The following is a 71,678-nucleotide window of genomic DNA, read 5'->3' on the forward strand; positions in this document are numbered from 1 at the left end:
GGTTCAACATACACTGTAAAAATATGTATAATTACAAGCAATATACCATAAAATGTCATATTACTTCACATTTCACAGTAATTCACCTTTTTTAAATGTCAGGGGCCTGTGCAATTACAGTTAATGGCAGTAATTTATTTTTATTCCAGTTATTTTATGGTTAACACAATAATGAATACAAACACACTTAATTTGCTTTTTTTAAGTCAGTGTGATTTTGCACAATGGTTGTTCTTCTACAAGGAAATACATATAAAGGAAAATATATTTTAAAAAACTGATATTTCTCCCAATATGTTCAGATTTTGTCCATTATTCTTCCGTTGTGGTTCACTAAAATATTAATTTTTTTTTTTCAAATCAGTATTAAAAATGCAAAACAACCATCAACTATCATATTGAGTTTTTTAGTTTTTCTAACAATGAAATGCAAGTTTTCTGAACTGATAGTTTGCACAACATTTTGAAATTTAATAATGTTGAATGTAAAACAAAAAAAATATTAGTGAAGCAAGTTTCCTTGAATTTTTTAGCATTCTGAACCTTTTTATAATGTGTGGACCATTAATCATATGAGGCCCTTCATCAAATATAATGGAGTTCAAAAATATGAGGCTTTAGAAGGTTGTTGATAAATGATCTATTTTCTTGATATTAGTGGTCAATAGCATTCATGGAGATGGGCTAATCTTCTGAATGAGATATATCTAATTGCAATGTGATTATTATTTTGCAATGTAAAGCCTGGTGAATGATTTCAATATCAACTGGATTTTCCAAAAAGGACATGCCACACTGTGAATAAGGAAGAAAAAAAGTAAATAAAAGAACAGTATTTTACCAGAAAATATTTTTCGGATTCCTTTCTCAAGGTTGAAACAGCAGTACCCCATCCGGGAATCAAACCTGTCACCTTTGGTTACAAGCCCAGCTCCTTACTCATTATACTACACTGCCACTAAATCATTATTTAACAGCCATCTAATGAAATATCAGGATTTCATACTGTTTTTTCCCTTCTGTCATAGCCCTCTTGTTTCTCGTGTTTTCAGTTAGCCTCGTGTATCTTGTCTTTGTTCGTACGATATTTGCTCTCTGTTCTCTCCCTGCAGTGTAGGCAGGTCCTCGCCGTCAGCTCCACCACCCCGTTAGCAGCTAATTTGCCTCACCTGCTCTCTGCATTCCGTACGCCTATGCCAGAGTATTCGCTGATTTTTCGCAGCTTATATTCTCGGTTTTCCAGCAACTCCTTGCCAGATCGTTTTTCAGTTCATCTGATGCATTACGTCGGCTCCAGTCCTAGAGACTAGTTAAAGAATACCCTTTTCCGTCTGTGTTTTTTCCTCACGTTCGGTTTGCCTACCTGCCTCCCCGATCCCACGTTTGTTAGGTTCCTCGTTAATTGTACCTGTCTTGTTGGTCCAGTGTGTCCAGTCTCCGTAGTCGTTCTGTCTTGTCTTTCGTCCTGTCTAGTTTCCTGTTTGCAGTTCGCCGGTCCCAGCTCACCTCCCGCCGGCCTCCCTGTCCAGTCCAGTCCTGTCCACCCCTGTCCCTGCTCCCTGTCACTGTCCAGCCCTGTGCCTGCTCCCTGTCGCTGTCCAGCCCTGTGCCTGCTCCCTGTCACTGTCCAGCCCTGTGCCTGCTCCCTGTCGCTGTCCAGCCCTGTGCCTGCTCCCTGCCGCTGCCCAGCCCTGTGCCTGCTCCCTGCCGCTGTCCAGCCCTGTGCCTACTCCCTGTCACTGTCCAGTCCTGTGCCTGCTCCCTGTCGCTGTCCAGCCCTGTGCCTGCTCCCTGTCGCTATCCAGCCCTGTGCCTCCTCCCTGTCGCTGTCCAGCCCTGTGCCTGCTCCCTGTCACTGTCCAGCCCTGTGCCTGCTCCCTGTCGCTGTCCAGCCCTGTGCCTGCTTCCTGTCGCTGTCCAGCCCTGTGCCTGCTCCCTGTCACTGTCCAGCCCTGTGCCTGCTCCCTGTCGCTATCCAGCCCTGTGCCTGCTCCCTGTCGCTGTCCAGCCCTGCGCCTGCTCCCTGTCGCTATCCAACCCTGTGCCTGCTCCCTGTCGCTGTCCAGCCCTGTGCCTGCTCCCTGTCTCTGTCCAGCCCTGTGCCTGCTCCCTGTCGCTGTCCAGCCCTGTGCCTGCTCCCTGTCGCTGTCCAGCCCTGTCCCTGCTCCCTGTCGCTATCCAGCCCTGTGCCTGCTCCCTGCCGCTGTCCAGCCTTGTGCCTGCTCCCTGCCACTGTCCAGCCCTGTGCCTACTCCCTGTCGCTATCCAGCCCTGTGACTGCTCCCTATCGCTATCCAGCCCTGTGACCGCTCCCTATCGCTGTCCAGCCCTGTGCCTGCTCACTGTCGCTGTCCAGCCCTGTGTCTGCTCCCTGCCGCTGTCCAGCCCTGTGCCTGCTCACTGTTGCTGTCCAGCCCTGTGCCTGCTCCCTGTCGCTATCCAGCCCTGTGCCTGCTCCCTGTCGCTATCCAGCCCTGTGCCTGCTCCCTGTCGCTATCCAGCCCTGTGCCTGCTCCCTGTCCCTATCCAGCCCTGTGCCAGCTTCCGTTCATCACTCTACCCACTCTTCCCTTGTCCCTCTGGTTCCCAGCCTGGTTTTCTGTACCTGGAAAAATAAATCACGTCTGGTTTCTCCCTGCATTATCTGTGTCTGCGTCTTGCGTTTGGGTCCACCTGTACTGCTTCCCGTAACACCTTCGTTATTATTACTTTTTTTCCAGTGGCAAAATTGCTGCATGTCTTTTCACCGTTTTATTATGGGATATTAAACATGATCAGATACAGTTCAGTAGCAAAGCGAAGTGTCTGCCTAATTTGTTGTACTTGTGTAAACTATGCAAAGTTTAGTAGGCCACTCTGCAAAATCTAACAGCCATGCTGTCCTTATAGTGTGTATAATGAGAATCTGACTACCTTCAAACGCAGACTAAAGACTCATCTCTTCAGGCTGCACCTCTCCCCACCCCTCCCTAGCCTATAGTTTAGCTCAATCTACCTAGTTAGGCTAATACGATCACGTTAGTTTTTATTTGGCAGGATTGTTTTTGTCTGATTCTGATTAAGCAAATGTGATTTTAGTGCTAGTTTGTACTTGGCAGGGTTGTTGTTTGCTTGCTGAACAGGTTACTCTACAGGGTTGGAGTCCTGATCTATGTCGTCACTTCTGGCACTACGATCTTTACTTCACTCTAGTGTGTTTCTTTTGCACCTCTGTACCTTGAACTAATGCACTTGTTGTACGTCGCTCTGGATAAGAGCGTCTGCTAAATGCCTGTAATGTAATGTAATGTAATAATCCACCAGGACTAAAATAGTTGCATTCCAGTCTCTTCTGAAGGACACTGGATTTTAAGTCTGTCTATTAATATGCAGATGTTCCTTAAATTGTACATTAAAAATGTTGCTTGGATGCACATCTACCATGTCCCAAACCATAAAAAATAACTCAAGCCAGTTGTAGAATGTTGACCTGCTAATTATTATTATTTTTATTCTTTTTATTTATTAAGTTGTATTTGTGTACAGCACTTTGGTTAACGCCAGTTGTTTTAAATGTGCTTTATAAATAAAATGTACGTACTTACTTACAGTGTGTCAAGCCACTGTAGAATAACACAAGACCCTTTGATTTCAGTATCACCTACAACAGATACCCTTGCCAGGAGGAGAGTGAGAAATGACCACTGCACTTTATCCAGCAGGTGGCGCCACTCTATCACTTTTGCACCATGGATTTTCCTTCATATGTGCACTGCAGTCCAGCCAGTGGTTGTTAATTTACTTGCTTAGTCCATCATTTATTCAGAGACCATAAAAAAATAAAAATAAAAAATTTTAAAAGTTTTCAACTTTTGATCGCTCTGCTTATTTTTTCCAAACAGTATTATTACAATTATTTCAGCCTGAATTTAAATACATTTTTAAAACATGATTTTCCTATTAAAGATAAGGCTACACGCATAAATAAGGTTTCTGTCACTGTATAGCCCATTTTATGAAAGTACTTGATGATATAACTTCATTTGGTTTATGGCTGCATGAGGAAGTTTTCCTCACTACAGAAAGTCATAGCAGATATGTGGAGCCCGGGGTGTATCGTCATCGAAATGATGACAAAGAAGGCATGGACAGACACATCCAACACTGATATTTTCCTTCTCAGGTGCATAAACATGAACAAATGCATGCACACACACGGACACACACAAACACGCACACAAGGGCTTGATGTGATGCTTCCTATCATCTGGACTGAACCCCAACCATGCTACTGTCATGCCTTTTGGGGACACATAATGCACCTACATCCTTTTTCCATGCTTTTTACTCACAAAACAATAATAATAAAGCACCGTCATTCAAGGAATGTTGTGTAACTACCAGACAGTTCAACAGCATGTTTTTATTTATTTATTTATTTATTTATTTATTTATTTATTTATTTATTTATTTATTTATTTATTTATTTATCTTTTTGACTTCATATAAAATACCCTACCCTCATTTTGTCTTCAGGGTCAAAAATGCTCTATCCACAACTTAACGGCAGTTAAAACCCCAGAAATTGATTTTTTTTTTTAGTATGAACTTTGATTACTTTCCCTGGACTAACCCTACCAGAAGAAAGTTAAACATGGCCCTTTTTTTTATATTTTACAACATTTGTATTTTTTAAAATAGAAGTTGTACCATCAGGGTACAAAAACTGACGATTGTAATGAATGATTGTTTTAACTATGAAGTTAGGAAATTGTGAAAGTTAAATGCTCCACATCTATTATAGCAAAAGAAAACAATTATGTGTGTTATGTAGTAAAAACGAGTGGTGTAAACTGAAGAAATACAGTCTCTCAGGACTGTAAAGATATTCGTTGATTTATTGATGAGCTGCATGTTGCTTCTCTGAAAACTTTTTATTTAGAGTTTAAAATTCAATGAAGAGACTTTATTACAGAGGATCCATTGAGAGTGGGTAATTTCTGACCCTATGAACACAAAGTGCATGCATAATATGAAGACAACACGAGAGTTAAAGAGGGATGTGCATGTCTAATTATGAATTTAAATGACATTACCTTGTCATTATATTGTCATTGCTCAATTGCAGAATTATTTCCATCAATTACTGATGAGTGAAGTAAATTAAAAAATGTTAATTTGTACAATAAGTTATTTGTCACAGACCATGGACAATGGCCTGCATCATTGCAGTGAGCTATTGTTTCTGGACAGCACTCATATGCACTTTATATTATATTCATTTAGCAGATGCTTATCTACAGTGACTTACGATGAAAGAAACATAAGCACATCCATTAGTTACTTGACCGCTATATCAACCAGCTTGTTGTTATCTTGAGCATCTCTAAATCAGCTTCACTCCAGCTGGACCAGATTCAGACCAGCTGGACCAGCTTAAAACTAGGCTGGAACCAAGGTGGAATTTACACCAGGATGAGCAACAGTGCCAGAATAGCCAAGCTCTAAATGTTAATCTGGAGCCCTGATACAAATCAGATTCACAAACCTAGCATTTTGTAGCCTACTTAAGTCTTGAATTCCTAATCTTACAACATGTAAGAAACAGCCAGGAGCTGCAGTGAAACCATTAATCTAAATTCATAAAGACACACCAAAGAATATGGCTGCTGGGTAGTTCCATTCAGGATAATTTTGGGAAAACTCATTTTCTTTGAACATGTTTTGTTGGATTTTTAATGACTGGTGTCGTACATCACCTATAATTGTCATAAAAAATATCCAAAACCTTGCAGCTCTGCTTAAAGCAGGTTCATAAATCTGATTAGAGCCCTAAATTATAACTTAATGATGATCAGCTGGCAGAAAACAGAATGGAAAAGAAAGATGATTGGTGCACACCTTTTATGTAAGCCTTCACTCCCCCAAATACATGGCCATATAGTCGCAGCTGACCATTGTGAATCACACAAATGAGTGGTCACATTTATAATATCAAATGTGTCTTTTTCTGTTTAAGAACCATTTTTCCCAGCCCATACTGCGTTGAATTAATGCTGTTCAAAAAGAAAGGTTATTCCATATTTCACCACTAGAGGGCGATGAGGCATTTTCTCCTTGTAAGAAAAGGAGACATGCTGGCCAGCTCTCGCCTTTTCAGGCCAGTAGAAGTGAGAGAAAAAATGGCCTAGCTAGCTTTTGTCCATCTCTTTGATTCCCTGCTCATTCCAGTTAGTGAGTACACGTATATGTGTTCAAGATAATTACAGTGTGATTTAAACGGTGTGATTTTCCAGTATTCTGTTCTTTTTGATTGTTGTAAAAGTAGATAAACTTTCCCCACTCGTGTGAAGGGGGCTATTTTACCTCCGGTCACAAACACATAGGCCTACGGGTTAATGGCAGCTAGCCATTCAGTTTACCAACGTTGTACATTTTTCAGTGGTTCCCCTGTGATGTTATTTGCTTTCTAAGGCTTCTGTCATAACTTTAAGATGTTTGTTAAGTGAAGCTGACAATGTATTTTCCCAGTTTTAAGCTCATTAGCTTCATGTTCATAAGAATCTAACTAGCCTACTCCCCCTTTCAAATGTCTTGAAACAAGCAAATTAAATGTTCCCGAGTGAATGTGCTATATAAATATAATTTGACTGGGCATTTTTATTTAATCCAGGGGGACACTACTGTCTGCACCTTGTAAATCCCTCAAGAGCAGTCAGTTCAGGCACATTATCATCTCAGTATATGGGCATGAAGACTGAAGACAACAAGCCTGTTCAGCCAGTTTGTTCCAGTTTTGAACTACATGGGGTGTGTTCTGTTGTAGTTTCAGCAAAAGTGAAATTGAACATATCAGAGTGAGAGACAGAGTCTGTAAAATGGAGGCTAAAGCTTTGATTCCTGAGGACGAGCTCTGTTGCTCTGTATGTTGTGATATTTTTAAAGAGCCTGTTGTCCTGAAATGCAGCCACAGCCTCTGTAGAGTGTGTCTGAAGCAGTACTGGGAAGAGAAGAGCTCTCGGGAGTGTCCCATCTGCAGGAGAAAGGCCTCTATGGATGATCCTCCTGTAAACCTGGCCTTAAGAAGCATTGTGGAGTCCTACTTAAAGCAGAAGACTGAGAGAGAAACTACCGACAAGAGTGATGCTCGCTGTAGTCTTCATGGGGAGAAACTTCTATTCTTCTGTGAACATGACAAAGAGCCTCTCTGTGTCGTCTGTCAGACTTCAAAAAAACACAGAAACCACCCAGTCTGTCCAGTGGAAGAGGCCGTACTGGAGCTGAAGGTATTCCATTTCCAATATAATGTGTTTAATATTTTCAAGACACAAATAAATATGTGTAAAATGTATCTGTGAAAAACATTCCATTCTGACGGATGGCTGTGGTATGAGGTCTTATAAATACAGTCAGTCTGGCCTCCACTTCTACTCACAAAGACAGCAACAGGAACAAACCTGCTAATCAGGTAAAAGCAGGAAGAGGCAGTACTGTATCTGAAAGAGTTTACAACCATTAAAACATCATGTATATTAGACTTTCAGTGTAAGGCTTTATGAATAAAATGCAAGCATGGTTAATCTTGATTGACAGTTGTGCTTGGGGGCCTTTTACAGAGAATATGACTCCAAACATGAACACTGAAATACACAGAGCCATTTTAGAAATATGTAGCAATGATGTGTCAAATTAAAAGTACTGACAGGACAAATAGAGATATCACACGTGACCTTTAATATAATAAAGGTCACAACCTAATAAAACTGCTGTGAAATACTCCGTTATTTGCCTGGGGAGAGAACTGAGCAACAACCAGGAAGTACAGAAATCCACAATGACTGGTGGAGACAAGAGCTATACATTTGCACAAAAAATTCTTGTACAAACAAGTAAAATCAATTTTATAAGTGCTTTAACATTTCTTACTGTCTACTATAAAATATGAAATTACAACCCAGCAAAAGTTATTTTTTAATCCTACATGCTGTAGAATTTGACTGGTTTAATTGTTTTGAAAATGCATCACATAACATTTTATGCTGTGTTATAAGTATGTTTCACTAATCTTTACTTAATTTGTTGCAGGGCTATTTTCCTGACTACTTTTCCAGTGTTCTTAATAAGCTGTACTGACTTTCACTTGTATTGCAGCAGGGGTATCACTGTGCCATTTGTGTCTTTCTGTAAGTGATAACTGATTCATTTAACTCCAGGAGGAACTCAACCCTGCACTTAATCTTATTAAAGAAAAACTGAAGAGGTTTACTGAGGTTGAACAAGAATGTAAGAAAACAGCTGAACACATCAAGGTAAGGAAAGCAATTACGAATACTCTTTAGGTACACAAAAATAGAAAATAATTGTTTTTGGTCTATATTCTTTTTGACAGGCATAACGAACACACTGGCTGCCACGCTTAAATAATGAAAAATAGTTACACTATTCAGGTCTAAAATAGTGTGTTTGAATTGCAGAGTCAGGCCCAGCACACAGAGAGGCAGATAAAGGCAGAGTTTGAGAAGCTCCACCAGTTCCTGCGAGAGGAAGAGGAGGCCAGACTAGCTGCTCTGAGGGAGGAAGAGGAGCAGAAGAGTCGGATAATGAAGGAGAAGATAGAAAACATCACAGGACACATCTCCACCCTTACAGACAAAATCACAGCTATAGAGAAGGCAATGGACACTGAAGATACTTCCATTTTACAGGTAAGAGCTTGATTTTCTGTAATTCAGTATGCTGGTTTGTGGTTTTTCACAATATTTGGCTGTGTTCCCTTATTCTGCACCAATGCAGCAGTAGCCTACTGTGACAGTGTCAAACTCAGGGTGCAGGTGTTCATAGAGATTCATCAGCTCATTTTAAAATGTCATCACATATTTTGTTTAAATATTTTTGAATTTTGTGAAAAACTGATGTCACCAGAAAGTCAATAGAAAACATCACGACTGCAGAGTAGGACATGTCCTGTATAATTTACAGAAGGCCTCATTTTCCTGCATTCCTGCTGCAAGACGGATGAAACTGCCTGTTCACTCTCTAGATTTGCAGTCATTTGATTCAGCGTTGATGAGCAATCTTCCAGCCGCATGGTAGCAAAATTAATGGTCAACAAAACCTGCCCAGCATATTTATACACAACAGTGAGAATGCTGGGGTGTTCATTGCTTAATTATCTCAGGAGTCACACCTGTGTGGAAGCTCCTGCTTTCAATATTCTTTGCATCCTTCATTTATTCAAGCGTTTCCTTTATTTTGACAGTTACCTGTACATTACAGTACCTTCATTCATATGTGCTTACTGTTAAAATTACATCACTTTTATTTGCATTGCTCTTTGTGGTGTGGGGATGGCTGGTTTAAGCAGCCACACCTGCCCTGGGTCAAGCTAATTAGACCTGGCCAATTGGATAATTGGTTAAGAATTAGATAATTGGCCAGGCTAATTGGACCCAGGAACAGGAGTGGCTGCACCTGTGCGTAGTGCGCACAGGTTAAATCTGCCATCCCCACACACACCAGGGAGCTTCGGTCATGACTGGGTTACATCTGCTCACTTTGGCTGTTACCATCTTGCCAAACCCTCGTGAAAATAAATCTGGACTGTTGGAACATCATCTCCCTGTGTCTCTGTGCTGGAGGGCCCCAAGGAAAGCCACTTTGGTGGCCTGTGGCAGGCGTGTTTACCACACTCTTGTTTTTCACTTATTATAACTTGTCTCTCATGATGTTCTCTACTGAGTACGTTTATACATGTATACATCTTATTACAATTGTGCTGTTATGTGTTTTTCAGAGCTACAAGAACATCAAGGAAAGGTATGTAGACTCTGACCTATTTTCTAGTGTCTGTTTAAGTCTCTTCAAACCCTAAATCTGGGGCGACATAACTCAGGAGGTAAGAGCGGTTGTCTGGCAGTCGGAGGGTTGCCAGTTTGATCCCCTGCCCTGGGTGTGTCGACATGTCCCTGAGCAAGACACCTAACCCCTAATTGCTCCCAATGAGCTGATTGGTACCTTTCATGGCAGCCTTTCACCATTGGCGTGTGAGTGTGTGTGTGAATGGGTGAATGAGAGGCATCAATTGTAAAGCGCTTTGGATAAAAGCGCTATATAAATGCAGTCCATTTACCATTTAAATCTTGAATGAATCCTGCTTGTCATTACAGAGCCCAGTGCACACTGCAGGATCCAGAGCTGCTCTCAGGGGCACTGATAGATGTGGCCAAACACCTGGGCAACCTGAAGTTCAGAGTCTGGGAGAAGATGCTGGAGATGGTGCAGTACAGTGAGTATCTGGGGCAAAAGTTGAAATCACATTATTTGTGAACATTTAATGAAAACATCAGACTCAAAAACCAAGCTGTATGGCATGAAAGATAAACAATACAGAGTCACCCAGTGTCAGTTCCCTTTGTTGGGAAACAGACAGTTTTGTGTATTCTGCGTTTGGGAAGTTTCCGCTGGGTCCCGGGGGGGAAGGGGGTGAGCCCCCCCTGTTGTATTCAATTTCAATGTGAATGGTACCTGTTTGAATAGGTAGGGTGGATTTGAATTTGAATGGTCCAATCGGAAGGAAGCACAGCCTCTATCACCAATCAGAGGCAGTGCTCCCTTTTAACAATATAATTCCACAATATGCAAATACCAGTCTACTGGAAACTGTATAAATCTGATCACCCACCAATACTATTTTGAACTTCCTTGCTGAGTTGTTCCCGTAGCCGGCTGCGTAATAAATCTTCCTGTTTTTACTACAAACTTTTGATCTGCTTCTTCCTGGGCTAACGGTCATTTTACCTGTTTTTGGGAACATCTTGATTCCCCTACACCTTCAAGTTAAGGAAAATCCTGGGGCTGTACTGCTCTCAATTTAATATCAGAAAACAAGAAAGCATTAGTTAAAATTAGTGAATTAGTGCACTGTTTAACACCTAATTAAAACTGTAGTTTGGAGAAAAGATAAAAACATATTTAAAAAACATTCCATCCCCTCCGACCCCTCCCCTCCCCTCAGCTCTCCCTTCAAGCCCCTCCCTATAAGGCCTAATTCATATGAGAAACTATCAGTTGTGTGCATTGAATTTGCTATATGTGTTCATTTATTCATTTTCATGATGCAAACAGGTTTAGTATGTACAGCATAAATCACTATGACTACCGTGTATTCAAATCCATAACAATGATATACACTGTCTCATGTATGTGACCCAATCTGAATAGAGTATTTTAAATGTGCCTCTTCTTACAGCCTTTTAAATATCTTCTTGATCTTTCAGCTCCTGTGGTGCTGGACCCCAATACTGTACGGACCTATGTCTCTCTCTCTGATGATCTGACCACTGTGAGACACATAGGTACAGACCAGAAATATCCTGACAACCCAGAGAGGCTTAGCAACTGTGTGAGTGTGCTGGGATCTGAGGGGTTTATCTCAGGGACACACAGCTGGGAGGTGAAGGTGGGGAATAAATCTGCCTGGACTATAGGAGTGGTGAAAGAGTCCATCAGTAGGAAGGGAGAAATAACAGCCAGCCCAAAGAGAGGATTCTGGATCTTACAGCTGAGGAATGGTAATGAGTACTATGCAGGTGGAGTTACTGTCCTCACACTGAAGAGGAAGCCCCAGAGCATCAGAGTGCAGCTGAACTATGACAGGGGGGAGGTGTCCTTCTTCGACTCCAGTGACATGTCACTCATTTACACTTTTACAGACCCATTTACTGAGAGAGTGTTCCCATACTTCTCTCCCTGTTTGAAAGGAGATAAGAATGAAGAACCCCTCCACATATGCCCAGTGAAAGTTTCGGTAAAAGCGATATTGTCCCAGTGAACTTGTTTTTTTTTTTTTTTATGAACAAAGTAGAGATGTTGTACTTGTAACGGATTTTGGTTGTTTCTATTCTGCCTGATCATGTCAGGTTACTTGACTTGATCTGGCAGATGTGCTGAACATGTGAACTGATCACAGGGAGCTGGTTGATGGCCTACCAAAACCAAATGGGAGGCAGATATACACTCAAATACAAGTGATCATTTGGTTAATGTAATCTGCCTCAGTATGCATGAATACTGATTTGGGACAGACCAGAGGAAGTGCAAAGGGGGATGTTTTAATAGTCAGTCAGAAGAGAGCAGACATGCATACAGAGGTAACAGTTACCGTTTGATCACCTGCAGCCTCATTGCTAGATTTTGTCCTGGAAAAGGGGTACAAAGCTGGTGCTTGAACCACACTGTATTGTAACTGACCTGCGTTGCTTTTACCTTGTTCTTTCATGCTGTACTGGAGACAATTTTTGTTTATTAATATAAATTGTATTGACCTAAACTTTTGAACTAAGAATTTGACTTTACAAAGGATCAAATTCCATCATACCTAAAGTATACTATAGAAGAAATGATTTAATTATTATTATTATTATTTAATAATAATAATACTAATGAATTGATTTAGTATGTTTTGGGTTTTGTTTTTATCTAGATCATAGGACTAAACATTTCATATAATGTATATACATAAAAACAGCACATCTGCTTTATCAGATTTTATTCATTTTTCCATTGCATTTGAAAAAAAACAAGTTGGTGTACAATCAGTCCTGGTATCATAAAAAAACACATGTAAAATAAAATTTAAAAACAAATTTTTAAAATAAATGCAGATGCACTCTCCTGGCTAAATCAAATTCTTTTATATCTGATTGATTTCATTTCTGGGTGGATAAGGCAGTATACAGATGTGAAATGTATGCTTATCGTGAGCTCTAGTCAGATTGATTGCATCAGTCTCCTGTACACTTTTCAGATTTTACTTTGCAGATGCTGTGAATAAATTCACCCTGTCAGCTCCATGCTGTAGGATTTACATCTGAGGCTTCAGTAGCCTCACCTGTAAACCTGCCATTGGTCTCTCATTCCCTTTCCTTGAATGACAGTTATTATAAGACAGTTATTAGAATAATCAACCATAATTGAATAACTGATTTACACAATTTAATTGGGTTTTACATGAATGACTTTTTCTGAAAGGCAATTACAATAAAAAATATATATTCAAACACAACCCCATATTTCTTCTGGTATTTTCAGATTTGTCCATTATTCTACTGTTGTGGTTCACTGAAACATGAATAAAATGAATGTAGTTATACATATCAATATTAGTAAAAATACAACACAACCTTGGTAATTAACCCTCTAAAACCTCATGTTTCCAATGTCCCTCATTGTGGTTCTATGCTCACTCCACTCCAGAATATTTGATAATAATATGATTAATAATCAATTAATGTTTCACTTATTTTGTCCCTGTATGTTCTTGTACTGACAAAGGGCCAAATTGCTTTAATTTTTTTCCACTAAGGAATGTTTTAATGCCTTTTTTTTTTTTTTACATTGGCTCTGTGTAAAATTACAAACCCAAATCAGAAAAAGCTGGGACGGATGTTAAATTAAAACTGAAAACAGTGATTTGTAAATTATCTTTGACCTGTCTTACATTGAAAACAATACAACAGCACATTATTTGATATTTTACCTCATGAATTTAGTTTTTTTTTTTTTCAAAATAAACATTTATTTCAATTTTGATTCTTGCAACATATTTTTGAAAAAGTTGGGACAGTAAAGCATTTACCACTTTGTAATGTTGCCATTCCTTTTCACAACACTTAAAAGACGTTTAGGGGCTGAAGACACCAAGCAATTAAGCGTTTCAGGTCCCATTCTTCCTGCAAACAAGTCTTAAGGTGTGCAACAGTACGGGGTCTTCGTTGTCGCATTTTGCACATCAAAATGCGCCACGCATTCTCTATTTGGGACAGGTTGGGACTGCAGGCAGGCCAGTCCAGCACCCGCACCCTCTTCTTCCGCAGCCATGCCTTTGTAATGTGTGCAGAATGTGGTTTTGCATTGTCTTGTTGAGATATGCATGGGCATCCCTGGAAAAGATGTCATCTTGAAGGCAGCATATGTTGCTCCAAAATCTCTATGTACTTTTTGGCATTAATGCTGCCATCACAGAAGTGGAAGTTACCTTTGCCAAGGGCACTGACACAACCCCATACCAAGACAGACCCTGGCTTTTGGACTTGTTGCTGGTAACGGTCTGTATGGTCCTTTTCTTCTTTGGTCCGGAGCACATGGTGTCCATTTCTTCCAAAAAAGACCTGAAATACTGATTCGTCTGACCACAATTGACATGTCCACTGTGTGATGGTCCATCCCAGATGCCTCCAAGCCCAGAAAACTTGACGGTGCTTCTGGACATGGTTAACAGAAGGCTTCCTTTTGGCACAGTAAAGATTTAACTGGCATTTCTGGATGTAACTACGTATTGTCGTGCTTGACAAAGGTTTGCCAAAGTAATCCTGAGCCCATGTGGTTATATCGCTTATAGATGAATGACGGTTCTTGATGCAGTGCCGTCTGAGGGATCGGAGAGCACAGTTAGTCAGCTTAGGCTTGCACCCTTGCCCTTTACGCACTGAAATTCCTCCAGATTCCTTGAATCTTTTAATTATGTTATGCACCATAGAGGGGGAAATATCCAAATCCCTTCCTATCTGTCTTTGAGGAACATTGTTTATAAAGATTTCAATCATTTTCTCACGCATTTGTTGGAAAACTGGCGATCCTCAGCCCATCTTTGCTCCTAAAGGACTAGGCCTTTCCTGGATGCTGCTTTTGTACCAAATCATGATTACAATCACCTGTTGACATCACCTGTTTCAAATCACATCATTATTTAATTATTTTACCTCATTACTAGCCCTAATTTGCCCCAGTCCCAACTTTTTTTGGAATGTGTTGCAGGCCTGAATGGCAGGAATGGATGTGTATTTACAAATGAAGTGAAGTTGATCAGACAAAACATGAAATATCTTGTGTTCATACTGTCTGCAATAAAATATAAGTCCAAGTAAATTTAGAAATCACTGCTTTCTTTTTTTATTTGCATTTTCCATACCATCCCAACTTTTTCCGAGTTGGGTTTATATTAGTCTCATAAACTTGGTTTTGTATTTGAATGAAGTAATAAAATGAGCGGCATGGTGGTACAGTGGGTAGCACATCAAGAAGGTCCTGAGTTCGAATCTTGGCTTGGGCCTTTCTCTGTGGAGTTTGCATGTTCTCCCCATGTCTGTGTGGGTTTCCTCTGGGTACTCCAGTTTCTTTCCACAGTCCAAAAACATGCAGGTAGGCTAATTGGAGACTCTAAATTGGCCATAGATATGATTTTGTGAGAGAATGGTGTGTGTGCCTTGCAATGGATTAGCAACCTGTAATCCTGAATTTCGCCCAATGCATGCTGGGATAGGCTCCAGCAGCCCCTGCGAGAATAAGTGGGTATAGATAATGGATGAATGGATGAAGGAATGAAATGTATTTCACAAGTAATAAAATGTATTTAACAAAACTGCTAATATTCTCTCAGCTGAATAGCACAATATGAGTTAATGCAGCATATTTTTGGTCACTGTGCCAACATAAAAGCTTGGAATTCGTAATTCATCCCATCTTTGTATTTGTAATCCACAGTTTCTTGAACAGTTTAGCAAACTTAAAACTGCTTCTGTAATCAGTTCCTAAAAAAAAAAAAAGCTCTACAATTTTTTTTTACAGTGTATATCAGATACACCTTTGTCAACATAATGACTACAAGCAAAAGAAAGACATCGCTTTGCTTAGATGACATCACTGTCAGAAACATATACACTGGGATGACATCACTGTAATAGACATGGACACCCTCTCTGGGAAGATCTGAAAAGCTCTTGGATTTGCTCAGTGTATGAATTAGCACTTAAATATGGGAAGAGTTTTTTGGTGAAGGAGTCTCAGCTAAATCTGTGTCTCAGCCCCGCCCCACAGCCATAGTGCCTATAACCGTGGCTTCCATTAGGCCCCACCCACAGTATCTCCTCCCTTCTGTCAGGGAAAAATTAGAAATTACTTCTTACATATATTTACTTGCTTTTACACAACCTTAAGAAATCATTTAAATTGCTTAGTTTTCTGTCTCAGCTAAATCTGTCTCAGCCCCGCCCCACAGCCATAGTGCCTACAACCGTGGCTTCCATTAGACCCCACCCACAGTATGTCCTCCCCCATCCTAATTGGTGCTTGTTGCTCTCAGCACACAGAAGTAGTGTAGCGATTGGCACAGACTCCCATGACCCGAGCGACCCAGGCTGATACTGGATTTGTAGCACACTGTAATCGTGAGTGTGTAATCTGTTAAATGATACACTGTCTTGAAAAGCTATAGCATCTATGACGATATACAATTCTTCTGAATGAGCTAATATATATATAATTGTGGTTTAATCCTTTCAAATCCTTTTAAACCCTGGCCAATGATTCCCATATCCCATATCCACTGAATTTTTCCAAGAAAGAACACGCCACACTGTACAATTTTTTTTTTTAAATGGCAGAAACTGTTTCAATAAACATTTTGTAAAGTTTACACAATTTTATTTTCCAAACATTGTCAAAGTCATGTAGAATATCAATAACTCGATATTTAATGGCCATCCCATAAGGATTTCCTACATTATTTTTTTTTTTTTCATTGACAGCATTAATTCTCGTCTTTTCACCATTTTATTATGGAATTTTTATTTTTATTTAGTACAGTTTATCAAGGTCACCTGCAAAGTGACTGGTCTCCTGAATTTGTCTCACCAAATGATATGGGGTAGGTTGGGTTTAGCTCAAGTTAACCTGTCAGGTGGCAGGTTAGTTTCAGAGCATACGTTACCATATCATCTGACTCCGGCTTTCTCTGATCCTTGTATAATTCAGGATTTTCTTACATTTTGATTCAATAGATCTGGATAACTTGCCGAACTTGCTGTCTGGAACCAACCCCAGTCAACACTGCTCGTCTGCCTTTTCTGAAACAGCTGTTAAATATCGCCATCTATTGGCACATTGTGAGACTGATAAGTGGTAGTGAAACAAACTTACAGCTTTAATTTATGGTTGGTCCTTATCTCATCATGGCCTGTCCATACTACATATCAGCATATACTTTGGGGCTGTAATTATGTAATTACTGGCTCTGTGATGGTGTAAGTGTGTTTACAGAAACTCCAGTTTGATAGCATGCAGCCTAGATTTAGTGCTGTCTTCAGTGGAACTGGCTTGTGCAGACTCTGCAAAGTTTAGTAGGCTATTCGGTAAAATCAACCCTGCTGTCCCTATAGTGTGTACAGGCCACCAGCACTAAAATACCTGCTTTCCAGCCTGTTCAGATAGTCTCTGGAGTTTTAAATAAATGCATCTCCATTGATATGCAGCTGTTTTTTATTTGGAATAAATGTACAAATTGCTTGGTTGTAGACCTACTATGTCCATAACCATAGAAAATGAAATAACGCAAACCAGTGCATTGTTGAATTACCCTCAAAAAGTAAATCACAGGGCCCTGTGATTTCAGTACCACCTACAACAGCTACACTTTCCTGGAGGAGAGCGAAAAATGACCACAGAACTTTATCCAGCAGATGGCGCCAGTCTACCACATATGCTCACTTCCTTCTTAATTGTAGCTACAGTCATTTGTTGTTAATTCACTTGCTTAGCATGTAATTCATTCTAGTGACCATAAAAAAAGATTTTCAAAAATATCACCTTTAGATATCTGTGGTATTTTTTTTTTTTTTAAATTGAATAACTGCAATTATTTCAGTCTGAATTTATCTGCATTTTTAAAACACCACACTCATGAATTTCCTCTTAAAGATAATATTACATGCATAAATATGGTTTCAGTCATTGTATAGCCCCTTTTATGAATGCACTTGATGATATAACTTCATTTGGCTTATGACTGCATGAAGTTTTCGTCACTACAGACAAAGGTCATGGGTGGGTAGCAGATATTTCTTGCCTGACGTGTTTCTTGATTCAAATGGTGACAGAGAAGATGAGGAGAGACACATGCTGCTCCAATACTGATCGTTTTCCCTCTTTCTTTCTTTGCTCTTCCTTCACGAGCGCACACACACACACACACACACACACACACACACACACAAATATATGTAGAAACGTAACGCATAAGCACGGACATGTACACTCAGATACACATGTACACTCACATGGGTACACATACAGAGACACACATGTAAGTTTGCACAAGCACGTGACCACACACAGAAAACTATGCCATAAGTGCACACATACACAAGCATGCTCATGAACATGCAGATTTGCATGCACAGTAAATACACACACACATACACACACACACGCACACACACTTAGACACCACAGTACATTCTATTATACTTAATGGAGTCTTCCTGCTACTCCCCTTTCATGCCTCCTATGGGCTGCTGTATTTAAGTGTGTGCCTTTGTTTGTATGCATGTATCTGCACACATTTATGTGGGTTCTGGCTATATTGATGATTGACAGGTTGTTTCTACATGGAAATTTTTGATTTTGTGTTTTACATTAGAGTTTTTTTACATTAGAGTATGCATATAGTGAGCTCCATAATGTTTGGGACAAAGGCGTAACATTTTTTATATTTGCTTGTAACCCACATTTTGAGATTTGTAATCAAACAAAAAGTGGTTAAAGTGCATTCTCAGCTTTTATTTAAGGGTATTTATTTATTTAATACACTTTGCTTTCACCATGTAGAAATTACAGCACTATTTATTCATATTCAGTCTCCCCCGTTTCAGGGCACCATAATGTTTGAGTCATATTAATGTTAAGTGAATTAAAGTAGTCCTGTTTTGTACTTTGTCAGAAATCCTTTGCATATAATAACTGCTTGAAGTTTGTGACCCATAGGCATCACCACGTACTGAGCATGTTTCTGATTAGTCAGACAGGGGTTTTTTCTTCATTGTAGTGAGAATTCTTCAGTCATCAACTGTAGAGGTTTTCCTTAGCCTACCATGTCCGTTACAATTACGGAGCTCACTAGTGCTCTCCTTCTTCTTAATGATGTTCCAGACAATTCATTTTGGTAAGTGTAATGTTTGGCATTTGTCTTCTTATACTCATAGTGGCTTTCTTGATTTCCATCGGCACAACTCTGGTCCTCGTGTTGACAGCCACCAATAAGAGACTCCAAAGGCAATCAAAAGCCTAGAATTAAGACTGGATACTTAAAGCTCTCTTATGCCTGCACTACGATAGAAAATGAACACACCGGAATAATAAGAAACACCAGTGAAACCGTTTGTCCCAAAACATTATGGTGCCCTGAAGTATATAAAAAGTGCTGTAATTTCTACATGGTGAAACCAAAATGAGCAGAAATGCCCTTTAAAAAAGGCTGAGAGTCTGCACTTTAACCACATGTAAATTATTTGATTACAAATTGTAGAGTACAGAGCCAAATCAAGAAAAATATGCCTTTGTCCCAAACATTATGGAGTTCACTGTAATATGTGAGCAACAGTGCCAGAATGGCTAATAACATTCTCAGATCAGCCAGTTTAACCAAGCTCTAAATGTTAACTTATGTCAATCTAGATGCGAATCAGTTTCACATTGCTAATGTCATGTAGCCTAATAAAGGCTTGAATTCCCAAACTGACACCATGTACGAAACAGCCAGAAGCTGCATTGAAACCATTAATATAATTTCATAAAGAGACACCAAAGAATATGGCTGCTGGGTAGTTCCATTTAGGGAAAACTCATTTTCTTTAAACTTGTTTTGTTGGATTTTTAAAGACCGGTGTGTTACATCACCTATAATTGTCTTTAAAAATGTCCAAAACCTTGCAGTTCTGCTCAAAGCAGGTTCATAAATCTAATTATAGCCCCACATTATGATCTAATGATGGTCAGCTGGTAGAGAGCAGGCTGGAAAAGAAAGATGACTGGTGCACACCTTTTATGTAAGCCTTCACTCCCCCAAATACTTGGCCATATAGTTGCAGCTGACCATTGTGACTCACACAAATGCGTGGTCACATTTATGATATCAAATAGGTATTTTCATGTTTAAGAGACATTTTTCTGCCTTTAATGTCAGCCTATACTCCGTTGAATTCAGCTTTCACCACTAGAGGGCAAGGAGGCATTTGTCCATCTCTTTGATTCCCTGCTCATTCCGGTTAGTGAGTACACATATATGTGTTCAAGATAATTACAGTGTGATTTTCCAGTATTCTGTTCTTTTTGATTGTTGTAAAAGTAGATAAACTTTCCCCACTCGTGTGAAGGGGGCTATTTTACCTCCGGTCACAAACACATAGGCCTACGGGTTAATGGCAGCTAGTCGTTCAGTTTCCAACTTTGTACATTTTTTTATGGATCCCCTGTGATGTTATTTGCTTTCTAAGGCTCCTGTCATCACGTTAAGATGTTTGTTAAGTGAAGTTGACAATGTATTTTCCCAGTTTTAAGCTCATTAGCTTCATGTTCATATAATCTAATTAGCCGGCTCCCCCCTTTCAAATGTCATGAAACAAGCAAATTAAATGTTCCCGAATGAATGTGCTATATAAATAAAATTTGCCTGGGCATTTTTATTTAATCCAGGGGGACACTACTGGCTGCACCTTGTAAATCCTTCAAGAGCAGTCAGTTCAGGCACATTATCATCTCTGTATTTGGGCAAGAAGACTGAAGACAACAAGCCTGTTCAGCCAGTTTGTTCCAGTTTTGAACGACATGGGGTGTGGTCTGTTCTAGTTACAGCAAAAGTGAAAGTGAAAGTATCAGACTGAGAGGACGGAGTCTGTAAAATGGAGGCTACAGCTTTGGTTCCCAAGGACGAGCTGTGTTGCTCTGTATGTTGTGATATTTTTAAAGAGCCTGTTCTCCTGAAATGCAGCCACAGCTTCTGTGGAGTGTGTGTGAAGCAGTACTGGGAAGAGAAGAGCTCTCGGGAGTGTCCCATCTGCAGGAGAAAGGCCTCTATGGATGAACCCCCAGCAAACCTGGCCTTAAGAAGCATTGTGGGGTTCTTCTTAAAGCAGAAGACTGAGAGAGAAACTACCGACAATAGTGATGTTCGCTGCAATCTTCATGGGGAGAAACTTATATTATTCTGCAAACATGACAAAGAGCCTCTCTGTGTCGTCTGTCAGACTTCAAATAAACACAGAAACCACCCGGTCTGTCCAGTGGAAGAGGCCGTACTGGAGCTGAAGGTATTCCATTTTCAATATAATGTGTTTTATATTTTCAAGACACAATCAAATATGTGTAAAATGTCTCTGTGTATAACATTCAGTTCTGACGGACGGCTGTGGTATGAGGTCTTGTAAATAAAGTCAGTCTGGCCTCCACTTCCGCTCACAAAGGCAGCAACAGGAACAAACCTGCTGATCAGGCAAAAGCAGGAAGAGGCAGCACTGTATCTTAAAGTGTGTTTACAACCATTAAAACATATAAACAATAGACTTTCAGTGTAGGGCTTTATGAATAAAACGCAAGCATGGTTAATCTTGATTGACAGTTGTGCTTGGGGGCCTTTTACAGAGAATATGGCTCCAAACATGAACACTGAAGTACACAGAGTGATTGTAGAATTATGTTGCAAGAATGTGTCAAATTATATGTACTGACAGGACAAATAGAGATAGCACACATGACCTTTAATATAATAATGGTCAAGACCTAATAAAACTATTGTTATATGTAAACTGTTATATGGTTGGGAGAGAATGGAGCAACAACCAGGATGTACAGAAATCCTCAATGACTGGTGGAGACAAGCTATACATACGCACAAGAAAATCTTGTAACAATAAGTTTAAAAAATGTATAAATGCAATGTATTTATTTATTACAGTCTGCGATACATTTTACGAAGTACAACCCATTGAAAGTTATTTTGTAATCATCCTGTATATGCTGTAAAATTTGCCTGGTTTACTGAAAACACATAACAACATGAAACGTTATGATGTGCTATAAGTATATTTCACTGACTTTTACTTGAGTTGTAGCAGGGCTATTTTCCTTACTACATTTCTCATGTACTAAATAAGTTATGCTGATCATTGCTTATATACCAGCAGAGGTATTACTGTGCAATTTGTGTCTTTCTGTAAGTGATAATTGGTTCCATTCACTCCAGGAGGAACTCAAGCCTGCACTTAATCTTATTAAAGAAAAACTGAAGAGGTTTACTGAGGTTGAACAAGAATGTAAAACAACATCAACGCACATCAGGGTGAGTAAAGTAATTAGTAATACTTTTCTGCAACACAAAAATACAAAAACATTATCTGTGGCTATTGTGTGTGACGGGCATAACAAACACACTGGCTTCCATATATAAATAACAAAACATAGTTACACTATTCATGTTTAAACTTGTGTGTTTGAATTGCAGAGACAAGCCCATCACACAGAGAGGCAGATAAAGGCAGAGTTTGAGAAGCTCCACCAGTTCCTGCGAGAGGAAGAGGAGGCCAGACTAGCTGCTCTGATGGAGGAAGAGAAGCAGAAGAGTCAGATAATGAAGGAGAAGATAGAAAACATCACAGGGCACATATCCACTCTTACAGACAAAATCACAGCTATAGAGAAGGCCATGGACACTGAAGATATCTCCTTTTTAAAGGTAGGGGCATGATTCACTGTCATTAAAACTCAACAAACATTTATTTTAATGTGCTGGTTTGTGGTTTTTGACAGTATTTGGCAGCATTCCAAAGTTACCTTGTTCTTCATTAATGTCACAGTAGCCTAATATGACAGTGTTAGACTCAGAGTGCAAGAGTTCATTGAGATGCATCTGCTCATATTAAAAAGTCATGTATTTTTGTGTGTGACAAAATCAGACTTGGTGTGAAATAGGCCTTTTATACACAATTGTGAGCATGCTGGGATGTTCATTGTTTTTGTCAGGAACCACACCTTTGTGGAAGCTCCACTTTCAACATGCTGTATATGTCCCTCATTTACTCAAGTTCAATTCAATTCAATTCTATTTGTATAGTTCTTTTTACAGAGAACTGTCACAAAAACGCTTTAAAAAGTCAAGAGACAGTGTTCCCTTTATTTTGGCAGTTACCTGAACGGTACAGTACCTTCATTCATATGTGCTTACTGTTATAATCTACATCACTTTCATTAGCATGGCTCTTGTTTTTCACTTGTTGTTACCTGTCATGGATACATCTTTATCACGATTATGCTGTTATTATGTGTTTTTTCAGAGCTACAAGAACATCAAGGAAAGGTATGTGGACTCTCACCTAATTTCATCTTGTCTGTTTAAGTTACTTCAAACCCTGAAGCCTGAGTGACTCCTGCTTGTCATTACAGAGCCCAGTGCACACTGCAGGATCCTGAGCTGCTCTCAGGGGCACTGGTAGATGTGGCCAAACACCTGGGCAACCTGAAGTTCAGAGTCTGGGAGAAAATGCTGGAGATGGTGCAGTACAGTGAGTATCTGGGGCAGCCGGTGAAATTATGTTTTTTGCATGTATTTAATGAACACACAGATCTGAAGAAACAAGCTGTATTCTGAAATGGTGCTAAAGATAAACAATACGAAGTCACCCAGTCTCAGTTCCCTCCAAGTTTATGAAGGTCTCGTGGGGTGCATTGCTCTTCTCTCAATTTGAAATTAGAACCCAGGCAAACACAGAATTAGCATTATATATAAAACCTAATTGATAATATGTTTTTTTAGCTGTGTGAATTGAATTTTGAAATGCGTTAGTTGATTTATTCATTTTCATATTCATTTCATGTTTAAAGTATGAATCACTTTAACTACAGTATATATGAATCTGAATAAAAACATGTTTTCAATGTACAAAAATGCCAAGTTACTCACACATACACAACACTATAAGTCATTAAGACTTGCAAAATCTAGGCCTGCCATTAAAAGTAATGATATCAAAATTAGGCCAAGTTTCAATAAACAATGTTTATATTTATCTTAGCTAAGACAAATTAAACATTTTTTATGTGATACTTTAATGTGACACTTAAAAGTTTGAATGACCACATTCCCTTCGACTGGTAATATGAAATAACACAGGGCCAAGTTACTTAAATAATTTAGGTGGTCCTGTGGGTAGCACTGTCGCCTCACAACAGGAAGGTTCTGGGTTTGAATCTCTGCTTGGAGTTTGCATGTTCTTCGTCGCGTCCGTGTGGGTTTCCTCCCCTAGTCCAAAGACATGCAGGTAGGCCGATTGGAGACCATAAATTTCCCATAAGTGTGAGTGAATGGTGTGTGTCCCCTGCGATAGATTGGTAGCCTGACCAGGGTGTATTCCTGCCTCTCAACCAATGCATGCTGGGATAGGCTCCAGCAACTCTCGCGACCCTGCTCAGGATAAGCAGGTGTAGATAATGGATGGATGGATAGGTAGCAGCATTGCTTTGGAATACAGCTTAATTTGTGTGAGCTAAAATGACCAATATTGTTTCATGTAACTTTGGTGCAATTTTGATACCAATACTCCTAATGATAGGTATGGATTTGAATGATGACTTATAGACAGTGCTTTGTATGTGAGAAACTTGGCATTTTTTGTATGTTGAAAGTGTGTTTTTCTTCAGATATCATTTCTTTTGTACTGTGTTTGTTATGAGTTAGTGATAATAGTAATTCATGTAAATGTTGGTTGAGAGACATGCATACACATACACATGCATTTAAACACACATTCTAGCTGACAGAAACACATATGGATTCAATCATTTTCCCTTTAAAATGAATGACAAATAAATGAAAGTGTATTTCATATTTTTCAATGGAAGCGTTTGTAATGGGTTATTGTACATAACTTACAATTTTTTGTATGTCGGTAGAGGATATATAGAGCTAGCTAACTTGAAAATTAAAAAAGTGGCGTTGCAGTGTAGTCATGGTAGCCTAGTTAAAAAGTATTGAACAGTAGATATGGCAGAGCGATGTATTTGACATTGTCACTTTTTAAGAAAATAGATATACATGCCGTGAAGAAGTCGTTATCCTGTGTCAGGTTCTATATGACCGGTAACATTACCTACCGGACCGCAATGCAACGCTGATAGGTAGCTAACATTACACTCAGTCAAAATACCGAAGGCGGAACTGTGTAAAGCGTGGGTATATTTATTCTGTAGTTGCATACATAATAATATAAATTACTTTCCCACAAAGATTATTGAGATGCAAAAATATAGTTTCAGTGTTTTATTTTTAGTTTGAGTGAGAGGTTTTTATGAGTCCGAGGTGGGGTTTGAACGCAGCCTGTCGTTCATCCAAAAGTGTCATAGGTAGATGTGCTCCCCGGGAAGCTACTAGTGAAGAATATATAGATAGATAGATAGATATACTTTATTGAACCCCACGGGGTAATTTGTCCTCTGCATTTTGACCCATCCTAGTTACTTAGGAGCAATGGGCACCCACAGTGCAGCGTCCGGGGACCAACTCCAGTTCTGAGGCCAGTGCCTTGGTCAAGGGCAACTGCAGGAGTGCACCTAACATGCATGAGTTGGGAGGAAACCGGAGTACCCGGAGTAAACCCACACGGGGAGAACATGCAAACTCCGCACAGAAAGGCCCCAAGCGGAGATTCGAACACATAACCTTCTTGCTGTGAGGCGACAGTGCTAACCACTGTGCCACCGTGTCCGCCTCTGTTGCTGTTTTAAATGAGTGCACTTCTATATATGTCCAATAGGGAGACATATATTCTTTTTGGGCCTGGAGTATTTGGGATAATGTAATCAGGCAGGAAAAATAAGGAAAAAACGCAAAATCCTCTAAGTTTGGGTGTTAGAAGGCACAGAAATGAAAGTTTTTAAGGGCTGACAGTTTGTGGTCATTGTGGTTATTTCTGTAGGGAACCCTGCAAAGTGTCAAACTCTCAGTGCTGTATTTGTATGGGGCACGCTGCCCTGCCAAGGTGTGACTTAGCAGGATGGCATACCTGCCATCCAAAACCATAATTATTATTATTTGTATATTTCCTTTGTATGTGACCTAATCTAAATAGAGTGTTTGAAATGTGCCTCTTCTCACAGGCTTTTAAATATCTTTCCTCTTGAAATTTCAGCTCCTGTGTTTCTGGACCCCAATACTGCAGCCCCCTGGCTCTCTCTCTCTGATGATCTGACCACTGTGAGATTAGGTACATACCAGAAATATCCTGACAACCCAGAGAGGTTTAAACTCTATGTGAATGTGATCGGATCTGAGGGGTTTACCTCAGGGAAACACAGCTGGGAGGTGAAGGTTGGGAATACATCTGAGTGGACTATAGGAGTGGTGAAAGAGTCCAACAGTAGGAAGGGAAACATAACATGCTGCCCAGAGAATGGATTCTGGGTCTTAGTGCTGAGGAATGGTGATAAGTACTGTGCATCTGGAGATGCTTGGCTCCCACTGAAGAGGAAGCCCCAGAGCATCAGAGTGCAGCTGGACTATGACAGGGGGGAGGTGTCCTTCTTCGACTCCAGTGACATGTCACTCATCTACACTTTTATAGACACCTTTACTGAGAGAGTGTTCCCATACTTCTCTCCCTGTGTGAACAATGATGGTAGGAACGAAGGACCTCTGCAAATATGCCCAGTTAAAGTTTCCGTAACAGTGATGTCATCCCAGTGAGCATTTTCTTTTCTTTCTTTTTTCTTTTTTTGAACTAAGAAGAGGTGTAGGAATTTTGGTTGTTTCTAATCTGCCTCAGCATGCCTGGTTATTGACTTGATCTGGGGCAGACTAGACATGTGAACTGATCAAAGGGGGCTGGTTGATGGCCTACCAGAACCAAATGGGAGGCACACGCACAGAGGCCTGTCACATTTGGTCAGTGTGATAGGCCTCAGTATGCATGAATGTTGATTTAGGATGGAGCTACCGGAGACATATAGAAGTATAAAGAGGGGTGTTTTAATAGCCTATCAAAAGACAGCAGACATGCATACAGAGGTAACAATAACCGTTTGGTTACCTTGTCGGTACATTTTGCTCTGGTAGAGGGGTATAAAGCTGGTGCTTGAACAGCACTCTGTTGTAATTGACCCGCCTTGCTTTGACCAGTATGTTTCCTGCAGTAACCGAGACTATTTTTGTTCTTAATATAAAATGTTATTGATCTAAACTTTGGAACTATAACTGTAACTTTACAAAGAACCACATTTCTTCACACAGATAGGGTACTATAGGGGAAATTCACTTAATAATTGTAATAATTTTTTCTTCATTATTATTTTATGAACTGAACATGCATTTGTTTTAAGTACAGGCAAGCAGTATCTTTTTGGTTTTCCTTTGATCTGAATCATTAGACAAACCTTAATTTCATATGTTTATGCATAATACAGATGCACTCTTGTGGTTAAATCAAAGGCATGATTGATGTCAATAAAATATCAGATTGTTGTCATTCCTGTCTAGTTGGGTTTTTAAGGTTATGTACAAACTTGAAATGTGAGTATCATGAGCTCTTGTCAGTTCGATTCCATCAGTCTTTATTATTTTATATTATATATTTAATATTCCATTACAATAATAAAGCATAATGAAATTATTGCCATTGGCAAGTAATCACAAAGCTTTCTTTGATTGTATCTCTCATAGCATCACTATGTGTCCCACCCAGGGAGTTTTTCTTTGCCACCTTCTCTCTAGGTTTGCCCTTGTGGGGGTTTAGGCCAGGGTTTACTGTGAAGTTTATTGTGACAAATGTGGATTTAATAGCATTTTCTTTCATCATATCGTGTTAGAGAATTTAAATCACAAAAAAGGATTCCAATGTGTAAAAACAACATAATTATTTTATGTTACTGTGTGGAGTTTGTATGTTCCCCCCTTGTCTGTGTGGGTTTCCTCCCACTGTCCAAAGTCATGCAGGTAGACCTATTTTGGAGACTCTAAATTGCCCATAGGTATGAGTGCATGAATGGTGTGTGTGAATGGTGTGTTTGCCCTGCGATAGATTGATAACCTGTCCAGGGTTTATTCCGGCCTCTCGTGCAGTGCATGCTGGGATAGGCTCCAGAACCCATTTTCAGCAGCCATTACTCCAGTGTATTGACAGCACACTGTGTTGCCTCATCCTTAATTATTTATGCTCATGTGCTAATATGGTATGAAAGAAAGTGCAGCTGAAAACAATTGTGCTGTTTAATTAAGCTAAAAAATATATTTCAGAATCAGAATCAGAATCAGGTTTTATTGCCAAGTAGGTTTACACATACAAGGAAATGGTTTTGATCTGGTGGTGCATAACAGTGAACATAAAATAAATAAAATGAAATAAAATAAAATAAACGTAGTGCAATAACATAACATAAACATAGTGCAAATGGTAAACAGTAAACAATAAACAATAGTGCAAGGGGACAGCGTGTTTCTTTCAGTTACTACAGTATCTAGTACACTGGCATTTCTAAAGTTCAATTTTGGTTTAAAAAATGGCCAAAAAAGAAACAACTTGTCAGTCAATTGTTGTTTTGAGACAGGTAAGCTATTCCACTGAGATTGCCAAGAAACTGAAGATTTCATACAATAATGTGCACTACTGTCTTGAAAGAAGAGAGCAAACTGGATCTAAGCAGGACAGATAGAGGAGTGGAAGGTCCAGATGCACAACTGTGCAAGAGGGCAAGTACATCAGAGTCTCTAGTCTGAGAAATAGACACCTCACAGGTCCTCAGCTGGTAGCTTCATTGAATAGTACTCGCCAAACATCTGCAACAGTGAAGAGACGACTCCAGGATGCCACCCAAAATACTCTTTTCCGATCATCTACCATCCAATCTTTGTGTTCTTTTGCTCATTTTAAGCTCTTCTTGTTGGGAAGTTTCAGAAGTGTTTTTTTCATTGAAACTGCATCCTGTAGTCATCTCTTCACTGCTACAGATGTTCTGGAAGATTATAAATTCTACCAAGCAATATAATACCACATCATTGCCTGTCCATGACAAGTCTGGCACTACTTTAGTATCTGGTAAAAAGAGATATGCACAGCTTCTAATAAGCACTTTGCAGCTGCCAGTCACCTCATTTATAATGTGTTCACAACTGACATGCTGGGGCCCTCTTCCTTTTGTGATCAGGACTCTTTTGTCTTTTACTCTGTCTGTTTATAACTGAAGAGGTTGCAGATGCACTTCTAGTTATAAATCTTGGGTCCACCACTGGTGAGGACAACCTGTATCCTGTCTAGAACTTGCTGGCCCTCTTATTATGTCTGGCACTGCCCCGAAAGTCTGGAAAATTGCTCACGTGCTGCCCTTCCATGAAGTTGGGTAAAACATAATGTAAATAATTATCAGCCAATTTTCAAATTGCCATGCCTGACTAAAACTTTGGATTCTCTAATTAATGTGCAGTTCTAATCATTTCTTTGGAGCCACTCTTTACGTTTACCCTTTATCATTCAGAATTCAGGGTTAAGCATAGCACCATCACTGCCACATCCTCAGTCTTAAATGAACTTGTGTCTGCTTAAGACCGGAAGCTTCATTGTGCTGCACTTTGTATTGACCTTTCTATGGCCTTCGACCAGTTGACCATTCCATGTTATTACACAGACTGCCACTTATTCAGCTAGACATTGCAGCACAATATTTCATCCATAATTACCTCTTGGACAGATCTCAGTTTGTGAAAATAGGTACAGTACAGTTTTAATTATTTGGTAGTCTGGCGCTGTTCTTCATTTACATGAATGACATTGTTAATTTTTTTAAATGATTGTAACTTCCATTTTTATGCAGATGACACAATTCTCTGCTGCTTTTCCCAATTTATCCCCCTGGCTGTTAAACATCTACAGCTTACTTTTGTTGCTTTGCAAACAGCACTCATAGTTCTGAAACTTGTTTTAAATAAAACTAAGTGCATGCTGTTTATCAGATTAAAAACTCGATTGTGACAATCTCCAGACATGTACCCTAGATGGTACTCCTATTGAAATAGTCCCTCATTATAAATACTTGGGCAATTGGATTAATGATAAATTCACTTTTAAGTTCCACATAAACAATTGGTAATAAAGCTGCGGGTGAAGCTTGGCTTCTTATATGAGAACAGAACTTGCTTCCATATGTTTACTTGAAAGAAGGTAATTAAATCCACGTTTATGTCTGTCCATGATTATGAGCATGTAATTTGTACACATGTTGTTTGTATTACTTTGTGACCCCAAGATGCTGTTTATCATTCCACACTTAGATTTATTACTGGGGACAATTACGGTACTCATCACTGTGTCCTGCATGCAAAATTTGGATGTCCCTCTCTTTATGTAAGAAGAAATCACTGTTTATATCTGTTTATTTATAAAGCCCTCCTTCACAAATTACCCTTTTACCTCACTTTACTTTTAGACTCGAAATATATACCTTATCAGACATGTTTGCAAGATTGGCAAGTTTTTCAGGTTCCTCAAATTGTCTGTAATCTGGATAAAAGTGCTATAAAAATTTTATGCCCCTCAAACCCTGAATGTATTACATTAGGAACTGAAACTTGACACTGTGTTAACTCTTGGTCATTTTAAGTCTTTGATCTAAACCTTAGTTACAATAGAAGGTAATTGTTTTTAGAATTTTGCTGTAATATTTGTGTTCGTGATCTTACTATTTATGGTATTTATTTTAAATGTATTATTATTGTTATTAATTATATAAAAATGCATTTATTTTAAACAATTTTTACTTTTTATTATTATTGTTTTAATTGTATTTTGTAATCTCGGCACCATTTAAAAAAAATTTATTAAGCCAGTTCATTGTTGAATTACCCATGAATGGTAAAACTCAGGACCCTGTGATTTCAGTACCACCTACAGCAGCTACCCTTGCCTGTAGGAGCGTGCACATCCATACATTATATCCAGTAGATGGCGCCATTGTAGCACTTTTGCATTACAAATTTCCCTGAGTGCATTGTCCTTCATTTATTTATTGTTGTTGCTTAGCATGTCATTCATTCCACTGATCGTTGCAAAATAATTTTAAAGCTTTGAATTATTGATGTCTGTGCTTATTATTATTTTTTTTTTTCAAATAGAATTATTACAATTATTTCAGGCTGAATTTAACTGCGTTTTTAAAAGAACTAAACTCACCATTTTTCCTTAAAGATAAAGCTGCATAAATAAGGTTTCTTTGTATAACCCATTTTATGAATGTACTTGAGCTTATAACTTCATTTGGTTTATGACTGCATGAGGAAGTTTCCTTGGTTATGGGCAAGTAACAAATATTTGTATTCTGGGGTGTGTCTTGATGACGGAGGTGTGGACAGACACATGCTGCTCGAACACTGATCTTTCTACCTTTTTCTTACTCTAATCTTCCTCCACAAGTGCACACACACACATACAAACACACAAATACATGTAGGTAACTGAATGCATACATACATGAGCAGACATGAACACACAGATACACATGTGCATCCACATGGGTATACACAGGGACACATGCAAGCATGCACCAGTATGTGACCACACACAAAACACAGGTGCACAAATGTTGCCGTACATGCACGCATATGCAAACATGGTCATGCACATGCATATTTCCACACATATGTGGACCTGTTAACATACACTCACGCATAGGCTTGTTTAGTACTGTGATGCTTCCTATTGTCTGGACTGTATTGCAACTATGCCACTGCCATGTCCTTTGGGAGCACATAATTGGGCACTCTTTTTCTGAGAGGGAGGGCTTCATTTGACAGGGAATCCCGCATAACTCATCGCTCAGTAGCAGCAGCTGGCAAATCAGATGGCTGCACTCTGTCTGCATCAGCTGCGCAGTCCTCTAGGGGCCTATTCACCCATGAAATGCATGTGCGCAAAATCACTTAAATATAAATAGTTTGCACCTTTGCTGTTCATGTGAATTTCACTTCAATGGAAAACAAGAGAAGGGGAGCTACAGTTGAGGCCAAACGTTTACATATGCCTAGTCTAAAGACATTCAAACATTCAAATTTCTCACTCCACACATTTCATGTTACCATACATTTTCTGTGTTAAGTCAATTCGGGAATCTACTTTATTTCCATAAGAGGTAATTTCAAAATAGTTGCTAAGAGACATATTTATTTCAGCTTGTATGTACTATATCAGATTTTCAGAGGGTAAAATGTTTACGTACACTTTGTTAGTATTTGGTGCCATTGCCTTTTAATTGCTTAACTTGAATCAAACGCTTGGGCTAGTCTTCCACAAGCTTCTCACAATACTTTGCCAGAATTTTTGCCCATTCCTCCTGACAGAACCGGTGTAACTCTGTCAGGTTGGTGGGCCTCCTTGCTCGGACACGCTTTATCAGTTCAGTCCACAAATTTTCTATGGGATTCAGGTCAGGGCTTTGTGATGACCCCTCCAATACTTTCCCTTTGTTGTCCTTAAGCCATTTTGTTATAACTTTGGAGGTATGCTTTGGATCATTGTCCTGCTGGAAGCCAGTTGCATCCAAATTTGAACTTTCTAGCTAATGTCTTGAGGTGTTGCTTCAGTATTTCTAGGTAATTCTCCTTCCTCATGATGTCATCTATTTTCTGAAGTGCAGCAGTCCCTTTTCCAGCAAAACACCCCAAAAACATGATGCTGCCACCCCATGCTTCACAGTTGGGATGGTGTTCTTCAGATTAAAAGCCTCACCCTTTTCCCTCCATACATAGCGCTGATCATTATGGCAAAATAGTTCAATTTGTGTTTCATCTGACCAGCGAACATTCCACCAAAAGGCTAGGTCTTCATCCTGGTGATCACCTGCAAACTTCATTCTGGCTTTTTTATGCCGGTCTTGGAGTAGGGGCTTCTTCCTTGCACGACAGCCTTTCAGGCCATGGCAATGTACGATTCTCTTAATGGAGAGTGTAGATACTTTGGTACCTGACGCTTCCAACTCCTTCACCAGTACCTTTGTTGTTGTCTTGGGGTTCAGTTGAACCTTTCAGACCAAATTTAACAAAGTTATTCTTTGTTAAATTGGCTTAATAACTTTTTTTTTTTTTGAAGCACAGTGTATTTTTGTGTTTGAAATGTGCTATATAAATAAAATTTGCCTTCAGGTCCAGTGGTGCACTACTGCACTCTGTAAATCCCTTCTGACCAGCCAGTTCAGGCACATTATCATCCCTGTAAGTGAGAGAGCATAAACAATGTCAAGAATTACCTACAGACTGGGAACAACAAGCCTGATCAACAGGTCTGTCCCGATTTTAAAGCACATGGGGTGCGTTCTGTCCTAAATTAAGCAAAAATGAAAGTGAAAATATCAGACTGAGAGTCTGTAAAATTTCAGTTGACGTTTGGAGTCCTGAGGATGAGCTTCGTTGCTGTGTGTGTTGTAATTTTTAAAGAGCCGGTTGTCCTGAAATGCAGCCACAGGTTCTGTAGAGTGTATCTGAAGCAGTACTTGAGAGCTCTTGAGAGAGTCCCATCTGCAGGAGAAAGGCGTCTGTGGATTCTCCTCCGGTAAACCTGGCTTTAGGAAGCACTGTGGAGTTCTACTTCAAGCAGAAGACTGAGACTCAAATTACAGACATGAGTGACACTCACTGCAGTCTCCATGGCGAGAAACTTCTAATATTCTGCGAACATGACAAAGAGTCACTCTGTCTCGTCTGTCAGACTTCAAAATATCACAGAAACCACCCGGTCTGTTCAGTGGAAGAGGCTGCACTGGATCTGAAGGTATTCTATTTTAAATCTATTTCATGTACTCAAGACACAATGAAACATGAGTAAAATGTCTCTAAAAACATTCAGTTCTGACACACAGCTGTAGTCAAGTAAATACATTCAGTGGAAGAGGCAGCACTGTATCTTAAAGTCTCGTTTTCAACCATAAAAACATTAAGTATTTGAGATTTTCAGTGCAATTCACTTAGTAACATGTGGGCAATGTTGTCTTGACTAACAGTTTTACTTGGGGGAACTTTTACAGGGAACGTGGCTCCAAAAAGGAAACACTGAAATACGTCGTGTGATTGAATAAATACTATGTTGTAATTAGATGTACTGGGAGCATAATCACAGATGTCAGACAAGAGATTTACTCAAACACAATGAAGGTCAGGTCCTAATAAAACTGCTGTTATATGCTTGGGGAGAAAAATGAGCAACAACCAGGAACAACCAGGAAGTACAGAAATCCCCAAAGAGACGAGAGCTATATATACATACAAGAAAATGTTTTTCCAAGTTTATAAATGCTTCAGGATTTCTTAAAATTAGCTATGAATTGTATAAAATACAACCCAGTAAAATTGTTGTTTTGTAATCCTACATTTGGAAAAAAAATAGGCCACTTAATAAGTTATACAGACCAACACTTGAATTACAGCAGGGGTATTACTGTGTGACACACAAATACAAAAGCATTCTTTTTAGTTTATGTTGTGTGTGACAGGCATGACAAACACACTGGCTGTCACACTTTAATAAGAAAACATAGTTACACTATTCAGGTTTAAAATAGTGTGTTTGAATTGCAGAGTCAGGCCCAGCACACAGAGAGGCAGATAAAGGCAGAGTTTGAGAAGCTCCACCATTTCCTGCGAGAGGAAGAGGAGGCCAGACTAGCTGCTCTGAGGGATGAAGAGGAGCAGAAAAGTGAGATCATGAAGGAGAAGATAGAAAACATCACAGCGCACATCTGCACCCTTACAGACAAAATCACAATTATAGAGAAGGCCATGGACACTGGAGATGCCTCCTTTGTAAAGGTAGAGGCTTGCTTTACTGCCATTAAACGTTAACAAATAGATACTGCAGTATGCTGGTTTGTGGTTTCCAAAGTATTTGGCTGTGTTCCAAAGTTACCTTGTTCTGTCCCACTGAAGCAGTAGCCTAATAAGACAGTGTTAGGAGTGCAGTTGTTCATTGAGATGCATCAGCTCATTTTAAAATGTCATCATGCATTTTTTTTCTGTGACAAAATCAGAGTTGGTGCGAAGTAGGCCTTTAGTTTGTCAGAAGCAAGAATTAATAATCTGTGATTTTTCCAAAAAACACAATTTCACTACCTGACCCAGATACTCACTGTACTGCACCATCTCCTGCATCTTCTCCCAGACTCTGAACTTCAGCTTGCCCAGGTGTTTGGCCACATCTATCAGTGCCCCTGAGAGCAGCTCTGGATCCTGCAGTGTGCACTGGGCTCTGTAATGACAAGCAGGATTCACTCAGGCTTTGGGGTTTGAAGTGATTTAAACAGACAAGATGAAATGAGGATAAAGTTCACATACCTTTCTTTGATGGTCTTGTAGCTCTGAAAAAATACAATAACAGCATAATTGTGATACGATTTATGCATGTGTAAATGTATTCAGTCGAGACCATTAAGAGACAGATAACAATAAGTGAAAAACAGGAGCCATGTTAATGAAAGTAATGTAGTTTTTCAAAGTAAGCACACATAAAGGTACTGTAACATACAAGCAACTGTCAAAATAATGGAAACACTGTCTCTTGCCTTGGTACTCTAAAGCATCTTTGTGACAATTCTGTGTGAAAAGCACAAAACAAATGAAATGGAATTGATTTGAATTTAATTTGAATGAGGGAAATGTAAAGCATATTGAAAGAAGGAGCTTTGAGCTTCAACATCGATGTGGTTCCTGACTAAAACAATGAACATCCCAACATGCCCACGGTTGTGTATAAAAATACTGGGCAGGTTATTTCGGTTACCATGGCTAGAAGAGATTGCAGTGACTTCAAAAAGGGGGTTATCCGTAGGTAGAGTACAGTCTCGTTACTATTACAGAGGAAAGAATGGTCAAAGACAGATCTAAGGTGACCATGAAGCTTTTGTTAAATTATACAGGATGTCTGCAGTGCTGATACTTTTCAGTTGAAGATCGCCTTCGCACATCAACAGTACTACTGATTTCACAAAAACTAAGCCAACCAAATGCGCCCAAACTCTTATGAAATCACATTCACATGTTCACAGATTATTAATTCTTGCTTCTGACAAACTAAAGGCCTACTTCGCACCAACTCTGATTTTGTCACAGAAAAAAAATGCATGATGACATTTTAAAACAAGCTGATGCATCTCAATGAACACCTGCACTCCTAACACTGCCACATTAGGCTACTGCTTCAGTGGGACAGAACAAGGTAACTTTGGAACACAGCCAAATACTTTGGAAACCACAAACCAGCATACTGCAGTATCTATTTGTTAACATTTAATGGCAGTAAAGCAAGCCCCTACCTTTACAAAGGAGGCATCTCCAGTGTCCATGGCCTTCTCTATAGTTGTGATTTTGTCTGTAAGGGTGCAGATGTGCGCTGTGATGTTTTCTATCTTCTCCTTCATGATCTCACTTTTCTGCTCCTCTTCATCCCTCAGAGCAGCTAGTCTGGCCTCCTCTTCCTCTCGCAGGAAATGGTGGAGCTTCTCAAACTCTGCCTTTATCTGCCTCTCTGTGTGCTGGGCCTGACTCTGCAATTCAAACACACTATTTTAAACCTGAATAGTGTAACTATGTTTTCTTATTAAAGTGTGACAGCCAGTGTGTTTGTCATGCCTGTCACACACAACATAAACTAAAAAGAATGCTTTTGTATTTGTGTGTCACACAGTAAATTATTACATTAATAAAGCATAATTAAATAATAAGCATGTTTAAGTAATCACAAAGCTTTCTCTGATTGTGACTCATAGCATATCAGTCCCTCCCAGGGAGATTTTCTTTGCCACCATCGCTCTTGATTTGCTCTTGTGGGGGTTTACTGTGAAGGCCAGGGTTTACTGTGAAGCATATTGTGACAAATGTATTTCAAATGCACTCAAATACAACAACTCAAATTTGATTTGAGTTGATTTGACGACATTCTTTCATCAAATCATGTTACAGGATTTAAATTACAAACAAGGAGTCTAGTGGTTGAAAAGACAGCATGATTATTTAAAATAATAAAGTCTGTATATTTTTACTCAATTCATTCACTTTGTTTATTGTATAGGGAACTTATAGCAACAGGCTTATGTAGTTTGATGAAAACTTGAGCATGAGCATGAAGCTGTCTGATCTTCACATATCAGATAAATTGAAATTTGCAGTCAATATTTTCAAATTAATTAATTAATTAATTAATTTTGGAACATTATTTTTGATTGAATAATGGCCACATATTATAGTACAAGAAAGGGAAATGTGAAAACTAAAAGATTAAAGAGTAAATAAAATAGGAAAATATTGCCATACAATTTGCCTTGTGAAATGCCATGCATCTTCCAAATGGTTTTACTTGGACTTACTTCTCATACATCATTAACACATCCTACATTCAGTATGTATTACAACATACAAACTGCAATTCACAGTGCACATACAATTGAGGCCAAAGGTTTACATACACCTAGGCTATAGACATTCAAACTCAATTTTTCATAACTCCACATCTTTAATGTCACCATATGTGTCCTTGTCTCCCTCTTTCCCTCTACATGCTTTTATTGGGAACGTTTTGTCTATTTGTCCAGTACGGGCTCTCTTAGAGGGGAGCATCTTACTCTTTCTTATATTGGTTTAATGTTTTTTGTTTGTTTGTTTGTTTTTTTGTTTTTTGTTTGTTTTTTTAAAATCGCATTTACTTTTTGTGTTTGAAATGTGCTATGTAAATACAATTTGCCTTTAGATATAGTGGTGCACTACAGCACTCTGTAAATGCCTCCAGAGCAGCCAGTTCAGGCACATTATCATCTCTGTATGTGAGAGAGCATAAACACTATCAAGAATTTACCACAGACTGTGAACTACAATCCCATCAACAGGTTTGTTCTGGTTTTAAAGCACATAAGGTGTGTTCTGTCCTAACTTAAGTAAAAATGACAGTGAAAATATCAGACTGAGAGACTGTAAAATTGCAGCTGAAGTTTGGATTCCTGAGGACGACCTTCATTGCTGTGTGTGTTGTAATTTTTAAAGAGCACAGCTTCTGTAGAGAGCATCTGAAGTCAGTACGAGCTCTTGAGAGTGTCCCATCTGCAGGAGAAAGGCGTCTGTGGATTCTCCTCCGGTAAACCTGGCTTTAGGAAGCACTGTGGAGTTCTACTTCAAGCAGAAGACTGAGACTCAAATTACAGACATGAGTGACACTCACTGCAGTCTCCATGGCGAGAAACTTCTACTATTCTGCGAACATGACAAAGAGCCTCTGTGTCTCGTCTGTCAGCCTTCAAAAAAACACAGAAACCACCCGGTCTGTCCAGTGGAAGAGGCTGCACTGGATCTGAAGGTATTCTGTTTTAAATGACATCTATTTCATATACTCAAGACCCAATTAAATATGAGTAAAATGTCTCTAAAAACATTCAGTTCTGACACACAGCTGTAGTCAACTAAATACATTCAGTGGAAGTGGCAGCATTATATCTAAAAGTCTTGTTTTCAACCATAAAAACAGTATTTTAGATTGTCAGTAAAATGCAAGCATTGTTGTCTTGACTAACAGTTCTACTTGGGGAACTTGGAACATGGCTCCGAACAGGAAACAATGAAATACACCATGTGATTGAAAAATACTATGTAGTAATTAGATGTACTGGCAGCACAAATAGAGATATCAGAAAAGAGCTTTACTAAAATATAATTAAGCTCAATACCTAATAAAACTGCTGTTATACACTCACCGGCCACTTTATTAGGTACACATTGTCAGTACCGGGTTGTCTGCTGCTGCTGTAGCCCATCTGCTTCAAGGTTTGATGTGTTGTGCGTTCAGAGATGCTCTTCTGCATACCTCAGTTGTAACAAGTGTTTATTTGAGTTACTGTTGCCTTTCTATCAGCTCAAACCAGTCTGACCATTCTCCTCTGACCTCTGCCATCAACAAGGCATTTTCGCCCAGAGAACTGCCGCTCACTGGATATTTTCTCTTTTTTGAACCATTCTCTGTAAACCCTAGAGGTGGTTTTGCGTGAAAATCCCAGTAGATCAGCAGGTTCTGAAATACAAAAACCAGCCCGTCTGGCACCAACAACCATGCCACAAAGTTCAAAGTCACTTAAATCACTGTCCTTCAAATGGCAAACTCTAAGTACCAACTGGTCTCACAACACGTTTTCTGAAACTATAGCTCAATTTCTCAAAACTCTACACACAAAGCACAGCAACAGTTAACCTTTTGCCAAAACTACACAAATCTCTTGCAAAATGCATTCATGCATTCAAAACCATGTTCTCTCTTCTCAAAACTGACTTTTTCCATCAAAATTATTCACACAGGCCTCATATGAATAGGTCTTATTGAGCATTGATTTCACACTGCTGCGATAAATTTAAAAACACAACCATCAAAATACTGTATATATGTTTTGGCCTCATGAGGTCATGTTACATATTCAAGTGTATGAAATAGTGTAAAAATTGTTTATTTTTTCTCCTTTTTTGAAGTTTTAGTTTTCTTTTAGAGGGGTCAGGCTGCAATTTTACAGTAAATATAAAGACTGTTGCCATGATACAATACAGCAAATATATCATCATATACATAGTGCATTTGCTAGGTAAACCTAATTCTAATTCAGTACAGTACAGCAAAGTGTGTGTTATCACTTTGAGTGTTGTTGTTATTGTGTATGATACAATGGACATGTACTGTATTGTCCTGCCAATGAGGTCCAGTTCCATCATGTTCCATCATGAGTCATACTGAACATTGTTAGAAGTGTTTTTTTTTTCATTTTCCTTATCAGTGCAATTATGAGTTTTGCCAAAATAGATAACATTTGTGTCTTCTCAAAACTAGAACATGCTAGACTGTGTCAGTTTGGACAATGGATGTAATGATCTGTTACCATATGAAATCAATGAACAAATTCAAAAAGGTAACAAAGCAAATCTTTGTTTGTTACTGTAAAATAAATCTTTGTTCAGCAGACTGCAAAAATAAAAATCGTAGTTTGTAGGCCTGCTGTAAAAAACAAAAAACAAATACGTGATCAACCAAAGTTGACCGTATTTCATTTGAAATATTAGCTTGTCTCCCTCTTCTTCGTCCACCTTGTCCACCTCATACACGTACACCTCCTCCTCTACCTCTACCTCTACCTCTCTGTGCTGCGTGCTGCCCCATTGTTTTCCAAAACAATAGAGGTCACCGAGGTCTCTTTTATGCTCTGACAGATAATTGAAAAGTTTAGCCAATTGAGTTTGAGCAGGTGTGGCATGAGTGAGACCAATTGGTACTTAGAGTTTAGCATTTGAAGGCCAGTGTTTTCCATGTGAACAAACAAGGCTTGAATATGAAAATTGTGCTAAATGAGATTTTGTGTGTAGAGTTGTGCAAAAATGTGATTTAGAATTGCTATTTGAGTGAAAACAAAGGAATTGTGCTTAGAGTTTTGCAGAAATAGTCTTTGTTGTTGACACATGAGCTTCAAGTTTACACCATCGTGTGCATAGTTCCAGTTTTAGTGTGTAAACATTTGAGAAAAACTGTAATAATGTGCCCTTAAAATAAGAGTAAAATACTGCGCCATTGACTTAAGACCAGGTTTTTGTTGGTCAATCGCGCAATCGCTTTCCGCCGCCCCAAGATAGCAATGCCCCTGACCACACCTCATTTTAAGACTAACACGCCCATGGGCGCTTAGATGGGTGCAAGTACATTTGCTATTTACAGTTTTTCTCAAATGTGTGTTCATGTCCGTGCATACTATATGTATGCATTCAGTTACCTACATGTATTTGTGTGTTTATATGTGTGTGTGTGCGCTGAGGAAGAATGGAGAAAGAAAGAGGGAAAAAGATCAGCGTTGGAGCAGCACGTGTCTGTCCACACCTTCTCTGTCATCATCTCAATCAAGACACACCCCAGGTGAGAAATATCTACTACCTGCCCATAACCTTCATCGTTTGTGAGGAAAAGGTCCTGATGCAGTCATAAACCAAATGAAGTTATAAGATCAATTCACAAAATAAGTTATACGGAAACCTTATTAATGCATGTAGCCTTATCTTCAATGGAAAAATGGTGTGGTTCTCTATGGCACATTTCACTGGTCTCTGGTGCTTGAGAAAAACTGTTCTCTTCGTATTTAGATTAAAGTTTTGGATGAATAAGTAGATTTTTTCTGGTTTGGCGCTGAATGGGTCTGCCTTAGGTAGTCCAGTGCATGCAATAGCATGAAGTACCTATCTCGCAGGGAGCATGGCACATCTCCCCTACCAAAAGGAGGAATGCCAGAAGCCCCTGCTCCGGTACCTAGAAGTTGATCCAATCAACAGGTGGTGCTGGGGTGGTGGAGGGTGAGTATAATTCTGTGCAGTAGCAGTGAAGCATGCAAAAGCAGCACAGGTGATCAGAAGCACTGGGGGTTTGACTATTGGTATAGAAAGGTGTTGGTGATGTGCACATGTAATTGGATGGGTATGAGAAAATATGTTAGGTGTATGTGATTGGTTGATTATGGAAACGTGTGAATGTGATTGCTCTGGCCGACTGTTGGTCGACGGCAGAAAGAGTTTCCCGACTGAACTTACTCTGCACATTCCATGTGTGTCGGACATAAGTCCTCCACCTGTTGCCGTGATGAATACAAGCTTTTTAAAAATATTTTAGTTACTTGGCAGAGGACCTATCATACATTATTTAATAATCTCTTTTGTCTGGTGTCTGCCCGAATGCCTTGATGTCTGGATGCCTCTGTGATCAGTAATTACAGACCTATTTCCAATCCCCCATTCATTTGTAAAATTATTTAGAAAATGTGTTTTTCACCAATTCAGCAACTATCTAATTTCAAATGCCCATTTTTTCACCTTTCAATGTGGAATTAGGCCCCCATCATGCAGTAGCACTGAGACAGCCTTTATTAGGATTCTTAGTGAAATTCATAAAAACACATATTTAGGAAATATTGCCATATTTTAACATCCGAGTGCTGTATTTGAAACTGTTGAATACACAATATCATTAGACAGACTATTGGATTGACAGATTATTGGTCATTTTGTCTCTGGAAGGGCCAGACTGTCATGTGTCATATTCAGTGTAAACTGAAGTCATTATTTTTGGTTATAAAAAGGAGGCTAAAAATGAAAATACACCTTGATTCCCTGACTCTGAAGACCAGGATAGGAAATCTGGTGTTATTATATATTCTAATCTCACCTTTAACACCTACAGCAATAGCATCACAATTTCAGTTTTTATCATCTCAAAAATATAATGAGAAATAAGAGACTTCATGTCCAAATCTGACTTTGAAAAGCTGATATCATCCCTTTATTGCAACTAGGCTAGAGTACTGCAATGGTTACTACAGCTGATCCAGAATGCTGCTGCCAGAGTACGACTAAGAGAGCAGAACACATTACACCAGTCCTTAGATCACTGCATTGGCTTACAGAATAGATTTTAAAATCCTTCTGCTTGTCTATAAAGAAAAAATGACTTAGCACAGTACATCACTGACTTGCATTTTGGGTATTACCCATCCTGGCCATTTAGTACATCTGGGAAGGGTCTGACTATTGTTCCCAAGGTGAAACAAAAACTGGCAAAGATGCTTTGAGTTATTATGTATGGATTTAGGACCCTCACTGCAGGAATAAACTTCTCGATGACCTGAGACATACCCTAACGCTCACCTATTTTTAAAAGCAGGCTCAGGACAGTCCTATTGTCCATGACATGGCACTAATTTATTTGAATTTATTATCTATTGATTTTTATTATGTTGTTTTAAAATCACCTGTATTTTTTTTTTTTGATCATTACTACAAATGTCTTTTAAAGTTTAAAGTTTATGTAAGCTGGCTGACAGGTGTGGATCCAAGTGCAGAAAAAAAACAGGCAGGATGCAGATGAAGCTTAAATCCAATTCAGGGGTATTTATTGTATAACAGCAGAATGCAGGCAGTTACAGAAGAGGACTGAGAAAGAGATCTCTGGCTTACTCAAAACAAAGACAGGCAGAAGTTTAGCTACGACACGTAGCGGCTCAGAATAATACAGACTAGGCAGACTGACAACTAAGCACTGACTGAATGGGGGAAACAGACCTAAATACAAAAAGAGGGTAATGACTGATTGCAGACAGCCAGTGACACACAGAGGTATAGGGCTACACATGAGGGAAACAATCAAACAATCAATTAACCAATCATTGCATTAATTTAGCAATTATACCCCTGGGTAGAACACCAGAGGGAGAGACACTAGGGAGGAGAGAGGGAGACAGGGTTAGTAGAAGAGCTGGGCGTCACAGCCGTGACAGTTTATCTAATTTCATTTAGTCTTATTTCTATGTCACCTTTTCTTTTCCTTCATGTGCTTTTGTGGGGAATGAGTTGTTTATTTGTCCTGTGAGGACTTTCTTAGAGGGCAACAGTTTATTCTTTCTTTGAATGTTTTTTTTTTTTTTTTTTTGTAAAGCACATAGAATTTCTCTTGTGTATGAAATGTGTTATATAAACAAAATTTGCCTTTACCAGTGGTACACTACTGCACCCCGTAAATGCCTCCAGAGCAGTCAGTTCAGGTGCATTATCATCTCTGAATGTAAGAGAGGACAAACACTGTCAAGGATTTCCTACTGACTGACAACAGCAACAAGCCTGATCAGCCAGTTTGTTCCTGTTTTGAATGCCATGTCAACACCCCATGGGGTGTGTTCTGTACTCTTCTGTTTGTTCAGAAAAACCGAAAGCAAAAATATCAGAGTGAGGGACTGTGTCTGTGAAATGGCAGCTAAACCTTTGATTCCTGAGGACGATCTCTGTTGCTCTGTATGTTGTGATATTTTTAAAGAGCCTGTTCTCCTGAAATGCAGCCACAGCTTCTGTAAAATATGTCTGCAGCAGTGCTGGGAAAAGAAGAGCTCTCGAGAGTGTCCCATCTGCAGGAGAAATGCATCTAGGGAGGATCCTCCTGTAAACCTGGCTTTAAAAAACATTGTGGAGTCCTACTTAATGCAGAAGTCTATAAGGGAAGCTGCAGGCAAGAGTGATGATCACTGCAGTCTTCATGGGGAGAAACGTTTATTCTTCTGCGAACATGACCAAGAGCCTCTCTGTGTCGTCTGTCAGACTTCAAAAAAACACAGAAACCACCCAGTCTGTCCAGTGGAAGAGGCTGCGCTGGATCTGAAGGTAATTTATTTAAAATTACATCTATTTCATATTCTCAAGACACAGTCAAATATGAGTAAAATGTCTCTGTGTAAAACATTCAATTCTGACAGATGGCTGTGGTATGAGGTCTTGTAAATACAGTCAGTCTGGCCTCCACTTCCACTTGCAAAGGCAGCAACAGGAACAAACCTGCTGATGAGGCAAAAGCAGGAAGAGGCAGCACTGTATCTGAAAGTGTCGTTTCAACCATTAAAACATCACATATTTCACACTTTCAGTAGAAGGCTTTGTGAGTGAAATGCTAGCATGCTTAAATTTTGACAGACAGTTGTGCTTGGGGGCCTTTTACAGAGAATATGGCTCCAAACCTGAACACTGAATTACGCAGAGCCATTTTAGAAATATGTAATAATTGTGTGTCAAATTATTTGTACTGACAGCACAAATAGAGATATCACATATTACCTTTAATGTAATACATGTCCAGACCTAATAAAACTATTGGGATGGCAGGTATGCCATTACTCCAAGTGACTTGAAAGAATTGAGGAAATATTGGGTAGCATTGCTTTGGAATACATGTTATGAAATTTCGGTGAGGCAAGATAGCCTATATTGTTTGTAATACCGCAACTTGGCGTCATTTTGATATCAACACTTTTGAGTAACTTGGCATTTTTGTACGTTGAAAACGTGTTTTTTATGAGATTGTTATATACATTGTAATGTGCTTGGAGAGAGAACTGAGGAACAACCAGGAAGTACAGAAGTCCGCAATGACTGTGGTGGAGACGAGCTATACATATGCACAAGAGAATCTTGTACCAATAAGTTAAATCAATTTTATAAATTTTATGCGTTAACATTTCTTGCAGTCTGCTATAAATTATATGAAGTACAACCTAGTAAAAGTTATTTTGTAATAATCCTGTATATGCTGAAAAATTGATGAAAGACTGGTTTACTGAACACACATAACAACATAAAATGGTGTGCTATAAGTATGTTTCACTGACTTTGACTTGAGTTGTAGAAGGCTATTTTCCCTGCTACATTTCTCATGTACTAAATAAGTTATGCTGACCATTTCTTGAATTAAAGCATTACCGTGCCAGTTGTGTCTTTCTGTGAGTGATAACTGATTCATTTAACTCCAGGAGGAACTCAAGCCTGCACTTAATCTCATTAAAGAAAAACTGAAGAGGTTTACTGATGTTGAAAAAGAATGTAAGAAAGCAGCAGAACACATCAGGGTGAGTAAAGCATTTAGGAATACTTTACTGCAACACAAAAACACAAAAACATTATTTTTTGGTTACTACTGCATGTGACAGGCATATCAAACACACTGGCTCCCATACATAAATAACAAAACATAATTCCACTATTCATGTTTACAAACGTGTGTTTGAATTGCAGAGTCAGGTCCAGCACACAGAGAGGCAGATAAAGGCAGAGTTTAAGAAGCTCCGCCGGTTCCTGCGAGAGGAAGAGGAGGCCAGACTAACTGTACTGAGGGAGGAAGAGCAGCAGAAGAGTCAAATCATGAAGGAGAAGACTGAAAACATCACAGGACACATCTCCAACCTCACAGACAAAATCACAGCTATAGAGAAGGCCATGGACACTGAAGACACCTCCTTTTTAAAGGTAGGAGTTTGATTCACTGTCATTAAAACTCAGTTAAAACAGTTATTTTAATGTGCTGGTTCTTGGTTTTTGACAGTATTTGGCTGCATTCCAAAGTTACCTTGTTCCGCACAAATGCAGCAGTGGCCTAATATAACAGTGTTAGACTCGGAGTACAGGAGTTCATAGAGATGCATCTGCTCATTTAAAAATGTTGTCATGCATGTTTCTGTGTGACAACATCACACTTGGTGTGAATTAGGCCTTTAGTCTATCAGAAGCAAGAATGAATAATTTGTGAATTGTGAATGTGATTCAGTTTGGGTGCGTTTGGTGGGATTAGTGTTTGTGAAATCAATCGTAATGTTGATGTGTGTAGATGCAGATCTTTGCACATTTCAGTTGAAAAGTATCAAAAGTACATAGAAGGACATGTCCTGTACAATTGACAGAGAGCTTCATTTTCACCTCAGATCTATCTTTGACCATTCTTTCCTCTGTAATAGTAATGAGACTGTACTCTACCTACAGCTGACCTCCTTTTTGAAGTCACTGCAATCTCGTCTAGCCATGGTAGTCAAGATAATGGTCACATGGACCTACTCAGTGTTTTTAAAAACAACCGTGTGTATGCTGGGATGTTCATTGTTTTAGTAAACCAGGAACCACACCTATGTGGAAGCTCCTTACTTCAACATGCTTTTTTATGTCTGTCATTTACCCAAGTTCAATCCAATTCAACATTATTTGTATAGCGGTTTTTACAGAGCACAAAGACGCTTTACAGAGTAGCAAGGCAAGAGACGGATTGTTTCCTTAATTTTTACAGTTAGCTGTAAATAACAGTCTCTACTGAATACTTTTATACACGCATACATCTTATCACAATTATGCTGTTATTGTGTTTTTTTCAGAGCTACAAGAACATCAAGGAAAGGTATGTAGACTCTCACCTTTTCATCTTTTTTGTTTAAGTCCCTTCAAACCCCAAAGCCTGAGTGACTCCTGCTTGTCATTACAGAGCCCAGTGCACACTGCAGGATCCTGAGCTGCTCTCAGGGGCACTGATAGATGTGGCCAAACACCTGGGCAACCTGAAGTTCAGAGTCTGGGAGAAGATGCTGGAGATGGTGCAGTACAGTGAGTATCTGGGTCAGATGCTTTAAATCATGTTTTTTTTTTTTTTTTTTTTTTTTTTGCAAATATTTAATGAACATTCTCAATTCCTTACAAGTTGCTGCAGTGCACTGCTTTTATTTTAATGCCAGAACACCGGCAAACAATTAATTAACATATAAATGATCATTTATATTTAATTTTGTTTTATTTGTTAGTGTGTGAATTGTGTGTATTGAATTTTCTTTTTTAATTTATTCATTTCATATTGCAAATAGATTTTATATTTGACGTACAAATGACTATAACCACAGTATATTAGAATCCATAATTATTATCCCTGAATATGTGACCTAACCTGAATAGAATATTTGAAATGTTTCTTTTCTCAGCCTTTATGATATCTTTCTTCTTTATATTTCAGCTCCTGTGGTGCTGGACCCCAATACTGTACATACCAAAGTCTCTCTCTCTGATGATCTGACCACTGTGAGAGACACAGGTACAGACCAGAAATATCCTGACAATCCAGAGAGGTTTAAACCCTGTGTGAATGTGCTGGGATCTGAGGGGTTTACCTCAGGGAAACACAGCTGGGAGGTGAAGGTTGGGAATAAAACTGCCTGGGATATAGGAGTGGTGAAAGAGTCCATCAGTAGGAAGGGATATATTTCACTCAGCCCAGGGAGAGGATTCTGGGTCTTAATTCTGAGGAATGGTGATAAGTACAGTGCAGCAGGAGGATGTCACATCCTCGCACTGAAGCAGAAGCCCCAGAGCATCAGAGTGCAGCTGGACTATGACAAGGGGGAGGTGTCCTTCTTCGACTGCAGTGACATGTCACTCATTTACACTTTTAAAGACACATTTACTGAGAGAGTGTTCCCGTACTTCTGTCCCTCCCTGAAAGAGAATGGTAGGAACAATGGACCTCTGAAAATATGCCCAGTGAACATTTCTGTAACGGTGACATCATCCCGGTGAAGGCGTTTGTTAAAAGATTAACAAATTGTTGATGTTGTACTTCTGAAGAATTTTGAAAAACGAATCTGTTTCAGTATGTTTGGTTGATGACTTGAACTGGGGCAGACTTGCTGGAGATGTGAATTGATCAAATGGTTGATGGCTTTCAGAACCAGACAGGATGCAGACACATACATAGGTGACAGTGACCATTGGGTCAGGCCTCAGTATGCATGAATGCTAATTTTGGATGGACCTGCAGGAGACGTAAAGTATAAAGGGGGTGTTTTGATAGCCTATCAGAAGAGAGCTGACATTCATACAGAGGTAACAAGAACATTACCTCTTTTCCACCAATGCGAACCTAGTTCTGGGCTGGTGCTAGTGCCGGTTTGTAGTTGGTTCAACGTGCAAACCTTCTAAGAACCGGTTTGCTTTTCCACGGGTTAGAGAGCCACGTCATTACGTCACTGTACACGTCTGTATACGTCTCCGCTTTCCCAGCAACATCATTACCTATTAAAATGTATGTCCTGTAAAAATACAGATAATAAACTGTCTAAATGTAAAAAAAAAAAAAAAAAAAAAAAAAAAAAAAAAAAAAAAACTTCATACATATACATTTAATTTTCGGAATTCAACACAACATCAAAATGCCGCATTTTTCCCAACGCTCGGAATTATCTAATCGCGATGCATTAAATACAATGGCGCAGACGTTAATTTCAAACTGCTTTCCTAACGGCTATTTTGTGTCCTGCGACTTGGGTTACAACAGTGAATATGTACAGATTCCTGGACGTGCTGATAGCGACCACCCTTTCTCATATTAACCTCAAATACGCAAGACAGGCCACTTAAATTGTATGCTAGCAAATGTATGTAAAGTTCTATTCATTTATATGGGGAGGTCGATACACGTCCCCTTAGCAACCAAAAGCTAACACTGGACCACCTCTGATTTATTTGCCGGCACAGAAAAAAATCGCGAAAATACAGAAAAAATAACCACTAGAGGATAGCAAGGACATTTTTTCCTACATAACTAGGTACAGGTTGTTACCGCTATTTCGCCTATTTCATATATAGTTGCAAATCAGTTTACGTTTGGTTGGTCACGGTAATCCCGCCCCCAGCCCTTGACGTAAGCAGTTCTTGGTTTTAGACCAGCCAAGTGTTCGTACAGCTTTGGAACCAGTTTTCCTGGCAGAGAGCCGGTTGTTTTGCTGTTGAAAAGTGAAGAATTGGTTCACGATTAGGCACCGGCTCCGAACCGACCCTCGAAATGCCTTTATGGAAAAGGGGCATTTTGTCACATGGGACCTTATAAGTACATTGTGCTCCGAGAAAGGGGTATAAAAATATGCTTCGACAACATTTTACACTACTTGACCTGCCTTGCTTTTACCTGGTATGTTTCATGTGGCAAAGCAGACAATTAAAATTTTATATTAACAAGAAAAAATAATCTAAACTTTGGAACTACATATTTTATTTTACAATGGACCAAATTCCTTCACACAAAAAGCGTACTATAGAGGAAATTAATAATGATTATGATTAATTAATTTTCTTTTCATAATTGTTTTGATTAGAGTTAATGAACTGTACAAGGATTTTTGATAATTTGCATACAGGCTTTAGGGTTTTGTTTTGATCTGAATCCTTAGACAAAACTTGGTTTAATATGTTTACATATAAAACAGATGTGCTCTTACCTATTTATTTATTTATTTAATGGTGGATGGATGTGCTATTGTGGTTAAATCAGATACTTTTATACCTGATTGCCATTCCTCTCTAGCTGGGTTTATAAGGCAGTGTACAAGCTTGGTTATCAAATGCATATACAAATGCATGGTTATCGTGAGCTCTCTTTAGTCTGATTCCATTAGTCTCCTGTGCTTCAGATTTTACTTCGCAGATCCAGTGAAAAATAAATTCACCGTCTGCTCGATGCTGTAGGATTTACATCTGAGCCTTCAGTGGCCTCACCTGCCAATCATCTAAAAATAATTTTATTCCTTTTCCTTTATTGACAATTAATGCATGCAATTATTAGAATAATCAAGCATAATTAAATAATAAGCATTTTCAAGTAATCACAAAGCTTTCTCTGATTGTATCTCTCATAGCATCACTATGTGTCTCACCCAGGGAGTTTTTCTTTGCCACATTCACTCTAGGTTTGCTCTTGTGGGGGTTTAGTCTAAAGTTCACTGTGAAGCATGTCGTGACAAATGTTTTTCAAGTGCATTACACAGATTTGATTTGAGTTGATTTCAGATAATTCTCTTTCATCAAATCATGTTACAGAATTTAAATGACAAAAAGGAGTCTAGTGGTTGAAAAAGCAGCATGATTATTTAAAAGAATAAAGTCTATATATTTTTACTCAATTCATTCACTTTGTTTATTGTATAGGGCACTTATAGCAACATGCTATAAGTAAAGTCCAGCAGACAGGCTTCTGTAGTTTGGCGAAAACTTGAGTATGAGCATGAAGCTGCCTGATCTTCACAGATCAGATAAATTGATATTTGCAGTCAATATTTCCTAAATTATTTTTGGAACATTATTTCTGATTGAATAATGGCCACATATTATAGTACAGGAAATGAAAATGTGAAAACAATAAGATTGAAGTGTAAATAAAATAGGAAATACTAATTGCCTTACAACTTGCCTTGTGAAATGCCATGCATTTTTCAAATGGTATTACTTGGACTTGCTTCACATACATCATCAATACATCCTACATTCAACATGCACCCAACCTGTATTACAACATAACTGCAATTCACACTGCATATATGATTCACATTTTCTATAAATTTACAAAGATCTACTAATCGTATAGCCAGACGCATGGCAGCAAGACCATGTAGATACTCACATGCACGCACACACGTGTATGCATTGAGAAGGCCCAGAAAGCTAATGCCATACCTTCAGTCCAAAAGTCCCTTAACTACATGTAGTAACTTAAAATAAATTGAAGGCTACAAATCTTAAGGAATATGGAACAAATTATTGTTGTTACTCATACATTTGTTTCAGTCTGCATTATATGAATAAATATTGTAATCACTGCTTTTACTTTCTGGGTGCAAGTGCTGTGTTGTTGGGCTGTGGGATAACTGGGTAGGGTGCTGTCAAGTGGGAACTGTGGTAGTTTGCGCTTGACATACACTCATACAAAATTTTCATATTCTGAAAATATGAACAAAGTACTTGTATTAGGGTGTTAAAAACACTAAAAAAAATACATTACATATTTTTTGCCATGCAATTCACATTTGAGTCTATCTGCAATTTAGCAGTTTTGGTGACATTTGTGGTCAGTGGTGGTCACAACAGTTTTTTATCCTCCAAATTCCAGAGTTCCATTCGAAAGAAAGCTACACCCCCAAACAAGGGGGCATGGCTTGCTTGGGGGTGTAAGCCTGGGGACAACCAGCAATGTTGTCCGACATGGTAATATTGAGCAACATATCAAACCTAATTTTAAAGATGAAGTGTCAACACGTGGTTACATTTGGTAATTTTTACTTTGAGAGACATCAACAATGAGAAATAAGGGAGCTAAGGTTTGGTAGGTTAAGTTAGGTAGGTAATGTCAGACTGTGTAAGTATGGTGCAAGTAGATATGCTCACTGTCACTATTTTTAATCCACAACTCTGTAGAAGTAAGAAAAGGAGGAGGTGAGTTAGGTACCAATGTTGGACTATGTAAGTACGATGTAAATACATGCACTCACTTTCACTATTTTTTATCACTATAACACTGTAATAGCAAGAAAAGGATTAGGTTAGGTTATGTACTGATGTTACTGTTAGACTAAGAGTGCCTTCGGATTATCAGGGTTTCCTTTTTTGGTCACTTCAACTCCTGGGTTATTATATGAAGATAGTGTTCTTTCCATTGATTTGTCAGCCATTTTGAATGTGTAGGCCTATGCAACTCCAACCAGTCTTGTTTAAAAACTTTGCACTGACAGTGCTTCTCTTTCTCAGTCTTCTCCTTTGAATGTTAGCAGAGATCCTGGGGGAGGGTCTCTGATTTTAAGCACATGCACCTTCTGTGCATGCGTCATCAAATTTTTATACGTGGCGAGAAATTCGCAACTGACACAACCAGTGGAAAACAGCATATAGAAGTGCAATTTACAAACACAAACACATTAAATCGATATTGCTACAAAAAAATGCCACTTTTCAAAGGTATCAAATACATCTTTTTTTAATATGAAAAAATAATGGATTGACACTTTAAGGCTCATATAGTAAGTTCTCAGGAGGATCTCATTATGTATTCCATAGTATATTTTAAATAATTTCCATTTAAATATTATATAAATATAATAGAACACAATAGAATATGCCTGTAATGTTATTTGACCCGTCGCTGTAGTTTAACACATTTGAAGAGGTGACTCATCGCATTAGCTGTGGAAACGCAAGCCAATGTAAGGTGCCAGGAGCAGTAACATTAACGTATAACATTATAGATTGAGCTTCAGAATAAATATTAGTGAACAGAAACAGAAATAAACTCTGGCGCTCAGGTGGTTCCTTCAAAACTGCCCACATCTACAATTGTCTTCTATTGTCTATTCACACACAACCACGCACGCACGCACACACACTACTATAGTAATGTAAATATAAATTAGGTCTACATAAAAATGTATATTTACCAGAGGGACGTAAAGATCCACTGGATCTATCTGGATGTCTGTCTTTAAACTGTAAGAAACCCCTCACATACACCAAACGGCGCATGGAGGTCACCAGCTGTAAGAAACCAAAAATTGTCACATCAAAGTCACTACTGGAATGGGATTCATTTTATGTTACCTTGATTATCTGACTCACAGTGACAACAAAGTGTTTTAACCTTTCCTCTGTGCTAGCAGTTATGCCCAGATGGTGGAGACTACTGCCCACCAGTAGAGTGGCCCCAGTTTTGTGCGTCTAACTTGGTAGACGTGAATAGTGTAGCCTGCATAAATACAATTGTGTATCCTGCTACAACACTAGTGTATAGGTGAGTGACTATGGGGTGCAGATATCCTGAGTCCCATGTGTATGTTAGGTGTGCAGTGTCAACGAGGAATGCCGGGTTAAAATGAATGCAGTTTATTGTTCAGTGTGTTCAGTAATAATGACAATATACAATGGTGCAAAATGTGAGTGGTGAAATGGCTATACTCGTGATGCGTACGAGACTGGGCTGCCAAGTCTCTTGGAACCTGCACCTCTCTCCTTATATATATAGACACAGAAAAAATAGTACAACAATGAATCCCACATTGGGTTAACCTTTGCAGCCGAGACACCCAACTTGTTCCCCATGACATCGGCTTTACAACAACAGAAAACATGATTACACTGTATTATGAAGAACCTAACCTTACGTTTTACATAATGCTGACCCAAAAGTCTCCTAGTCACTATTGCTGACTCCCTGTCAGCACAGTAAACAGTCTGTTTTCCTTTGGGGTCTGATAAGAGGCAGACTTCTGTGAATTTCCCGACGAAATCAACACGGTGTCCTAAAAATAATACAGTGGAAGAAATTCACAGCCAGGCCTTGTTGTCTCTCCAACATTAATTTATTTAAAAACAAAACAATCCTCATAAGTGTGCTAAAACATTGCGTTAAACTACAGCTGGTGAAAATGACAATGAAGCAATGCATTTACAGTAAACAAAACCTGGAGATAAATGAATAAACCTATTTAAAACAAAACCAAACAAAAACATACATGTGCGTCACCATGATTCTGTAATCAGAGGTACAGCTCTTTTTGTTTCAGGGTTACCTTACAGCGCATTTTTTTAACCATGCAGAGAAAAGGAAACATTGACACAGCAGTTCATTTTCTGAAGTTTAAAATAATAGAACGTAATGTAACAACAATTGACTGCATGAATGAACACATCATTGTTTTCAGGGCGACTCGCGTTCACTGTGACCAGAGCTCTTTACATGTCGAGAGACTGGATTGGTCACGTGCTGCCAGAGAATGCCATTTAGCACACACTAACCTTTCAGCTCAAAATTAGAATGACTTTTTCAACTTACTAACTACATCATACATTATTTGCCTACAGTTTAGAGTGTGTTCAGTGAGTGCATGTGCGTGTGTGTGTGTGTGTGTGTGCATAATATGCCGAAAGCATGTGTATGCATGATGCGTTTGGAGTGTGTGCTATAAGAAAAGGACACAGTTCATTATTGCTTTGTCTTTTTAATTTTAAGTGCAAGACAATTACACAAGGAAACAAGATGAGCACTGCAGTTGTTTTTTTTCGTGCCTGTTGACAAGAAAGGTCCCTTCAGCAAATACGCAGGTGAGTGTATTTCTTTTCCAAAGTTTGTGTTTAATTGAACGCCCCCCCCCCCCCCCCCCCCCCCACACCCCCCGTGCCTGATCAGCAATATCACACCCCTCTGCCGAGTGTTCAACTCACTCCATCAATCCAGCTCTCAGCCAGCCAGTATGGGCCTGACTTACTGAAACCTTCAGCACGTGCAAAACATTTTAGCACTCGCAAAATGAATAACACAACCATTGATTGGCGCAAAACAAATGCCATGACCAATCACTGCTTGCGTTGTTGGTTTTGCTAAAGGTGTCAATAAATCAGGCCGTATGTCCGTGAGGGGAAATAAACATGCCCTGTCCAAAGTTTCAAGGATGTGGTGAAGTTCTTCTGCGGAGCTGGATTTGTTAGTTTGGTTTTCGGCCGGATCGGCGAGCTTCTCAGGGACCGTTCGTCTGCGCTGCCGGATGTTCGTAAAAGCGGCTTCAGAGACGCGGCGGCAGAAGCCCGTTTCTGACTCGGTGGCTCAAGCGCAAAGAGAGCGCGTCTCTTTCATCGTTCAGCAGGAACGGCTTTAGTGCTCTGCTGCTAGCTATGCTCACACACATTTTTTAAAATTAAATGCACGGGAGTTCCTCTGCCCTCTTCTTCCTGGAACTGGTGTGGTTAGTTTAACCCTGATAATGTCCCAAACCCGAGTTTAATAGATTCAGTGGCATTCGGTACTGCAGTGAACTGGACAGCAAAAACAACGGCTGTTTGTGGAGGACTATAAACCGCAACTGGCCATCTATCCGGTCTCTACCTAGCATCCATCCAGTCTACACCCAGGATCCACACAACAGTTCCATACGTTAACAGCAGACTATGCTAGAAGTCAAGAGGACGCGCACGCTCATCATTTTGCTGAGATAAGATGGATTAGTTCACAGAAATGATTTGCGTGACGGATATAGGTTGCATAGCATCAGTACCTTGAATACCATTCATCAAACCAAAACCAACCCTTCCTTTAGACAACAATGTGAGTATGGGATAACACATTGCTATGGTAAGCTCATGCTCTCCAGGCATACCAATTATCAGAAACCCTCCCACACAGACCAATTTTACTCCCAGTTTCAATCTGTAATCAATTTCCAGTTGTGCCCCCCGACCATGTGCGGTCACCTGTACCCCTAGCAAGAACAACTGCAGTTGAAGCTTTTGCTCTCCTCAAACGCACAAGCCAGAGATTTTGCCACACACTACAGGTGTACTCCATGCACTACCTCCAACTAGAGGATTAGCGTGGCTCTCACTGGTGACAACAGGTAGCATTTGGGCACTTGGTGCAGTGGAACTAAATTGGTAGCCTTTGGAAACCTAATGGACTTACTCGCACAACATTTTCAGGGACAAGACCAAGTGGCGAAAGCTAACGAGTTTATAGTTTTTGTTGCACTATGGTTTGGTGCAAATTCTAAGGTGTGAGATCAAAAACATTCTATAGCTGATGTAACAACTGTTAGTAGTTACTGAATGCAATGGAGTTCTAGAACACTGTTTTATAATTCTGCAGAAAGCATTCCAAAAACCTACTCTTCTATCTAAGGGTAAAAGATGGACGAATGGGTTCCTGTTTTACGAACACAAACATGTTTGTAACCCAGGTGGGGGCTTATTGGGTATTGTGCACAAGGAATCACTGTTGTGAGGTCCAGATTTTAGTGACTTCCAATCAGGCCCACTTCAATGACAAAGTAAGTCCTTTGTAAATGCGGGCTATTGTCAACGAAGGACATCAGTACTGAAAACTCTTTTTGAATATTTAATGGATTTCACAGTACTAAACATAAATGCAGGCATATGTCATAGGACAAACCTCACTCAATCACAATCTTTTTTTTTTCCTGCAGGATCCTATGGGCATTGTATTCCTACAGTTTATTGTGTTTAAAAAAAAAAAAAAAAAAAAAAAAATCAAACATTAAACCAACCAAAAGCCTATCACAGCCTTCCTACTGAAGCAAGCTGGGAAACAGGGGGGAAAAAAAAAATCTATTTTCACATCTCTTTTTGCAACCGAGAGTCAACATGTGGTTAAACATATTATGTGTAATAATTTTCATTATTATCATTATGCATAACAATTATCGTTATTGGAACTGCAAGTTTCCATGTTGCCTCAAACCTTTACTGACATAATTTAGTGAAATAGATGTAAGGGGAAAAAAATAGTATTTTCACAGATCACTAATGACTACACAGGCACATCTACGACATTCAAATGTACACTTCATCCAATCCAATTATTCTAATGATTTACTACCTATTTTCAAGTTAGGGTTAGCTGAGGGTAACCTAGGTTTATCATAGCTTACACGGTTGTGGTGATAACTGAAACGAAATTGCAACAGCAATGTTACAAAATATAACACATAACTTTTTTTTTTTGGACACGAAAAGGGGGCCACGCTTTAAAATTTTGACCACCTGGCTCCTCACTGTGTGGCGCTGATGCCCTCCTACAAGTTGTACTTATGTGGACAATGTGCATCTTCAAACTTCACATTCATGGGAGTTTTAGCCCACCTTAAGCAACACGAGGCTATGCCAAGTTTATCAAATGACTTGCTTCAGTCCGCCTTATGGGTGTAGCTCTCCTGTAGTCTTCCCTTTCACACTTCAACCAATCAAAGAGTACTACACTTAACTCGTAGTATACAGTGCAAAATGGAAAGACAGAAAGCTGTGGGTTAAGTTTTGACTTTTCTCAGGGATTCCATCCATCTTCAGGAGCTAAAGAATGTTTAATGCAACAGTGAAGTGCAGTAAGGCTATTCCGATACATTTAAAACTGGAAAAGAAATCCCAACACTGCTAACACGCTCTTCTCAAACATACAAAGGAACCACAACATTGACTGTTCAATGGAAACCTACACATTTTGCACTTGCTGAGAAATGCTAACAGGTCACACCCAACGGCATTGTACAACTGTTTGGGTGGTTACATAGCATTGTAGCAAAGCTGACAGAATATAAATCTGATCTGCACACTTACATTGTTTAGGTAACATTGTAGCAACATTGACAGAATGCACCACCATATAACAAACTCACATTGTTTTTGTACTGCTGTACCACTGATAGAAAGTACACCCAAACAACACACATTGTTTATGTAACACTGTGGCAACGTTGACTGAATGTAATGCATTATTTGGGTGTTAACTATAATGACATCACTCGACAGACGGGTAGAAATAATGGGATATCGCAGTCAAACTCGAATGTTTTCTTCAATGGACAATTCTACAGATCACTGAGAATACCATATTTGCTCTGCAGCTGATGTCACCACATTAATATCCCAGCCACAAACTGAATCTAATACCACTTGGGTAAGCACAATATCTAGAACTCTGAATCTAATTCTCAGAAAGCAAAGCTAGTCTCTCACAAGACACAATGTAGCGTCTCAGAGAGTGAGATGACCTCAAATTTAGCGTCTGCCTTACAGTTCCTGGAGTTTCCACGATACTGGAAATCCTTAAGCCTTACGCACTTTGTTTTACTCCCCTAGACACATGCTTCAAAAGCAAACAGAATAAAATGCCCTTGATAATCGCCGTTCATTATCACCATTCGTAACCGTCACGATCATCTCCCGACGGTGGTGTATCTGCGGTCTCACCTCACTTTTTTGACACAGCGAAGGAAACCTGCTGGGTGCCAAGCATGACATTCGTGCCCTATTGAGCGAGGACAAACAGCAGAGATGAATAAAACCCCATTCTCATGGTTAAAACAAAAAAAGTGATTAAAAGCTAGTGCTTTCACTGGCGAAAACGCTCAAATGTACATTCAGGGATTACAGGTGGTGCACAAGCACTGCTCTGAGCGATTAGCTGCACGTCACGTGTTAAATGTCTAATCCGGAGGAAGACTGAAGAGAAGCCTATTATCCCGTAAGTTCATTTTATGAAGGCACTTCCTGGTAAAGCTTTGCCATAGAATAGCACCTTTTTTTAACTAGCCAGCAAAAGCCCTTTTTGCAGAGTATTTGTGTGTTTGTGTACTTGCATGTGCGCATATTTGCGTGTGTGTGCGTGCGTGTGTGTGTGTGTCACGCTTTACAAGAGGCTGAAACCCAGGATGTACTGAAGGAGCTTTGTTCTGTTTGCTTGAGGTAGGAAGGTGCTGCTGACCTCCAGCAGCGTGACTTTCTTCTCGCGGCTCTCTTTCAGGACCTGCGGGACAGGGGGCGGGGTTACGCTAGTCTCCTCCTCCTTCACAGGGCTCAACAACCACATAAGGAATGGTTAACTCCCATCTGCTTAGCTCAGCTGAGGGGGGTAAACTTGTTTGACAAGTTTCATAAAAACGGGGCCAGCAGAAGAACAGACCGGCTGAAAAGTTCAGCGAAGGCTTGGCAGACACATTTATCTTACCCCCAGTTCCTTGAAGGTTCTTATTGTGTTCTTCACGAGGTAGTGTGTCGCACTTTCCCCTGTGAGAGGGAGACAGCGAGAGAGAATTATCAATATCACTATTATACCTGCTAATCAAATGTCCTTTTTGAACACATAAATGATTACCAATTTGCAGGCTTATGGTAGTTCTCACACAGAGCAGCCGGTCATAGAAAGATGGAAGGACACAAACATAACACAGAAGCAAGCACAAAGCTGACAGATGTACAGAAATGAAAAATAATCACTACAATATGTAAATACAGTCAGCTCCATTATGTTTCTTAATCTGGCTCTGTACTCCAGAATTCTATGTTTGTAATCAAATTTCCATGTGATTAAAGCGTACATTCTCCGCATTAATTTAACAGTATTTTTATACACTTGTTTCACCATATAGAAATTACGGCACTTAATAAACATAGCCCCCCATTTCAGAGTACCATAATGGAACATGTTTGTGGCATTCGGTCCGCCGGAGAGGCAGATTGGTCTCGGCTGTGCCGGCTGGTGGAGAGAGCAGACGCATCTGGGTTGCGTTAGGTAATCAGCCCAGGTGCTTAAAGGTGTGCTGCTCTCCTCAGTTCGGGGCAGAGACCGGGAGCTCACACCGAGAGCGTGTTTATGATTTTCGTTTCCTTTTTGTTTGAGCACAAAAGTCAAGAAAAGTAATCCTAAGCTGGGATGCTGGAGGAGCTGGGACCTGGCCGGGAAGGCGGGTCAGCTACGGGCAGTGCACGGGAAAGTGGTCACACCGTTTTACTTAATTTTGCCTTTGTTGTTTTAGCTTGTTGTTTTAGTTTATTGTTTTCGCCCTGAACCTGTGAGGGGGAAGGGTGAAGAGGATTGTTTATTTTATTTCATGTTTGTGTGGGAGCGCTCTCTCTCCATGCGGCAACCAACGGTGTTCCACAGCACCTGCCGCATCTCCCTCCCAGGGGTGTCAAGCTGGTGTGTGACAATATTAATGTTACGTAAATGAAAGCAGTCATGTTTAGTACTTTGGCACATATCAATGACTGCTTGAAATCTGTGACCCACAGACATCACCAAGTGCTGAGCATCTTCTCTCATGATGCTCTGCCAGGCCTGTACTGCAGCCAACTTCAGCTTGTTTTGGGGGACAGTTGCCAAACATTTTCTCTTCAGCATATGAAACACGTTCAATTGGAAACAGATCGGATAAATGACTTGGCGAATCAAGCATTTTTCTAGTTTTCTAATCATTATCTTGCTGTAAGATGAAGCACCGTCCAATGAATTTGGAGGCATAGGGTTGAACCTGAGCAGGTACGATGCTTCTGTTCCCTTCAGAATTCATTCTGCTATCAACAGCTACTGTACATAATCAATAAAGACAAGTGAGCCAGCACCTGTGGCAACCATACATGCCTAAACCCTAAAATCCCACCAGGTTTCACAAATGAAAGGGAGTGATTTGGGTCTTTGGTAGTTACTTTGGGCCTCCACACTTGCTCTTGCCATCACTCTGATACAAGTGAATCTTGGTCTCATCTGTCAATAAGACTGTGGCAAATGAGTGCCACCCCTCCTAACCCAAACACACTCACGGGAGACACTGTTTCCAGTTCGTAGCACTTGCGTGCTATTTTATTTAAAGCCCGTGGCTTTTTCTGGGTCACAAGAAATCACAGCGCTTTTTCTCTCGCCGTCTTCTCGCCGGCGCGTCTCTCTCTCCCTCCGGCTTCCGGTCGTGCTTTTAAAAACCCCAGGCTCACTGTTGAAAGCAATCAGAGGCAATCAGCGCAATTAAGCAATTAACAATTATCGGCGCTGATTACCTCCAGCTGACAGTTGTGACGAAGGGTCCGAGAGCCGCTCCTCTCACTCTCTCTCTCTGCAGCCGACGCTCAAACCACGCCCACTCCACCACAAAGACCTTTGTCCATAACTTTGCAGGCTGTTTTATGTACTTTTTAGCAGACTGTAACCTAAGTTCGTGAGGTCTTCTCCGGACAGTAGTCACTGCCACATGCACGCCTGCCTCCTGAAGAATGTTTTTGATCTACTGAACAGGTTTGTAGGGGTTTTTCTTCATTATAAGAGCCAGATCAAGAAAAAAGTATGCCTTGGTGCCAAGCATTATGGAGATGACTGTATATACTGTAGTCATATAAACATATAATATTAAATATTTTACATTATATTGCAAAGACTAATCAAACTGATTGTCACCAAAACTGAAGTAGGGGGGTGAAAACTCATCTTTGTTTAAAATGGTAACACACGCACAGTTAAGTGCACACACCTACATGCAACGCCCCGCTATGCAGGCTTGCACGCATTATCATGCACTCACTCACTTTTCTCCATCTTTTCTCCATCTGGCAGGATTGTTGTTTGTTTGCTGAACAGGTTACTCTACAGGGTTGGAGTCCTGATCTATGTGGTCACATCTGGCACTACGATCTTTACTTCACTCTAGTGTGTTTCTTTTGCACCTCTGCACCTTGAACTAATGCACTTGTTGTACGTCGCTCTGGATAAGAGCGTCTGCTAAATGCCTGTAATGTAATGTAATGTAATAATCCACCAGGACTAAAATAGTTGCATTCCAGTCTCTTCTGAAGGACACTGGATTTTAAGTCTGTCTATTAATATGCAGATGTTCCTTAAATTGTACATTAAAAATGTTGCTTGGATGCACATCTACCATGTCCCAAACCATAAAAAAGAACTCAAGCCAGTTGTAGAATGTTGACCTGCTAATTATTATTATTTTTATTCTTTTTATTTATTAAGTGGTATTTGTGTACAGCACTTTGGTTAACGCCAGTTGTTTTAAATGTGCTTTATAAATAAAACATACGTACTTACTTACAGTGTGTCAAGCCACTGTTGAATAACACAAGACCCTTTGATTTCAGTATCACCTACAACAGATACCCTTGCCAGGAGGAGAGTGAGAAATGACCACTGCACTTTATCCAGCAGGTGGCACCACTCTATCACTTTTGCACCATGAATTTTCCTTCATATGTGCACTGCAGTCCAGCCATTGTTAATTTACTTGCTTAGAGCATCATTTATTCCAGTGACCATAAAAAAAATAAAAATAAAACATTTTAAAAGTTTTCAACTTTTGATCGCTCTGCTTATTTTTTCCAAACAGCATTATTACAATTATTTCAGCCTGAATTTAAATACATTTTTAAAACATGATTTTCCTATTAAAGATAAGGCTACACGCATAAATAATGTTTCTGTCATTGAATAACCCATTTTATGAAAGTACTTGATGATATAACTTCATTTGGTTAATGACTGCATGAGGAAGTTTTCCTCACTACAGAAAGTCATAGCAGATATGTGGAGCCTGGGGTGTGTCGTCATCGAAATGATGACAAAGAAGGCATGGACAGACACATCCAACACTGATATTTTCCTTCTCAGGTGCATAAACACAAACAAATACATGCACACACACGCACACACACACAAACACGCACACAAGGGCTTGATGTGATGCTTCCTATCATCTGGACTGAACCCCAACCATGCTACTGTCATGCCTTTTGGGGACACATAATTCACCTACATCCTTTTTCCATGCTTTTTACTCACAAAACAATAATAATAAAGCACCGTCATTCAAGGAATGTTGTGTAACTACAGTTCAACAGCATGTTTTTATTTATTTATTTATTTATTTATTTATTTATTTATTTATTTATTTATTTATCTTTTTGACTTCATATAAAATACCCTACCCTCATTTTGTCTTCAGGGTCAAAAATGCTCTATCCACAACTTAACGGCAGTTAAAACCCCAGAAATAGATTTATTTTTTTAGTATGAACTTTGATTACTTTCCCTGGACTAACCCTACCAGAAGAAAGTTAAACATGGCCCTTTTTTAATATTTTACAAAATTTGTATTTTTTGTAATAGAATTTGTACCATCAGGGTACAAAAACTGACGATTGTAATGAATGATTGTTTTAACTAAATGCCCCACATCTATTATAGCAAAAGAAAACAATTATATGTGTTATGTAGTAAAAACGAGTGGTGTAAACTGAAAAAATACAGTCTCTCAGGACTGTAAAGATATTCATTGATTTATTGATGAGCTGCGTGTTGCTTCTCTGAAAACTTTTTATTTAGAGTTTAAAATTCAATGAAGAGACTTTATTACAGAGGATCCATTGAGAGTGGGTCATTTCTGACCCTATGAACACAAAGTGCATGCATAATATGAAGACAACACGAGAGTTAAAGAGGGATGTGCATGTCTAATTATGAATTTAAATGACATTACCTTGTCATTATAATGTCATTGTTCAATTGCAGAATTATTTCCATCAATTACTGATGACTGAAGTAAATTTAAAAATGTTAATTTGTACAATACGTTATTTGTCACAGACCATGGACAATGGCCTGCATCATTGCAGTGAGCTATTGTTTCTGGACAGCACTCATATGCACTTTATATTATATTCATTTAGCAGATGCTTTTCTACAGTGACTTACAATGAAAGAGACATAAGCACATCCATTAGTTACGTGACCGCTATCTCAACCAGCTTGTTGTCATCTTGAGCATCTCTAAATCAGCTTCACTCCAGCTGGACCAGATTCAGACCAGCTGGACCAGCTTAAAATTAGGCTGGAATTTACACCAGGATGAGCAACAGTGCCAGAATAGCCAAGCTCTAAATGTTAATCTGGAGCCCTGATACAAATCAGATTCACAAACCTAGCATTTTGTGGCCTACTTAAGGCTTGAATCCCGAATCTTACAACATGTAAGAAACAGCCAGGAGCTGCAGTGAAACCATGAATCTAAATTCATAAAGACACACCAAAGAATATGGCTGCTGCGTAGTTCCATTTAGGATAATTTTGGGAAAACTCATTTTCTTTGAACATGTTTTGTTGGATTTTTAATGACTGGTGTCATTCATCACCTATAATTGTCATAAAAAAATATCCAAAACCTTGCAGCTCTGCTTAAAGCAGGTTCATAAATCTGATTAGAGCCCTAAATTATAACTTAATGATGATCAGCTGGCAGAAAGCAGACTGGAAAAGAAAAATGACTGGTGCGCACCTTTTATGTAAGCCTTCACTCCCACAAATAAATGGCCATATAGTTGCAGCTGACTATTGTGACTCAGACAAATGCGTGGTCTCATTTATGATATCAAATATGTATATTCCTGTTTAAGAGACATTTTTCCGCCTTTAATGTCAGCCTATACAGCGTTGAATTCATGCTGTTCAAAAATAGTTTATTCCAGATTTCACCACTAGAGGGCAAGGAGGCATTTTCTCCTTGTGAGACGGGTAGGCATGCTGGCCAGCTCTCGCCTTTTCAGGCCAGTAGAAGCGAGAGAAAGAAACGGCCTAGCTAGATTTTGTCCATCTATTTGATTCCCTGCTCATTCCGTTTAGTGAGTACACATATATGTGTTCAAGATAATTACAGTGTGATTTAAATTGTGTGATTTTCCAGTATTCTGTTCTTTTTGATTGTTGGGAAAGTAGATAAACTTTCCAAACTTGTGTGAAGGTGGCTATTTTACCTCCGCTCACAAACACATAGGCCTACGGGTTAATGGCAGCTAGTCGTTCAGTTTCCAACTTTGTACATTTTTTTATGGATCCCCTGTGATGTTATTTGCTTTCTAAGGCTCCTGTCATCACGTTAAGATGTTTGTTAAGTGAAGTTGACAATGTATTTTCCCAGTTTTAAGCTCATTAGCTTCATGTTCATATAATCTAACTAGCCGGCTCCCCCCTTTCAAATGTCATGAAACAAGCAAATTAAATGTTCCCGAATGAATGTGCTATATAAATAAAATTTGCCTGGGCATTTTTATTTAATCCAGGGGGACACTACTGGCTGCACCTTGTAAATCCTTCAAGAGCAGTCAGTTCAGGCACATTATCATCTCTGTATTTGGGCAAGAAGACTGAAGACAACAAGCCTGATCAGCCAGTTTGTTCCAGTTTTGAACGACATGGGGTGTGGTCTGTTCTAGTTACAGCAAAAGTGAAAGTGAAAGTGAAAGTATCAGACTGAGAGGACGGAGTCTGTAAAATGGAGGCTACAGCTTTGGTTCCCAAGGACGAGCTATGTTGCTCTGTATGTTGTGATATTTTTAAAGAGCCTGTTCTCCTGAAATGCAGCCACAGCTTCTGTGGAGTGTGTGTGAAGCAGTACTGGGAAGAGAAGAGCTCTCGGGAGTGTCCCATCTGCAGGAGAAAGGCCTCTATGGGGGAACCTCCGGCAAACCTGGCCTTAAGAAGCATCGTGGGGTTCTTCTTAAAGCAGAAGACTGAGAGAGAAACTACCGACAATAGTGATGTTCGCTGCAGTCTTCATGGGGAGAAACTTCTATTCTTCTGTGAACATGACAAAGAGCCTCTCTGTGTCGTCTGTCAGACTTCAAATAAACACAGAAACCACCCGGTCTGTCCAGTGGAAGAGGCCGTACTGGAGCTGAAGGTATTCCATTTTCAATATAATGTGTTTTATATTTTCAAGACACAATCAAATATGTGTAAAATATCTCTGTGTAAAACATTCAGTCTGACGGACGGCTGTGGTATGAGGTCTTGTAAATACAGTCAGTCTGGCCTCCACTTCCACTCACAAAGGCAGCAACAGGAACAATCCTGCTGATCAGGCAAAAGCAGGAAGAGGCAGCACTGTATCTGAAAGTGTATTTACAACCATTAAAACATCATGTATATTAGACTTTCAGTGTAGGGCTTTATGAATAAAATGCAAGCATGGTTCATCCTGATTGACAATTGTGCTTGGGGGCCTTTTACAGAGAATATGGCTCCAAACATGAACACTGAAATACACAGAGTGATTGTAGAATTATGTTGCAAGAATGTGTCAAATTATATGTACTGACAGGACAAATAGAGACATCACACATGACCTTTAATATAACAAAGGTCACAACCTAATAAAACTACTGTTATATGTAAACTGTTATATGGTTGGGAGAGAATGGAGCAACAACCAGGATGTACAGAAATCCTCAATGACTGGTGGAGACAAGCTATACATATGCACAAGAAAATCTTGTAACAATAAGTTAAAAAAATGTATAAATGCAATGTATTTATTTATTACAGTCTGCGATACATTTTACAAAGTACAACCCATTGAAAGTTATTTTGTAATCATCCTGTATATGCTGTAAAATTTGACTGGTTTACTGAAAACACATAACAACATGAAACGTTATGATGTGCTATAAGTATATTTCACTGACTTTTACTTGAGTTGTAGCAGGGCTATTTTCCTTACTACATTTCTCATGTACTAAATAAGTTATGCTGATCATTGCTTATATACCAGCAGAGGTATTATTGTGCCATTTGTGTCTTTCTGTAAGTGATAATTGGTTCCAATCACTCCAGGAGGAACTCAAGCCTGCACTTAATCTTATTAAAGAAAAACTGAAGAGCTTTACTGAGGTTGAACAAGAATGTAAGAAAACATCAACACATATCAGGGTGAGTAAAGTAATTAGTAATACTTTTCTGCAACACAAAAATACAAAAACATTATCTGTGGCTATTGTGTGTGACGGGCATAACAAACACATTGGCTTCCATATATAAATAACAAAACATAGTTACACTATTCATGTTTAAACTTGTGTGTTTGAATTGCAGAGACAAGCCCATCACACAGAGAGGCAGATAAAGGCAGAGTTTGAGAAGCTCCACCAGTTCCTGCGAGAGGAAGAGGAGGCCAGACTAGCTGCTCTGATGGAGGAAGAGAAGCAGAAGAGTCAGATAATGAAGGAGAAGATAGAAAACATCACAGGGCACATATCCACTCTTACAGACAAAATCACAGCTATAGAGAAGGCCATGGACACTGAAGATATCTCCTTTTTAAAGGTAGGGGCATGATTCACTGTCATTAAAACTCAACAAACATTTATTTTAATGTGCTGGTTTGTGGTTTTTGACAGTATTTGGCAGCATTCCAAAGTTACCTTGTTCTTCATTAATGTCACAGTAGCCTAATATGACAGTGTTAGACTCAGAGTGCAAGAGTTCATTGAGATGCATCTGCTCACATTAAAATGTCATGTATTTTTGTGTGTGACAAAATCAGACTTGGTGTGAAATAGGCCTTTTATACACAATTGTGAGCATGCTGGGATGTTCATTGTTTTTGTCAGGAACCACACCTTTGTGGAAGCTCCACTTTCAACATGCTGTATATGTCCCTCATTTACTCAAGTTCAATTCAATTCAATTTCATTTGTATAGTTCTTTTTACAGAGAACTGTCACAAAAACGCTTTAAAAAGTAGGAAGGCAAGAGACAGTGTTCCCTTTATTTTGGCAGTTACCTGAACGGTACAGTACCTTCATTCATATGTGCTTACTGTTATAATCTACATCACTTTCATTAGCATGGCTCTTGTTTTTCACTTGTTGTTACCTGTCATGGATACATCTTTATCACGATTATGCTGTTATTATGTGTTTTTTCAGAGCTACAAGAACATCAAGGAAAGGTATGTGGACTCTCACCTAATTTCATCTTGTCTGTTTAAGTTACTTCAAACCCTGAAGCCTGAGTGACTCCTGCTTGTCATTACAGAGCCCAGTGCACACTGCAGGATCCTGAGCTGCTCTCAGGGGCACTGGTAGATGTGGCCAAACACCTGGGCAACCTGAAGTTCAGAGTCTGGGAGAAAATGCTGGAGATGGTGCAGTACAGTGAGTATCTGGGGCAGCCGGTGAAATTATGTTTTTTGCATGTATTTAATGAACACACAGATCTGAAGAAACAAGCTGTATTCTGAAATGGTGCTAAAGATAAACAATACGAAGTCACCCAGTCTCAGTTCCCTCCAAGTTTATGAAGGTCTCGTGGGGTGCATTGCTCTTCTCTCAATTTGAAATTAGAACCCAGGCAAACACAGAATTAGCATTATATATAAAACCTAATTGATAATATGTTTTTTTAGCTGTGTGAATTGAATTTTGAAATGCGTTAGTTGATTTATTCATTTTCATATTCATTTCATGTTTAAAGTATGAATCACTTTAACTACAGTATATATGAATCTGAATAAAAACATGTTTTCAATGTACAAAAATGCCAAGTTACTCACACATACACAACACTATAAGTCATTAAGACTTGCAAAATCTAGGCCTGCCATTAAAAGTAATGATATCAAAATTAGGCCAAGTTTCAATAAACAATGTTTATATTTATCTTAGCTAAGACAAATTATACATTTTTTATGTGATACTTTAATGTGACACTTAAAAGTTTGAATGACCACATTCCCTTCGACTGGTAATATGAAATAACACAGGGCCAAGTTACTTAAATAATTTAGGTGGTCCTGTGGGTAGCACTGTCGCCTCACAGCAGGAAGGTTCTGGGTTTGAATCTCTGCTTGGAGTTTGCATGTTCTTCGTCGCGTCCGTGTGGGTTTCCTCCCCAAACACATGCAGGTAGGCCGATTGGAGACCATAAATTTCCCATAAGTGTGAGTGAATGGTGTTTGTCCCCTGCGATAGATTGGTAGCCTGACCAGGGTGTATTCCTGCCTCTCAACCAATGCATGCTGGGATAGGCTCCAGCAACTCTCGCGACCCTGCTCAGGATAAGCAGGTGTAGATAATGGATGGATGGATAGGTAGCAGCATTGCTTTGGAATACAGCTTGTTTAATTTGTGTGAGCTAAAATAGCCAATATTGTTTTATGTAACTTGGCACAGTTACATCAATACTCCTAATGGTAGGTATAGATTTGAATGATGATTCAATGATGATTGAATGATTGTTGTGAGTTAGTGATAATAGTAATTCATGTAAATATTGGTTGAGAGACATGCATACACATACACATGCATTAAAAGACACATTCTAGCTGACAGAAACACATATGGATTCAATAATTTTTCCTTTAAAATGAATGACAAATAAATGAAAGGGTTTTTCATATTTTTCAATGGAAGCATTTTTAATGGGCTTATGTACACAGCTTACAACTTTTTAGTATGACGGTAGAGTTAGCTAACTTTAACATTTTAAAATGTGGCGTTGCAGTGTTACGGTAGCCTAGTTAAAAAGTATTGAACAGTAGATGTGGCAGAGCGGTGCATTTGTCACTTTTTAAGAAAATAGATATACATTCCGTGAAGAAGTCATTATCCTGTATCAGTTTCTATACGACCGGTAACATTACCTACCGGACCGCAATGCAACGCTGATAGGTAGCTAACATTAAACTCAGTCAAAATACCGAAGGCAGAAGGAACTGTGTAAAGCGTGGGTATATTTATTCTGTAGTTGTATACATACAGAAATATAAATTACTTTCCCACAAAGATTATTGGCATGCAAAAATATAGTTTCAGTGTTTTATTTTTAGTTTGAGTGAGAGGTTTTTATGAGTCCGAGGTGGGGTTTGAACGCAGCCTGTCACTCATCCAAAAGTGTCATAGGTAGATGTGCTCCCCGGGAAGCTACTAGTGAAGAATATATATATAGATAGATAGATATACTTTATTGAACCCCGTGGGGTAATTTGTCCTCTGCATTTTGACCCATCCTAGTTACTTAGGAGCAATGGGCACCCACATTGCAGCGTCCGGGGACCAACTCCAGTTCTGAGGCCAGTGCCTTGGTCAAGGGCAACTGCAGGAGTGCACCTAACATGCATGTCTTTGAGCGTGGGAGGAAACCGGAGTACCCGGAGTAAACCCACGCGAACGCGGGGAGAACATGCAAACTCCACACAGAAAGGCCCCAAGCGGAGATTCGAACACATAACCTTTTTGCTGTGAGGCGACAGTGCTAACCACTGTGCCACCTTGTCCGCCTCTGTTGCTGTTTTAAATGAGTGCACTTCTATATATGTCCTATAGGGAGACATATATTCTTTTTGGGCCTGGAGTATTTGGGATGATGTAATCAGGCAGGAAAAAGAAGGAAAAAACGCAAAATCCTCTAGGTTTGGGTGTTAGAAGGTACAGAAATGAAAGTTTTTAAGGGCTGAGAGTTTGTGGTCATTGTGGTTATTTCTTTAGGGAGCCCTGCAAAGTGCGAAACTCTCAGTGCTGTATTTGTATGGGGCACGCTGCCCTGCCAAGGTGTGACTTAGCAGGATGGCATACCTGCCATCCAAATCCATAATTATTATTATTTGTATATTTCCTTTGTATGTGACCTAATCTAAATAGAGTATTTGAAATGTTTCTCTTTTCTCAGACTTTTAAATATCTTTCCTTTTGAAATTTCAGCTCCTGTGTTTCTGGACCCCAATACTGCATGCCCCTGGCTTTCTCTCTCTGACGATCTGACCACTGTGAGATTAGGTACATACCAGAAATATCCTGACAACCCAGAGAGGTTTAAACCCTGTGTGAGTGTGCTGGGATCTGAGGGATTTACCTCAGGGAAACACAGCTGGGAGGTGAAGGTGGAGAATAAACTTGAGTGGGATATAGGAGTGGTGAAAGAGTCCGTCAGTAGGAAGGGAGAGATAACATACAGCCCAGAGAGAGGATTCTGGGTCTTAATGCTGAGGAATGGTGATGAGTACTATGCAGGTGGAGTTACTGCCCTCACACTGAAGAGGAAGCCCCAGAGCATCAGAGTGCAGCTGGACTATGGCAGGGGGAAGGTGTCCTTCTTTGACTCCAGTGACATGTCACTCATCTACACTTTTATAGACACATTTACTGAGAGAGTTTTCCCATACTTCTGTCCCTGTTTTAACAAAGATAGGAACGAAGGACCTCTGCAAATATGCCCAGTTAAGGTTTCCGTAACAGTGATGTCATCCCAGTGAGCATTTTCTTTTCTTTCTTTTTTTTTTTTTTTTGAACTAGGAAGAGGTGTAGGAATTTTGGTTGTTTCTAATCTGCCTCAGCATGCCTGGTTATTGACTTGATCTGCGGCAGACTAGACATGTGAACTGATCAAAGCGGGCTGGTTGATGGCCTACCAGAACCAAATGGGAGGCACACGCACTGAGGCCTATCACATTTGGTCAGTGTGATAGGCCTCAGTATGCATGAATGTTGATTTAGGATGGAGCTACCAGAGACATGGAAGTATAAAGGGGGGTGTTTTAATAGCCTGTCAGAAGAGAGCAGGCATGCATACAGAGGTACCAATAACCGTTTGATTACCTTGTCGGTACATTTTGCTCTGGTAGAGGGGTATAAAGCTGGTGCTTGAACAGCACTCTGTTGTAATTGACCCGCCTTGCTTTGGCCAATATGTTTCCTGCAGTAACAGAGACTATTTTTGTTCTTAATATAAAATGTTATTGATCTAAACTTTGGAACTATACATTTTACTTTACAAAGGACCAAATTTCTTCACACAGATAGGGTACTGTAGGGGAAATTCACTTAATAATTGTAATAATTTTTTCTTCATTATTATTTTATGAACTGAACATGCATTTGTTTTAAGTACAGGCAAGCAATATCTTTTTGGTTATCCTTTGATCTGAATCATTAGACAAAACTTTATTTCATATGTTTATACATAAAACAGATGCACTCTTGTGGTTAAATCAAAGGCATGATTGATGTCAATCAAATATCAGATTGATGTCATTCCTGTCTAGTTGGGTTGAGTATCATGAGCTCTTGTCAGTTCGATTCCATCAGTCTCCTGTGCTCTTTTCAGATTTTACTTTGCAATTCACCCTGTGAGCTCCATGCTGCAGGATTTACATCTGAGCCTTCAATAGCCTTACCTGCAAACCTACTGTCTAAAACTCTGTTCATCCCTTTTCCTTGATTGATAATTATCACATGAGAATTATTACAACAATAAAGCATAATGAAATTATTGCCATTGGCAAGTAATCACAAAGCTTTCTTTGATTGTATCTCTCATAGCATCACAGTTCCTGGTAAAGTAGTTCCTGGGACTGAAAGTTCCGGGTAATTTTGGTGGAAACGCGGCTGATGTGTCCCACCCAGGGAGTTTTTCTTTGCCACCTTCTCTCTAGGTTTGCCCTTGTGGGGGTTTAGGCCAGGGTTTACTGTGAAGTTTATTGTGACAGATGTGGATTTGATAGCATTTTCTTTCATCATATCGTGTTAGAGAATTTAAATCACAAAAAAGGATTCCAATGTGTAAAAACAACATAATTATTTTATGTTACTGTGTGGAGTTTGTATG

The 71,678-nt window shown here is 39.3% G+C and overlaps 5 protein-coding genes across 5 annotated transcripts; all 5 read left to right on the forward strand.

Annotated features, from left to right (window-relative positions):
- The first annotated feature begins 6,131 nt into the window (after positions 1-6,131).
- Positions 6,132-12,021, forward strand: LOC118217912 (zinc-binding protein A33-like). Its single transcript, XM_035400133.1, has 7 exons — positions 6,132-6,213; positions 6,653-7,265; positions 8,193-8,288; positions 8,454-8,684; positions 9,773-9,795; positions 10,146-10,264; positions 11,256-12,021. The coding sequence occupies exons 2-7, from the start codon at positions 6,858-6,860 to the stop codon at positions 11,807-11,809; spliced, it is 1,431 nt and encodes a 476-aa protein (XP_035256024.1). The 5' UTR covers positions 6,132-6,213; positions 6,653-6,857; the 3' UTR covers positions 11,810-12,021.
- Positions 12,022-20,564: 8,543 nt separating this feature from the next.
- Positions 20,565-27,317, forward strand: LOC118217924 (tripartite motif-containing protein 35-like). The gene is made up of 6 exons (XM_035400159.1): positions 20,565-21,116; positions 22,049-22,144; positions 22,307-22,537; positions 23,136-23,158; positions 23,245-23,363; positions 25,986-27,317. Exons 1-6 carry the CDS (start codon positions 20,709-20,711, stop codon positions 26,537-26,539), a joined length of 1,431 nt encoding a protein of 476 aa, XP_035256050.1. The 5' UTR covers positions 20,565-20,708; the 3' UTR covers positions 26,540-27,317.
- Positions 27,318-33,249: 5,932 nt separating this feature from the next.
- LOC118217944 (tripartite motif-containing protein 35-like) lies at positions 33,250-34,684 on the forward strand. The gene is made up of 2 exons (XM_035400198.1): positions 33,250-33,599; positions 34,403-34,684. The coding sequence occupies exons 1-2, from the start codon at positions 33,450-33,452 to the stop codon at positions 34,664-34,666; spliced, it is 414 nt and encodes a 137-aa protein (XP_035256089.1). The 5' UTR covers positions 33,250-33,449; the 3' UTR covers positions 34,667-34,684.
- Positions 34,685-43,527: 8,843 nt separating this feature from the next.
- Positions 43,528-48,280, forward strand: LOC118217032 (zinc-binding protein A33-like). The gene is made up of 7 exons (XM_035398772.1): positions 43,528-44,020; positions 45,160-45,255; positions 45,422-45,652; positions 46,546-46,568; positions 46,653-46,665; positions 46,726-46,771; positions 47,172-48,280. Exons 1-7 carry the CDS (start codon positions 43,613-43,615, stop codon positions 47,729-47,731), a joined length of 1,377 nt encoding a protein of 458 aa, XP_035254663.1. The 5' UTR covers positions 43,528-43,612; the 3' UTR covers positions 47,732-48,280.
- A 16,259-nt stretch (positions 48,281-64,539) lies between these two features.
- On the forward strand, positions 64,540-70,356 carry LOC118217934 (tripartite motif-containing protein 35-like). The gene is made up of 6 exons (XM_035400172.1): positions 64,540-64,977; positions 65,910-66,005; positions 66,168-66,398; positions 67,004-67,026; positions 67,113-67,231; positions 69,776-70,356. Exons 1-6 carry the CDS (start codon positions 64,570-64,572, stop codon positions 70,324-70,326), a joined length of 1,428 nt encoding a protein of 475 aa, XP_035256063.1. The 5' UTR covers positions 64,540-64,569; the 3' UTR covers positions 70,327-70,356.
- Positions 70,357-71,678: the final 1,322 nt, after the last annotated feature.

This window comes from Anguilla anguilla, chromosome 2 (genome assembly GCF_013347855.1).
Source record: "Anguilla anguilla isolate fAngAng1 chromosome 2, fAngAng1.pri, whole genome shotgun sequence".
In the NCBI taxonomy this organism is placed as follows: Eukaryota; Metazoa; Chordata; class Actinopteri; order Anguilliformes; family Anguillidae; genus Anguilla; species Anguilla anguilla.

Excerpts from the sequence above, each read along its gene's own strand:
- LOC118217032 (XM_035398772.1), top strand. The coding sequence starts at position 43,613 with ATGGCAGCTAAACCTTTGATTCCTGAGGACGATCTCTGTTGCTCTGTA. Across the intron at positions 45,256-45,421 it reads AAGCAGCAGAACACATCAGG|AGTCAGGTCCAGCACACAGA; the intron begins GTGAGTAAAGCA and ends TTTGAATTGCAG. Across the intron at positions 45,653-46,545 it reads AAGACACCTCCTTTTTAAAG|AGCTACAAGAACATCAAGGA; the intron begins GTAGGAGTTTGA and ends TGTTTTTTTCAG.
- LOC118217944 (XM_035400198.1), top strand. The coding sequence starts at position 33,450 with ATGAGTGACACTCACTGCAGTCTCCATGGCGAGAAACTTCTAATATTC. Across the intron at positions 33,600-34,402 it reads AGGCTGCACTGGATCTGAAG|AGTCAGGCCCAGCACACAGA; the intron begins GTATTCTATTTT and ends TTTGAATTGCAG.
- LOC118217912 (XM_035400133.1), top strand. The coding sequence starts at position 6,858 with ATGGAGGCTAAAGCTTTGATTCCTGAGGACGAGCTCTGTTGCTCTGTA. Across the intron at positions 8,685-9,772 it reads AAGATACTTCCATTTTACAG|AGCTACAAGAACATCAAGGA; the intron begins GTAAGAGCTTGA and ends TGTGTTTTTCAG. Across the intron at positions 10,265-11,255 it reads GCTGGAGATGGTGCAGTACA|CTCCTGTGGTGCTGGACCCC; the intron begins GTGAGTATCTGG and ends TTGATCTTTCAG.
- LOC118217934 (XM_035400172.1), top strand. The coding sequence starts at position 64,570 with ATGGAGGCTACAGCTTTGGTTCCCAAGGACGAGCTATGTTGCTCTGTA. Across the intron at positions 66,399-67,003 it reads AAGATATCTCCTTTTTAAAG|AGCTACAAGAACATCAAGGA; the intron begins GTAGGGGCATGA and ends GTGTTTTTTCAG. Across the intron at positions 67,027-67,112 it reads TACAAGAACATCAAGGAAAG|AGCCCAGTGCACACTGCAGG; the intron begins GTATGTGGACTC and ends TTGTCATTACAG.
- LOC118217924 (XM_035400159.1), top strand. The coding sequence starts at position 20,709 with ATGGAGGCTACAGCTTTGGTTCCCAAGGACGAGCTGTGTTGCTCTGTA. Across the intron at positions 21,117-22,048 it reads AGGCCGTACTGGAGCTGAAG|GAGGAACTCAAGCCTGCACT; the intron begins GTATTCCATTTT and ends CATTCACTCCAG. Across the intron at positions 22,145-22,306 it reads CAACATCAACGCACATCAGG|AGACAAGCCCATCACACAGA; the intron begins GTGAGTAAAGTA and ends TTTGAATTGCAG.